At 42.0% G+C, this 71228-nt stretch overlaps 4 protein-coding genes across 9 annotated transcripts; all 4 read right to left on the reverse strand.

Annotated features, from left to right (window-relative positions):
• Positions 1–11004: 11004 nt before the first annotated feature.
• Positions 11005–13516, reverse strand: LOC146991431 (ependymin-like). The gene is made up of 6 exons (XM_085772285.1): positions 13430–13516; positions 12932–12966; positions 12683–12817; positions 12071–12254; positions 11612–11699; positions 11005–11393 (listed from the first exon to the last, which is right to left on the reverse strand). Exons 1-6 carry the CDS (start codon positions 13503–13505, stop codon positions 11243–11245), a joined length of 669 nt encoding a protein of 222 aa, XP_085628411.1. The 5' UTR covers positions 13506–13516; the 3' UTR covers positions 11005–11242.
• Positions 13517–17288: 3772 nt separating this feature from the next.
• On the reverse strand, positions 17289–45297 carry pnpla6 (patatin-like phospholipase domain containing 6). Of its 6 annotated transcripts, none has more exons than XM_085772405.1 (37): positions 45267–45297; positions 41265–41353; positions 38500–38553; positions 38127–38214; positions 37934–38016; positions 37704–37795; positions 37446–37586; positions 36584–36743; positions 35712–35792; positions 35379–35507; positions 35139–35219; positions 34819–34954; positions 34657–34728; positions 33834–33934; positions 33190–33369; positions 32455–32532; positions 31548–31753; positions 31231–31362; positions 30904–31027; positions 30610–30723; positions 30451–30526; positions 30202–30351; positions 29934–29997; positions 29559–29727; positions 29251–29433; positions 28934–29052; positions 28471–28627; positions 28154–28270; positions 27965–28034; positions 25130–25246; positions 23197–23313; positions 21027–21175; positions 20694–20846; positions 20147–20263; positions 19949–20036; positions 19489–19631; positions 17289–19249 (listed from the first exon to the last, which is right to left on the reverse strand). In XM_085772405.1, the coding sequence occupies exons 2-37, from the start codon at positions 41310–41312 to the stop codon at positions 19175–19177; spliced, it is 4164 nt and encodes a 1387-aa protein (XP_085628531.1). In that variant the 5' UTR covers positions 41313–41353; positions 45267–45297; the 3' UTR covers positions 17289–19174. The 6 variants fall into 6 exon arrangements, with proteins under 6 accessions (XP_085628531.1, XP_085628484.1, XP_085628670.1 ...); XM_085772358.1 differs by having other exon boundaries at positions 19489–19634; XM_085772544.1 differs by lacking the exon at positions 25130–25246.
• Positions 45298–45987: 690 nt separating this feature from the next.
• Positions 45988–49005, reverse strand: LOC146991433 (ATP synthase peripheral stalk subunit d, mitochondrial-like). The gene is made up of 6 exons (XM_085772681.1): positions 48917–49005; positions 47688–47818; positions 47071–47167; positions 46619–46690; positions 46287–46349; positions 45988–46172 (listed from the first exon to the last, which is right to left on the reverse strand). The coding sequence occupies exons 2-6, from the start codon at positions 47807–47809 to the stop codon at positions 46041–46043; spliced, it is 486 nt and encodes a 161-aa protein (XP_085628807.1). The 5' UTR covers positions 47810–47818; positions 48917–49005; the 3' UTR covers positions 45988–46040.
• A 1157-nt stretch (positions 49006–50162) lies between these two features.
• Positions 50163–52715, reverse strand: LOC146991434 (homeobox protein MSH-C-like). Its single transcript, XM_085772761.1, has 2 exons — positions 52181–52715; positions 50163–51528 (listed from the first exon to the last, which is right to left on the reverse strand). The coding sequence occupies exons 1-2, from the start codon at positions 52602–52604 to the stop codon at positions 51116–51118; spliced, it is 837 nt and encodes a 278-aa protein (XP_085628887.1). The 5' UTR covers positions 52605–52715; the 3' UTR covers positions 50163–51115.
• Between the last annotated feature and the right edge of the window lie 18513 nt (positions 52716–71228).

Raw genomic sequence — 71228 nt, forward strand, 5'->3', positions numbered from 1 at the left:
AAACATTTTGTTGTCAAGGTAACGTGTGGTGAGAGTGTGTAAGTGCTGTTCCATTCATGTTTACAGCATCTGGACCCTCACAGACTCTCACACTCTGTCACTTAGAGCTGACGTCACTTTAGTCAGTGAGGGTTCAGGGCTTGAGTCTTTAGGGAACGGATTGGAATTGGGGGTCCCTCTCACCGTTGTTTGGCAGGTGTCCATACCAGGTGTTGACTAGCACACCCATTCCCCAGGAAGATGAGGAGCCTAAGTATGCCTGACCCATCAGTTTAGCATCAGAGGGCACTTGCATGGGGACGAAGGTTACGTCTAGTGGCATCTTCTTGCAAGACAATTTGCTCCAGTCAATCTCATAATAGACTTCCTGAAAGAACAAAGAAAGAAAATGAAAGTTCCCCATTAACGTAGAATTGTGGATGTGAACTGTTTCGTTTGTTCTTTTGTTTCTAACTTTAAAGGAGTCATCACCCGGAAGTCACCATTTTTCCTTGTTAAAACATGTACAGTATATTGGTGTTGGACCTCAGTGGAAACTTGCCTGAAAATCTGGAGTTTGAAAGTGGCTGAGTATTTTCGTTTGGGCTCTTTGTTTTTAGTAGCTCATGAGGCTGCACACCGCAAATTCCGAGATTTTGATTCTGCTCCTATGGTGACGTCACCACAGGAGCCTGTTTTCATAAACCCACCTGTCTTCCACCACTCCGACTTCCACAGCGCCGCCATTACTTGTTGTTTTATTTCCCACTGTAGGCAAGGCAAGGCAAGGCAATTTTATTTGTATAGCCCGTTTTTACAAACAGTTTGTCTCAAAGGGCTTTACATGGCATCGTAACAACATCCTCTGTCCTTAGACCCTCACATCGACTGAGGAAAAACTCTTTTAACAGGGAAAAATCGGAGAAACCTCAGGGTGAGCAACAGAGGAGGGATCCCTCACCCAGGACGGACAGATGTGCAATAGATGTTGTTACAGACAAGAAAACAGTTTACAGTAGCACTGTTATTTCGTCACTTTATTAAGTTTAAATATTTTTTCATGCGAGAAAGTAAGGGTTTAGATCCCCAATGTGCAGTTAGTTTATCCAAATGACAGCTGTTTAGAAGTTTGCTCCGACGCTGGGAGAAGTGAAGCTCCAGCGAGCTCCAGCGAGCATCAGAGGAGTGGCTCCTCAGCAACCCGTCTGCAGAGCTCGTTGGCCGGCCAAACTACATCGTCATGCCGAGGGAGGAAACGATCGCTAATTAACTTACCCGCAGATTTGTAGAGGTTTACCACTGGCTGGTTAAATTCTTTTTAGGAGAGAAATGTTGGTTTCATTGATGAAATCTAACAATTGTGGCAGTCGTATTAGTTTGTTTGAATGAAAAGTGAAGCTTCACACAGCAGCAGCTCTGCCCCGGGGCTCTGTAGCCTAATCACCACCTTTGCATCAATAAATACATGATTTACAATGAACTGATAAAATTTTGTTTTATTTTATTAAGTTATATAACATGGTTATGGTACACAGCAGAGAGCAGCATAGTATGCGGTTTCCAATACAGCAATGCTTGCATGTAGCCTACTGGGCCAGCCACCATTCCGGCTCTGTCCTTCCTGATTTGATTTTGATTTTATTAATTCATGCTTGCAAACTGCAGAACTTTACAAAACAAACATACACAAACATTTAAAAAGAGGCTACATACAAACAAACAAACAATTTCAGGGTTAAAAAATATTTCAGGGCAGTGAGCAAGGGCAGTTAGCAATCATTTATAGCCTATATTCAAGACACGGCCTGATGAGAGTGGTGTAGATGGTAGTGAGGTCGTCTGTAGGTAGACCATATCTCGCCATGATGGTGAAATAGTGCAACCGCTTGGAGGCAGTCTTTGCTGCCTTCTCAATGTGCACATCTCCAGTCAGCTTTTAGTCAAGGTGGTATCCCAGATACTTTGTTGTTTCCACAACAGGTACCACCTGTCCCCCCAACACCAGCGGAGGAGGTTGTGGAGGGTCCCGTGCAAAGCATATCCGTAGCTCAACCGTTTTTTTCCCATTTAGCATCATGTTGTTCTGTAGCACCAGCTTTTGTGCTTCCACGCGCATTGACGTGTCTGTCTTAATGTTGCATATGGGAATTGCTCTTGACAGCCCGATGTCATCGGCATATCCCACATCAAGGGTGTCCTCAAACACAGTATCCCGGGTGGCCATATAGAGGAGGAAGACATATGGGGAAACTACCCCCCCTTGTGGCACACCAGATGTGACTTCAATCCAGGGGCTGTGGGCCCCATTTGCCACCACTCTTTGGGCTCTATTTTCCTGGCGCAGCGAGGTGAAGCCTGGCGCGGCTGGCGCAGTGGTAATTTCCTCCAGTGCAACAATGTGCGCAGCGGATTTGGTAAATTGATAAACTGCGGTGCGCCGAGATGGGTGTGGCCGCGCAGCAGGGGGAGGTGTCGACAGAGTCAGCTTGGCACAGTGACAATTTCATGCCAAAAGGCCGCGCTGAAAGCTCGCCAGCTCCAACCAGGTCTACTCTCAGCGCAAGGCAAAGCGCACAGTGGTAATTTGACTGCCCAGAGCGCAGTGCGCACACGTCACCAAACCTCACAGGCAGGTTTCCACAGTTCCAGGCACATTTAAATGCAATTAATAATCACAATAACCCCTATTTATTGTAACTATCTGAATCAGCACATATCTAGATCGATTGTCCCGTCACACTGATGACAGATCAAAGGCTGTCGGCATGCGTAATGGAAACTCAGCCTGACTGAATTAACAGAGATGAAACCAGGGAGGGACTGGGACAAAAAAGCAGCCGTGGATGTCTCAAGAGCAGGACTGTGAGGGTGGATGACTGCATGTCGCTGCTGTGTTGACACTACACACTGTGCCGTTGCGATGATCCGCTATAGAGAGCCTAAGCGGAAGCAGGAAGTAACGGTCACCATGGGACCTCAACTCTGAAAAACTCGCCATTCAAATGAACGGGACTGAAAGTTTTATTTCGTGATCCGTTTGAATTGTGCCATGAGAAAAAAATATGTCCTCTACCTGTTTAAAACATCACGTTTCATCCCGAGAAATCAGCAGTTTGTTGTAAAACTATTGTAAAATAAAATTCAGAAGAATCTGTAACCAGAAAGACTACAAGTCGCGTAGGTGACGTCACACACCAAATGCCGCCCTTTCCCGTGTCAGTTGGTGACGTATTTTTTGTGGGACACAGATCTGTAGTCCGTGGAGCGGTCTTCACACAAAATACATTCTTCTGTTGCCGTGTTATGATAAACGGCTGATTTCTCGGCATGAAACATGATGTTTTAAACAGAGGACATATTTTTTTCTCATGGCGCAATTCAATCGGATCACGAAATAAAACTTTCAGTCCCGTTCATTCGTATGGCGAGTTTTTCAGAGTTGAGGTCCCATGGCGCCGTTACTTCCTGCTTCCGCTTAGGCTCTCTATATTTATTTATTTACTTATTGATTTATTAGCGGGCGAACGGCCGCATCGCCACGCGACCATAACGAAAAACTGAAAACAAATAAACTATAATCTCTCTCAGCAAACCACAATCAGCCTCGGCATCAGATAGTGAGCATATATTCACATCTCCCATCTCAGGTAAATTCTAAAGAAAAAAGAAAAAGAGAGACGCTCCGTGATGCCTCCTTTACGCACAGCTGCTTCTGATTTCATTCCAGTTACGCATGGTATTTGTGTATGTTGTGATATGTGCACACGGGTTTAAATACAGGTTACTAAATATGAGTGTCTGTATTAATGGAAAATGGGCAACAGCTCTCAATATGTCAGAGCAAACCTGGATAACAATATCAGTAACCTCCTCCCTCCCAGACTACTTTTGCATGGTCAGCCCGGACTCTGCTGACTCAGCTTGGACCGGACCAGAACATCAGTTTCCTCCCGTCTCACTGCTGCCTCCCTCTTCCACGGTGAAATCAAACTTGCGCCTCGCGCGCAGCGGATTTAAAGGCGAGGAGAGGAGCTCATTTGATTGGTGAAGAACGGACTCGGCTGTGTTAAACCCACTCAACGCCTTCTCTCCGCCCTCTATGCCACTTGCGCCGGGGGGAGGGAAGGAGGCGGGATTGCGCCCTACTGCGCCTCACCATGCAATGAACAAAAATTGCAAATTGCACTGGACACACCCCGTTGGTGAGGCGAAGGCGCCTGCGCCTAGTTTATGAAAATAGAGCCCTTTGTCTCCTCCCTGATGTAAGTGTGTATCCAGGCTGTCAGAGATGGGCACAATTTTAAGTCCAGTAGACAGTTTTGCATCAGGGTCCCGTGGTCAATTCGGTCGAACGCCTTTGACATATCTGCCAACAGTACTCTCACCATTGTTGGTTTGGAGTCGGTTTCAATGAGCCAGGTGTGCATTACTCTAACTAAAGCTGTTGTGGTACTGTGCTTGGGCAGATATGCATACTGATTTTTACACACGTCGAGCACTGTGGGCATAAGCTTTTTCAGAACAAACCGTTCTACTGTTTTCCCTACACAAGAGGTTAGAGAGATGGGACGCCAATCTGAGATTGAGCCGGGGTCTTGGCCTTTGGGTATGGGACAGACATTTGACTCTTTCCATATGTCTGGAACACACCCTTGTTGGTAGGAGCAGTTGGCCAGATGTGTGATGACCGGGGCCAGGTCCTCTGCCTGTTCTTTAAGCAGCCATGTTGGAATGCCGTCTGGCCCATTTGCTTTCCGGGGGTCCAGGCGAGTTAGAGCTAGATTCATCTCACCTATGCTACAAATGTCACTTTGTGTGGGAGGTCTAGGTAAAGGGGAAACACAGTAGTCCGTTGTTTTTGTCCATGATTTGGCAAAGAAGTTATTCAGAGCTTCTGCAGCTCAGTTTTCTTCTACTCCCTGTATTTCTATTCTTGCATCAGGTGATTTAGTTCGTCCTAAGCTGTTATTTATAAAGTCCTTGGGGTTCTTTTTGTTTAGATTTTGCATTTCATTTTTGTAGTATTTTGTTTTTGCCTTATGTATGAGTCTTTCAACAGAGTTTCTAATTTCTCTCCATTTTCCCACTTTCCCCCATTTATTATAGACTTTTTGTCTTTTCTCTATAGCCTGCTTTATTTTCTCCGTCATCCATGGTTTGTCCGCAGTTGTTATTTTTTTCTGTCTCACAGGCATGCATATGTCCATCGCTGTCTGGATATAGTTGTTAAAACTCGCTGCCTTGGCATTGATGTCCTCAGCCTAGTAGACAGCAGACCAGTCAGCCATAGCGATGCATGTTGCAAGGGCCTCTTTTCTATCTTTCGTCACTAGCCGGCTCCTCCTGCGCTTCACCAGTTGTTTCTGCCCGGTTGTGTTTATTTGGCTCAGCACCAGACACTTGTGGTCGCTGGACCCCAGGGGGCAAGGGTGGTTGGAGGGCTATAGAGTTTAGCCATGTTCGTAAAAATCAAGTCTAGGGTGGCCTGCCCTCGAGTCTGACATTTAACTATTTGCCAAAAATCAGGGTGGGAGGAGGTTAACATTTTTGTGGGTAATTTATTAAAATCTCCACATAGGCTAAATATAGTCCCATATGAGGGGAAGATGCTTTGATTGCGTCTATGGTGTTTATTAAATACTCCAGAGTTCTGTCCTGGTGTGTTTTTTTATTTGCCCAGGGGGGGTGATATAGATTCCCCACAAAGATAGATGAAACACTGCTGGGGGTCCGGCGTGGTTGTATTTGGACCCGAACACATTCAGTGTCATCGCTCTCCAGGTCCTTTCTCCTTTTTGCCTGCAGTCTCTCGTGGCAGTACACGGCCACGCCCCCTCCGCTTTTTCCATTCATCCTGTCTCTTCTAAAAAGTAGATGATCCTTAACTGACAACGACTCATCCGGTATGTTATCATGAGCCCACGTTTCAGTAACACATCCGATGTCAGCATCTGGTTTTCAGCAATACTTCATATTCATCAGTCTTTTTTTGTCAGTGATCTCGCATTACAGAGAGTTAACTTTGGCATCCGGGCTTGCTCCGGTTCAGATTTTTCCAATCGTATTTCAGTCACTCGCCCGTTTCATCCTATGTTTAGGATGTTTATCCCGATGCTTTCCAGTGTTCGCTCCGTACTCCCACTCAGCTGGGCTGCGCGTTTCTTTAGACTCATTATGAAGTGCGGAGAGTATTTGCAATTATTTACTCCTTCCATCCCCTTCCAGGTTTACTGATGGCCACACATGATGCAAAAACAATTCCTTGCAGGCTGCCTCGAAAAAAGAAATGTTAAAAATACAACTAAAATACATAAAAAACATAAAAACGCTGAAGGCACACGCCGACGAGAACCACCTGCGGCTGCCTTGAAGCACCACTTGACACACGTGACAGCATCCAATCAATGCGCGCCTCATTACATATTAATACAATGAACATCCGGACCAGTCAAAACCTCACACTTACTCTCACGAAAGAAAGTTGCCGTATGAAAAAGTGTCAGAACAAGCTCTATGTTTGATTTTTTTTTTTTTTTTTTAATTTCTAATAAGTTTTAAGTATTGATTCAAAGCATTTCAAGGGGGACTGGATATGTAAAAAAACCAGTGATGACTCCTTTAAAAGATCATTTGTTGACCACTTTAAGTATTTGTAGGTGACTGAGGGAGTTTTCAGTCATTGTTATTTATTTTCAGGACAGTTTTTTTGTTGCCATTGTCAGACAGTAGGAGCAGGAAAATCACCAGGAGGTGGCAGTATAACTGTGTGGACAGCATGCAAAGAGTGTCTAAATTATTACTGTCCACATTATTTGTGCACTTTGGGGATATTTCAAATGTATATACGGTGTATATATATATATATTTGGCTTTTCATGCCTTTATTAGATAGTTCAGTTGAGAGAGACAAGAAATGGAGAGGGAGAGAGAGGGGGAACGACATGCAAGGGCCACCCGATGCGGGTTCCGAATCGGGGCCGCCTGCAGTGAGGACTGTAGCCTCTACACACTGGGCGCCCGCTCAACCCACTGCACCACCTGACGCCCTTTAAAATGTTTGTATTAGTTAGCCATACTGTACAGTGCAGAGGCTCATAATTGAAACCAATAGCAAAATTAGAGGGATGGTGATTTTGAAAGTGGGCAAAGCTGAGTTACTGTGTGTGATATGTGTTTTTAAAAATTATTGTTCCAGTAAAGTGTTAATAGTTGGGTTTGGAGTCATATTTTACGTTAAAATAAAAATCTATATTCAATTTCTGTGAAATTTTAGGTAGCAAATCAGACAGAGTAGGAGGACTGCCGATCAACCAAGCTCAAGCTTTCTTTAATTCAACCACAAAATAAGAATCCTGATTAAGCAAACATTAGAGACCATTGTTTTGTGGTAATTCCAGGATACCTGCTTGAAAAGCATCAGCTGGTCCATAGTAAATGTGTCATTGCCAATATGTCCAGTGCTTTTCACCCGCATCCTCTGTCCAAGAGCATCATACTTTATTGTTCCTGTCGATGAGACGAGTCCATTATCAGCCATCTGAAAGAGAGACAAAGCAGAATGTGAAGAGCATGCGACAGATCCTTTGGTCCATCCAAAAGTTCATCTGTAAAACAGGTTAATGACTCACCACAGTGAAGCCTCCACTCATCTGCAGTGGAGAAACTGTGAAAGAGGAAATTGAAATAATTAAGAAATCAGTTGTTAGTGATCTAAAATAAGACACAAGGTGAATTTTATCTGCCTACTTTGCATTTACATATAAATACAGATAAATCTGCCCAACATTTTAAATAGCATTGAATTCTAGCTTTGTATGTATGTGGACACAAAGTCATAGGCATCAGTAATACAGTGTCTTTTCACACTAAGTAAACTAATATAAATGACTGTGAAGTGCAGATTTCACACAAACACAAACCTCCTTAACTGCAATCGGCTGTTCAACAGGAACAGTTCATGTCTCGTGCTGTTCATGTATGAGAGAACATCCCTGTGCTTTACAGATTTCACATTCAGATTTTCAGATCCAACTCATTTTGTCTGCAGCAACTTTTGTTTCATTTGAATTCTTTGTCACCAGTGAGGTTGTCCATACTCACCACATGGTTTCGGTGCCTGGGCGACGACAGCTGCCAGCAGCAGGCTGAGGCAGGACAGCACACTGGTGAAGTTCATTTTGAGAAGCCGAATGAGGAGAAGCTGTGAGCGCTCTGGACTCAGGGAAGGACACACACTTCAATATATACCAGCTCACTCCACATGGCTCAGCCCCCTCTCAGTTTTTTTTCTGACTGACTGAATGACAAAATAATTAACAACCCCCTTTTGTGAAAGTTGGTGTGACATATGACCATTGATAAGATTATGCAACGCATCACATGCTTCTTTTTATGTTTCAGCTCATCAGATATACAGAGATATGAAGATATTGCCCTTTAGTCTAAGTCTATTTATGGGTATAATGCCTTGTAATTCTTTTTCCACATTAAAGAATAATTAGATTCCATGTTTAGAAACTAATACTTTTATTTTAAATTAAATGTAATAGGCTATTCCAGTTGTTTTTCTATTTTGTATTTACTAAAATATCTACAGAAATTGTGAATAGACGGCAGTCATTATGCAAAATACCATACTGACTGAATTCATGAACAGTAAGAGTCCAGGGTTTGGACAAACTATGGAGAGAATTTTAATGTCCATTGGGGGAAGGGGATACAATCTTTTTAAATACATACTACTACTACTGATTATAAATTCAGAGTAGCTGTACTGCATTTGAAAACTATTTTCTAAACCTTTAGTTGATTTTCTGGTCCAATATTCTTACAGTAAGTTTCAATCACACCTAGAAATTCAGTGTCTTGTTAAAAAAGCACATTCAGTCTCACTCCATGACATAGCTCCAGTTTTTGACCACAGTGTAAATAACGTCAGGTTGAACAGAACAAGTCCAGCTGTGTTTTTCTCAGCCTGCAGGGCTGTGTTTATCTGGAGTAGCTGTCAATGTTACAGTACGGTGCCTTCTTATCTTTTGGTTTTTCTTTTGTTATTGAGTTGAGCTGTCAAATCTTTTAGATTAAAGTAGGCTATTTATCACTAAACTAGAGTTACTGAATATTTCTTGAACCCTGTGAATTAGTTTTGCTCTGTTGCATTAATTTGGTGTCAATAGTGAACAATATGTAAAGGGTGCGTGCAAATACCCTAAATGACCCTGGTCATGTGAGAGTTCTTAAAATGTAACGCAATGAAAATGGAGTCATAGTCAGGTGCTCCATCCTTATCTGGTTCAGAAAGTCACTGAGATACAGTGGACCTGCTCCTCAACGTCACAAATAGTGCAATGGCACAACATGTCAATGGTGATAATAATAAGTAACAGTAATTTAGGTGAGTTATGCAATATGTTGATACTGACTGATATAATTGATGTAAATGATAATGAAACATAAATATGTATACAGTACACGAAACAACTTCAGCCCCCAGCATAAATTAGATTTATTTTTTATTTTTAAAGTAGCCTTTTTGGGGGGCCTTTTATGCCTCATATTGATAGGACAGTTGGAAAGGAAATGAGCACAGAGAGGGGGAATGATATGCAGCAGAATCGAACCATGGGCCGCTGCAGTGAGGACTATAGTCTCTGTATATGGGGAGCCTGCTTGACCCAGCGAGCTACAGCGCGTAAATGAGAAAATTTAAGTGTAAATGTGAAAGAGAAATACGATTTTTAGGCAAGATAATGAGAAAATGCAAGATCTAAGGTAAGTTGAAAGAAATTAGGGTAACTGTTAAATTCAAGGCAGTGAATGAGGTAACATCGGTTTGCTCCATCAATTTGCAAACGCTATTCAAAACTAATTTCATCCAGATATAATGGCCAATGTGGCAGCTATTGCTGATATTGTGTCATGCTGAATTCACTTCAGAATCATTATGTTCAATCGTTATTTTTTTTCTTTTTACCACACTTTCACACAAATTAATCAATGAAATATATACCGACAAAATCATGAGATTAACTTCTTTCTTTTCTTATTTTTTTATTAGCACAAATATATATAGAAAACAGCATATTAAAGAGTAGAACAAAGTAGAACAAAAAACATACAATGTATACAGTAGATACAGCAATGTGCAGGAGAAACAAAAAAACAAATTAAAAATAAGCTTTACAGTAATGTGAAGAACAACATAAAACAGTTAGATAAGAGAGAGAGAGAAGCAATGTCATGTGGTGAGGTGGTTTATGCATTGCTCAACTGGGCCAATAGAAAATGAATTATTAGTTTCTTCAATGAATTTATGATTGTGCAGTTTCTAAGGTGGATTGGAAATGCATTCCAAAAGTGCAGACCTCTAAATCTAATTGAGAACTGAGAGAAAGTACAGTAGACTTGAAAAAAGTGGGATGGTGATTATTTGACCTAGTGTTGAAATTATGAATCTGAGAATTGAACTGAAATACAGTTTGGAAACAGATTGGAAGTAACTTGTGAATGGATTGATAAACAAAAATACATATTTGAAAAGTATTTACAGCAAAAATGGGAAGAATACTTGGATTGAAACAGGGGTGTGGATCTAGTGAATCTGTTAGAAAATGTTATCATTTTGATGAATTGTTTTTGTAAAGTGAGAACACAGTTGAGGGAGCTCTTAAAAATACTTGCCCAAATAATATTACAATATGAAATGAAAGGATAAATCATAGTATAATATAAACAGAAGTCTTGAGTTTGACCTATAGACATAATTATGGCCCCTCAGTGGTTATATTTATTAGCCCTGCCATGATTAAATTGGTATTGTTAGTGGTTTAATGATTGAGAGATCACTGGTTAATCTGACTCGGGTGTGCTTCATGTCTCAATATGAAGAATATGTTTGGTAAGGACTGAACATTGACACTTGGTGGTGAACATTTCATTTTCTTTGTGACTGCATGGTTCTATATTTCACTTGTCTTCCCTATATCTTCAACCTATCTATTCCTACAACTTCAAATGAATACAGTATCCAATGCTTTTATTTGACTTTATTGAAGAGAATCACATTACACCAATACAAATCCTGTTTTATGACACAACAAGAGTGACGTGTGGTTCAACAGGAGGCTGTGCCGAAAAATCAACCTTGGAGATAATGTTAATCTAAATGGCTTTGTATCCCATAATGATCACTGGACCATTTGGTTTAGATTTAACTCCCCTAACAAGAGCATTAGTGATCATTTTAATGAGATGCTCCAGATGTTTACTCCTCGTTCTTGGTCTTCATGGCCAGAGACTTCAAGGCAGTGATGATGGTATCTGGTGTCTCCGTCTCCTCCAGTCGAGACTGGGCACAGAAGGGAGGTGGGATGTAGTCCATGGGGTTTGAGTTGCCCAAGACCCAGTTGAAGGTGCTGAAATGGAAACAGAGATGAATTCATTGTTAAAGCAGGCTTCATATTGGGGTAAATGCACTGTATACTGTTGCACATGAACTGTCAAATACAGTAATCAACTGTCTTTGTGGATGTAAAATCTTGACAAAGAATCATTTCAATACAAATATTGTTTGAATGTCCATTTTGATTGTCAGTTTGACAATTGTTTGACTGGCAGCGTTGATAATTCTCACCTGAGGGTGAGCCATCCAGACGCTGGGGAGTAGCTGGTGTAAGTCAATGGGATGCAGCCGATCTCAGAGAAGACATGGCTGTACGTGCCTGAAGACATAAAGTATAGCAGAAGTTACATGTGAGACTATAATTACCACACTCGCTGAGCTGCATAGAATACGTAGTCAGAATCCACTGTAGAGGTTAATTTGAATGGAGGTAGTATTTTTTATTCACATAAGGAGGACTTTGCTCCACTAATATTGTTTAAAAATTCATGAAATTTGACCTGGTAGCAGCACTAAAATCCTTTTGATTCATCCTTTTTAAACCCTTTCCAAACCTCTGCAAACAGCTTTGGTTTTATATTCAGACTTTTTGAGTTTAGCATTTCTTAGCCGAGAATGTAATACAATCTCTTCAGGTTTTATCAAGACAAAGCCAGATTTTTTTCACTCTGAAACATTGCACCCTCTCACCGTTGTTTGGCAGTTCTCCATACCAGGTGTTGACTAGCATGCCCATTCCCCAGGAAGAGGAGGAGCCCATGAAAACCTGACCCATCAGTTTAGCATCAGGGGGCACTTGGAAGGGGACAAAGTCACAATCGAGTGGCTTCTTCTTGCAAGACATTTTGCTCCAGTCGATCTCATAATAGATTTTCTGAAAGGATGCACAAAACCAAATTTGTGTCAATCTGTGGTCACCATGCTGCTTATTGCCTTTAAGTTAGTATACACCTGCAGAATATTAGGAAACGTTATTGTAAGCCTTGAGGTGGAATGCAACAGTGACTCATTTCACTACATCTGATACTCCTCCAAATAAGTCACACTTGAAGATAAGATTAGAGACCATCATTCGTGGTCAAGGGACACAGACTATATTGCAAAGGGAAAGGTTACACACTGAGAAATGAGAGGGAGGGAACTCTGGGAAATGTGGGAGACAGATTCCTGGTTTGCTCTTTCATTGGATATCAGTTAGGTCACGGTAACAATAAAAGCTAATACACATTTCAGTCACATTTAGAGTGCTGCTCACTCAATCAACACATACAATGTAAAAGAAAAATGTTTGAGTTCAAATACCTTATTGAAAAGCATCAACTGGTCCACACCAATGGTCTCGTTGCCGGAAAACCCATAGTTTCTAACACGCATCCTCTTTCCAAAGGCATCAAAACTTATGGTTCCTGTTGACATGTAGAGCCCTGCACCGCCCATCTGAAAGAGAGAGACAGAGTAAAAAGTGAAGAGAGGTGCGCTGATCACATGACATGGCTCCATCCAGGAGAGATTACAACTGAGGTAAGGAAAGAAAGAATGTCATTGACTCACCAGAGTGAGGCCTCCACTCATCAGTGGTGGAGAAACTGGAGGAGGAAATTGAAATCATTAAGAAATCACTTATGTCACTGATCTAAAGTAAGATACAAGAAGAATATATCCCCCGAATTTTGTAAATCTAGCAATAAGGTTACTTGACACATGTAAAACAATTCCATTAATGCATCTAAAACACATCAATTATAGAAAAAGCATTAATAGCTGCTAGTCATTTAATGACATATTTAACTATTGGTACATTGGAAATAATGCAGCTTGTCACCAATTGCTTTAAATTAATTACTTTAATATTATGGTGTTATAATAAGAAGCACTACTGTGTGCTGTAGCTCTGTCCTCATCTCATTGACAGCAAACAGTCAACTTAAATTCTTTGTGTAAATTCAGTTAACTTCCAGCTTCACACACAAGTCAATGACATCAAAACATTTATGATATAAGTAATCATTTAAATATCCTAAGGTCACCAGTGAGGTTGTCCATACTCACCACATGGTTTCGGTGCCTGGGCGACGACAGCTGCCAGCAGCAGGCTGAGGCAGGACAGCACACTGGTGAAGTTCATTTTGAGAAGCCGAATGAGGAGAAGCTGTGAGCGCTCTGGACTCAGGGAAGGACACACACTTCAATATATACCAGCTCACTCCACATGGCTCAGCCCCCTCTCAGTTTTTTTCTGACCAAATGACCAAATAATTAACAACCCCCTTTTGTGAAAGTTGGTGTGACATATGACCATTGATAAGATTATGCAACGCATCGCATGCTTCTTTTTATGTTTCAGCTCATCAGATATTGCAGAGATATGAAGATATTGTGTTTGCCCTTTAGTCTGAGTGTATTTATGGGTATTATGCCTTGTACTCATTTTTTCCAGATTAAAAATTTGTTTCCATGTTTAGAAACTAATACTTTTAGGTAAATTATATATGCCATTATATATATCATATATAATAATATTCCAGATGTGAAGGGTTTGGACAATATATGGAAAGAATTTTTATGTCCTTTTTAAGGGGATACAATCTTTTTATATGTAACTAAAATTCAGTAAAAATGAATTGATTTTCTTCATGCATATAGAATATGGCCTATGTAACTTTCTCTTACAGGTAGAGTAATTCACACTTGGGGATTCAGCGTCTTGCACTATTATTGTGTTTTTGACCACAGGTGTAAATAACGCCACGTTAAGCAGAACAAGTCCACCTGCTTTTTTTCTCAGCCTGGAGAGCTGTGTTTATCTGGAGTAGTCTTTTTTTTTTTTTTATAAACTCTAAACGTATCTGAATTAGTTTTGCTCTATTACATTAATTTGGTCTAAATGAACAATATACAAAGGGTGTGTGCAAATATCATAAATGACCCTGGTCATGTGAAAGTTGTTCAAATGTAATATAAAAATGGAGTCATAGTCAGGTGCTCCATCCTTATCTGGAGGTTCAGAAAGTCACTGAGATACTGTACAGTGGACCTCTGCCACAGTCATTACAATAACAGCAAGTATAATGGAAAAATGCATCTCTGATAAATAATACAAACCTACATGTGTCTTTAATGATATACTCACAACATTTAAACTTTGTCTTGTTCTTTTTAACATGAAAGGTGACACTACTGTATTTGCTCAATCTCTGTATGAAATCACCTCGAGGATGAAACTGTGAAGACTCAAATTGTTCTGGTGTCTTTAAAAAAAAAAAGGAAGAATCTCAGCAGCTGTCTTGTTTTATAGTTTTAGCTTGTTAAGCACATTTTTTGTGAAATGGGGCTGAAGTGTGGCAAATGAGGGGCGACCATGCAAATCTTATGAATAAAATGACAGGTTTTGAAAGTTGTACTCTGCTGCACAAATGTATAGTTTTTTAAGAATTTTTCTTAATGAGAAATGTGGTATAGATACTTTTTATTGTTAGATATTAATACTTTAATACAGTCTCTTCAATTTTTGTAATTTCCACATTAAATAGGCTATGTGATTCAACATGGAATCAGTCTGTTTCTAAATGATGAGAAGACTAAAACAATGTATCTGTTTTTACGTCTAATCATGAGATATTCATTTAAATAGAATAAATGACAGGTAAGGTCTCCTAGATAAAATAACAAGCAACATCACAGCAGAAAAAAGAGAAGAAGATTAAATCAACTTGTCAATATCTTTTAAATAAAAAGTGGTGAGAATTTCATCTCAACAATCTGTGCATTCAACAGCACATTAATTGTGAACATTTATGGTAAATCTCATAAATGAATTGTGCTCAAAATTAAATAGAGATAGAAGGAGATAGTAGGTAGACCTAGAGATACTGGGCTGATGTTAACTTTTAAACTGGGACCATTTCCATCCCGAGTGACTTCATACTTTCCATTTATCCTGATCCACAGTAGTATATTGCTTGTGTGTAATGATGATTGGATATTTTCCATCAGATCAGTATAAGGTAAAAGGAAAAGGGAATGTGTGACAGATAAACCTGCATCACATGAATGTTCACAGGTTAAATCATGTCCACCGGAAACACTAAACACTGATAATGATCATAAAGACGAGTCATGCGCTTGGTCTTTATCTGAAGACTGACGGAAGTTTATCAACAGAGCACACACCACCTACAGCATGTCGATACACATCAGAGGCTCTGTCTGTTTTGATGATTTTGTTTGTCCAATGAAACATTTTGTTCTTCACCCGTCCCATAGCCTAGCTACTATAGCTACTACACAGGATCATCTAACTGTGTTTGAATATAAAATGCCCCACAGTGTTGACCCGACTCTGTGGCCAAGAGGTGCAAATAGCAAGACTTCGGGACAGAGAAAGACATAAAGGGCACAGTTTGTCCAATAATGTAAGACAATCAAGGAGCTGCCTTAAATTCAGAAAGTAGTGGAGCTGTGCATAGAGCCCATTCCTTTAATAGCTTATTTTTTCCTCCAAAAGATTTTGCACTGGTTGGGTTTAGGCAATGAAGACAGGAGTTGGTTAAGTTTAGTAAGAAGACCAGGTAGAGGCTAGACAGGCAGACTAATCCCTGTCTGCGCTCTGCTGCGTAATTACGCACAGCCATGTGGGTATTCCTCTATCAGCATGTCTTAAAGAAGGGAGTCAGCTGTTGAGTAACGCATGTTTCTTTATATTGAAAGCCTTGTCAGAATGGTGGGACGTTCACGTCGGAATCGTGGTATGCCGGAGTGGTGGAATTTAGATATGCAGCCTGTACCTACGTCTAGTTGGCCTAGGCTTTTACTTGCACTCCCATGATTTTTGTTTTGTTTTGTTATGCTAGTCCACCAGTCATAACTTGCTTTAGGGATGTCAGGAAATTGCTCCAGCTTATTGACTGTTGTCCTGTAGACATGCAGGCTTTCTCTACAGTCTAACAGTAACAATAATTTATTTGTTTTGTTATTAAGGCAGGCGCTTTGCACGTGCACATACTGTACTGCCCTTTTATGGTGTTGAGCCCCTGTCCCTCTATAATCATGTACATAAACATTCTGTTAGGATGTCAGATGAAAGGCACACATGCTTGTCATGTTGAAATTGGCAAATGACAACCTGTGGTCCGACTGTAGGCTATGATACATTACAAAAGGTTCTTGAACCACCTTAAGACTTAGAACAACATGGAACATATCCTTCACAATGCAGAATGCTGTCTTCTAGGAAGTGGCTATGTTGCCAAGATATGAAATTTCCAAAAACACTTACGGCATGTGAATGTGTACTTGTGTTGCCCAGTTTTCAAAATGAAAGAAGACAACTTCATGTGATTGAATCGCAGCAGCCACAACACCTGTAAACGTGTTGACACTTCAGCATTTCAACACTCTAATATTATATATTATAATACATTGTGACACTACAACTCATGACTCTGACTATGCCCGTCTTTGAATTTGGTTGTGTTCATGTAAAGCACACACTTGCACAGTTTCATGAGTGTATCTTGCAGTGGTGAAGCTGTTTCTGTAGCTGTAGCTGTGGAGACAGGCAGAATATGTCCACAAACGGATAAACACCTGCCAGTGTACTCAAAACCCCCGCTGGCTTGGCTCATGCTGCAGTAGGTCTCTCTGGGAACACGTTTTCCATGATGACACAGACACATAAAAACTCACAAGGTTGAAATCAGTACCAGTCCCATGAGTGAGACAAACATGGAGTTCCTGTGCCTTGGATTTTTCCATGCCTGCACAGAAAATCAAACATCAGCTTAGCAAACATCAGCTCTGCTGCTAATAATCAACCACTCGTGCATCAGAACAAAAGTTGTACATCCTTGGATCAAGCCACGAAGCTCATATCATTCATTCAACAGTGTAGAAGAGAAAAAAGTCAACATAACATGATGCATATTATATTTATTTCCCAATATGCATATTAAATTAGCATCTCTTTTTACATGTATTCCCTTGGCATGTCAAGGTGGATGGAAATTTTTAAACCAAACATCTTCTGAGCAAGGAATACTTCAAATATTTCAGTGCAAGTTAATTAAAATAAGACAGCCCCCACCCCCAAATTAAAAAGAAAATCATTTTTGAAAAGCCAGTAGTTAACATGTACAAATAAAAACAAAAATCAAATCTGGTGACCATCCATAAAAACAGAATGGATTTTAAAAGAGAAAACCCTTTTTTGTTTCTGTGTTGGTTCACTTGTTCTGCAGCTAAGCATCAACTTACAAATTTCCACCTCATATACATATATGAATATCAACATTGCGTGTATTATAATATAATCTTGTTACAATTTCTACATTAGGTCCATATTAATTAAATGTTAATAATTACATGAGGTGAATATCTGTCCATTTGGAGGTTTAGGTTTACTCAGAGTTTCTGCAAATTATCCACGTCAAAATTTGTTGTCACTGGTTTTGGAGATTTCTATACCTGTTCATTCTGAGATTCACTGTCATATACACAATATTGCCCACTAGCAATTTCCTCTCTTTTTTTTTTTTTTTACACTTTTTATGTGGAGTATCACACAGGAACTCTGAGTACTGTATATGTGACCTTGTGCAAATGGAGACGGGCACACACTGGCTTGTTTTGTAGTGTCAGTCAAATGATCTCTCTGTTCCCCACAGTCACCGTTTACTGCGAGTGGATTGAGCATTGGTTGGAAAAGGCATCGTCTTTATCTAGCATCATCTCAAACAAAACAGCTGAAACACAAACACCATGTCATCCACTCACTGAAATCATCTCATTCATCCCTCATTTCCATTAAATCCATCCCTCATTCAGTTTAGTCTACCTACAGTGCATCAAGCTCACTTTACTGTTCTTAGTGTGGATTTTAAATAAATTAAAATAACACTTGGCTCACACGTCCACCTCCTTTCATGTCTACACACCTTTGTCTCTTTATCTTAACAAACCCATATTTCAAAACTTTCTACAGCATTCATCATAATAGCTATCTCTATAAATATTAATCCACTCTGATCCCTTACATTGGTCCAGCCTCTGTTAATTCAACATACACTCTGCTTCGGTGCCTACATGAACATCTATTCCCCTTCCAGCCTCCCCTACCCGACTCCCTACTTCACATCTACTCTAGACTTGCCTACCTTACTAACTACAGCTCTACTGTCTTTATTTCTTACTTTTCTTTTCTACTGTTGCATGTGTGTACAGTCAACCTTACACACAGGCAATACAAGCACACACACACTCTCACACACACACACACAATCCACCCTTCTGTGATGGAGTGCAACAAAGCTGTACGTACAGAGACGTACTTGCAGATTTGGTGATGCAGATGGAACATGCAGGCATTTTGTATTAATGAGTTTGAAGTTTACAGTGTACATGTTTTGTTGTGTTGGTGTCTGGGGGGAGTCCTGGTTTTGGCAGGTTGCAGGCAGGTTATTCTGGCAATGACTCAGACTGATGTAGAGGTGATTGGCATGAACCTTCAAAGACCATTCTTATTTGGGGCTGCACATAGTAATTTCTGACAGTGGTGTCAGAATGTGAACCGATGAAGCCGGGGTGAGAGAGAAGAGGAAGCCACTTGATGCAAAGAAGGTTCAACAGTTTAGAGAATGAACTGCGCTCCCCTCCAGTACAAAACAGTATTTCAGAGTTTCAGAAGTTGCAGGAGCTGAGAATGACGTCCACGTCTCTGGCCTTCACTAATTTATGAACCTGTAATTTGGACCCTTGTTCTTGTGTAAACTCCCTCTCCTTCTCAATGTGGGCCCTCTGTCAGCAGTCGGACACTTCCGAGGTGTTCGAGTCACTCGTGAGTTTCCTTCGTTGCCTCACAGATTTCTCTTCATCCTGCAGAGCAAAGCAGAGTGTAAAAAAATATGTTTTTATTCTGAAAAAGGTGAAAAAGATATCCAGATGGCACTGTAAGTAATTAAACAGGAGTAAAAAGTATTTTTAAAGGAACAATTTTCACAAGCAGATAACGCGGTGCTTCAGCGAGCACGTACAGGAACGTCATGCACAGAAGTGCAAGAAATGTTGCGCACCGATGTGGTTTTTTTGTTTGTTTTGTTATTGTGTGTGTTTACCGTCTGGAAGACTCCGTTCTGCCCCCACTCTCCAGGGGAGTGGTCCTCGGGGTCCTCTACTTCTTCCTCCTCTTCCTCCCCCTCTTCCTCTCTCACTGTGTCCATCCCATCTTCCTCATACTCCGTCAGACAGTCTGACTCTTCTCCTGAGTGGAAAGATTTGGAGGAGATATTACAGAGAAAATTCATTGTGTGACTGTCCCACCGGGTTTCAATAGCAACCACAGAGGTGCATGAAATATAGTCTCAACCTTCCTTTCCTGAGTTGCAGCGTTATGACGGGAAATGTTTTTAGCAGGACATTATGATTTGAAAAAAAAAACATTATGATTTGTAAAAAAAAAAAAAGGACTTTTAAAATGATATAGCCTTTGCAAGGTGTATACTTAGCACACTGTGTTCGTAGTAGACCTAAGTAGAGTATGATCACTGTGACAAACAAAGACACCGGCTCTCTCACCATCTGCTGCTACATAAGTCTGGACAGGCTCTATCCTGGATACAATTTCTGCGAGGTCAGTGAAGTCAGCTCCCGGACACGTGCAAGACTGCAAGGCAAGAAATTAATATTATATGGAACTGATAAGATGGTGGTGTACATTTATTTAGTTAGATATCAACCATTAGTGTATATATAGTATATATGTGCTCTTCTCACGTCAGTTCGCTTGCTGTCATTGTAGTCGGCTGAGCGGTGATCTTTCAGCATGTTCTCGATGATGTCACCTCGGGCCCAGCCAGTGAACACCAACTTGCCGTGCTGGAAGCCCACATCCTGAGACACAAGGTAGTTTAAACTGAGACAGTGGGTAGACCCATGTTTTGAGTAAACATATGCCTCCAATATAGTGCATGATGCATTCACTGCTGCCTGGTAGTTATGGCTGATAACACTTAATCAGGAGGCAAGGCAGTTGTCTACAGTAGTTTCTGCCCATCCAGGCTACGGTGCAATGCATTCTTATTTTCCTTACTAAATATGGTCCAGCAGCATTTACAAAAGCCTTTGAAAACGCCACGGAGAATTGGACACAAGATTGATAATGATGAAGAAGTGTCCTCCTCAATGAACAGTTTGTAATAGAGTTAACTACTGACTGCCTATTATACATCAATTGTAAGTCTGTGAATGAGGGTGTGATTTCATACAGACCAAATGCACCACGTTACTAAATAATTGCGTGATATTCAGGGAAGTCACTCACATAGATCTCATCAAACTTCCCAAAGTCCATTGTCTTGAAGCGGTCGATGGGTGGTCTGATGTACTCGCAGTAGGCACTCTTCTTCACCACCTCTAACTGGCGCACACAAGACACGTACGCCAGCCGCGACTGGATCTCTGCCATGTCTGGCACCTGCAGAAGTTTGTAGAGTGAGAATCACCACTGGCCAGAGCATGCCAGAACTGAGCAGAGCGGAGCCACGGCTGTTACATGTTTGTCAGGGGCATTAAACACTCGATTCTATTATATCTATTTCAAGTTGGTGAGTCATCAGGAGTTTCTAGTTCGTTGTGCTGCCAACCCGTTCTGTACCTTTACTTTCTCTGCCCAGGGATTGATCCGTTTCCACAGCAACCACCAGCCAGATAGGCAGTCACCATAGTTACAGAGGTCAGTCTCATCTTGGCTTCCCACATCGATGGCAATGACCGTCCTGGCACCCATGTTCCTCGCGATGTCCGCTGTTGGACGTGTAACGTGTCCGCCAACATTCACACACGTGCACACGTATGCACAGACGCACAAACACGGCACGAAGAAAATCCAGCAGCACAGATGGTAAGACAGTGAGACCTTGTTTCAGCATGATGTCTGTTTCTTTATACCTTCATTTAAGAGGAGCCACAATGTTCAAACAGACTTGCACCACAAAAATATCAGTATTTTAACTCGTCAGATACATTCCAGAGCATTTATGACAAATTAGTGATAGTTAGGGCACTGCAATTTTTAAAAAAAGAAAACAGGTATACTTGCCAACAAGCAGAGGGCCAGAAGTCATAAACTTTTTCACTGAATTGGTAAGTGTTAAAAAGAGCCTGAGGCATTGAGCATTTTTGTGGTGCTGAGCCTATTCAAAGATAGAAATGGGACGACATCCCACAAGCCCAAAGCACTGATCCAGTGTGCCAACAACAACAATAAATGCAGCTGATCGAGCACAAACCCTTTGAGGCAGAGTAGTAAACTTTAGGAATGAAGGATGCTGATTTTACAAGGCTCCCTTTAAATTGGATCAATCTTTGGGCCCAGACAGCACTATATTTCACAAACTTCTGAAACATATATTGCGTGTCTAATGAGACGAGATTCCCAAACCAAACAGAGAGTTACAATAGCTCAGTCCAGAGCTTTGTGAAATACGGCTGTGGCTCATCAGAGCAGAGTAGCCTAGTGTCGTCATCACAAGTACAAACAGTCAGACTCAGGGGAGTTTTTGTCTGCATCCTATAATGAAAGCCAAAAATAGTTTGTGTTTCATGAAGTCTTGCTTTGTATGAACATTACAGGAAACTGCAAATTTGGTCTGGTGCGATTTCAAATATTTTCAGTTAATGAAGATGTGCTTAATAGTCCACAGACAAAACAACAACAACAACAACAACAACAACAAAAAAACAGCCCCCCTCTCCACTGTCGAAACAGTCTGCAATTATTTTTTTTCTCTCTGGTTGATAAGAAACAGAAATGTAGAGCTGGGTGATAGAGCTGAAATCATTATCATAGTATTACTTAGGACATTACCCAATACGGACAAATATATATATATAATATCAAAATGTATGTAAAAATCTGAGTAATTAAACTTGAGTAAATGCATAAAACTTTGTTTAATTGTCACATTACACAAGACAAAGTCATCGTGGGTGTAAACCAAACTGATAATTACGAATTTTGGAAAGACTTGCAGGTTTATTTTGAACAAAGACTTCTGACAGCATAAATTTTAAGAAATGATCAGATCATATTATTATGATAAAATTCTGCTGAAAGTCAATAAAAGAATATATCAAATTATCACCCAGCTATACAGAAGAATTCATCTCAAACCAGACTGGTGTCCTGTGCCTCAATAAATAATTTACACTTTTTGCTTTTCATTTTTGGGAACATGAAATGTTGATTGTGATTTCATCATGTTAGCTGAAAATCATATCAAATCTCAAATTCAAATGTGACACAAGAAGGAAGGCCTCCCGCCAATTTGTAAATACATACCGACACCAGGCTGTTTGATAGACATATGCCACATCCCTGTTCATGTTTAATATTTTTATACACCTGCAACAGTGCAATGTGGTCTTTGTTCAGGATGCTGATTTTTCCCCAGCTAGTAAAACAGGAATTTCAGGGTCTCATTGATTTCAGTGTTGTTGTTTTGTTTTTTTAACCATCATTTTTTATCAGTTTGGTCAATTGATTCAATTTCTTTCACCAGATTAAATAGTTAATGCGCCAGCTGCTTATCCAGACAGGGAAAACTCAGCAGCACCACACTTCCCTCCACCAGCATTAGGACGAGCTAACAACATACTTACACAGTCTACAAGAATTTGCTATCTTGATTAAAAAACCCCTCCTAATAATCATCCGCATCCCTCCCTTCACCTCCCCCCCTCCTCTGGGGGACAGGAGTTGGGTGGACATTAAGGACCGTACAGTAAATCGGTGGAAGGGGGGGAAGGGCACCACCTCTACTTGCCTGGCAGGTTGTTGATGTAGCCACCGTCCATTAGCAAGTTGCCATCTTTGGGGTCACAGAGTGGCGGCAGGTACCCTGAGAGGGTCATGCTCGCCCGCACATAGCGCCACAGAGAGCCTGGCACACCAGGGAGGGAAGGAGGGAGGGGGGAGGGGGGTGGGATAACAGCTCAATATTGTTCGCTAAATGCTTCAAGTTAGTGTTTGACAGACCACAATCCCAACGCCAGCGGGAGGCTGGCTAACGGAAGGTAGCTGGTCCCTGCAGAGGCTAGGACTGTGGCTCTGCTCACCTTTGGACTCTGTTGTACACCACTGCAAACCTCATTACCTCGCACACAGACCCTGCATGACTTGTGCAGAAGGTAAAAAAGTAAATGGCAACCATCACAGAGCACCAAGGCTGTTTGAATCTCCAAACCATGCCGCAACAATAGCATCACCAAGCACTTATCCGTACGAGTTCTCTTTGGTGTCATCGAGATTCACAGACACACTATGTTGAAGCTGAAGGCTGCTCACGACAAACAGCTTCAGTTGTCCAATAGAACGTGAGCGTATTATCTACAGTAGATCAACAGCACTTGTTGTGGCAGTGTTTGGAGATATGTCACCGTGAACATGGCAGGGAAGCACACAGCCTGCTCAGTCCTGCAGTGCAGCTTAATGCCAGCAGGGGGCGGGAGCAGGCCGGGCACTGCATGGGTTGGAAGGATAAGGAGCACCGCTGAGAAAAGCAAGGGGTGCAACTGTGCGTGGAGTGTGCATAAATGCGTAGGTAGAGTTATATTACTGATTTTAGAGGAATCACTAAAACCTACAGCTTTTCATATCAGTTCTCTTCATTCATTTAATTTAAAGGCTTCCAGTTTGTGTAAGGGGCTAAACAGGCAGGATCCAGAACACATACCCATCCAAGGAATAAAAAATGGTAACGGTAAAGGCAATACATGCAATCTATATATATATTTATGAGAAATATATAGATAGGCTCATTGTGTCTAACACTGGCATGCACATGAAAGCAAGCAAAGCCAGGGAGGAGGACAGGGGCTGTGTAGGAGAGACTGAACATGTTCCTGTAGGTAGAGATGATTGAAATGAAACAGGAGGGAACATGGGAAACCAGCTGCAATTCAGTCCATAGGAGAGAGACATGTAAGCCCAGTGATCCGCAGCAACAACAACAGACAGATGTGATGTTGTGACATAGTGCAGCCTTTCACTCTTGCCTGTTAGGCAGGAGGATCACCCGAAACACACAGTATATATAAATATAAATATATATAACTGCTTTATAGCTGATCTTACACTGAAAATCCAGCAAAACTCTGTCTGACTGGCTGAACTACCTGCAAGTTAGTAAATAACTGCCTTTTCTGAAAGTTGTATCACAATAAGCAAATACAGTGGTGCATGAAGACATCAGTGCTTACAAGCCACATCCAGAACTTTGTAAAGGAGAAGGGATTTTTTTTTTAGCAAACACAGAGGGCCTTAAAGAGCCAGACCATCATGCACCTCCCTATAACCCATAGAGGTCCAGACATGCATAGGCAAAACCTCACCTCCAATTAGAAAATGAAGATAGTCATATTCAGAAGAGGCAATAAGCCAACTGGAAAAAGTGTGTTGTGTATGTGACTAACAAAGCCAGTCGAAGAGGGAATAAGATGTGCTATTGGTCATGATTTAGTAAATGAGGTACTGAATGCATCAGCCCCAGGATATATACTGTACATATATGTTGGAATAATTCTTTCCTTCCAAACCATGGGCTCCCAGTGTCCACCTGGTCAAGGTGGGGTTAGTTAAGAGTGAGAACTTGGGGGGGGGGGGGGGGGACAAGAGAGAGGAGAGGGGTAGCCAAGAGGTTGACTGTCGACTTAGGGATGGGGGAGGAGGTTCTGGTGAGCCGGTATTTAAAATCTGACCTGGGACATTGTTAACATAGCAACCATCCACAAGCAAGTGGCCATCCTTGGGGTCGCACAGGGGAGGTAAATAGGGGGTGTAGGAGGCGCTGGCTCTAACATAGCGCCAGACGCAACCTGTCGGGAAATGGAGATGGAGAAGGAGGAACACATCAAATATGGGCCGGACTCCACGTCACGGATGGAAAAAGAGAGAATGACAGAGAGAGAGAGAGAGAGAGAGAGAGATGGAGAATGAAGAAAAAGAGAGGAAGGAGGGAGAGAGAAGAAATGCCCGCAACAAAGAGAAGAAGAGTGCAAGAGGCTGCCAAGAGCAAGACAGAGGAAGAGGAATACAATGTCAACAAAATTGCGGACTTATGGTTTTTCTAACCAGGGCAGAAAATTCTTTTTGAGGCCAATTTGCTATAAAAGGACCAGTGTTACACCACAGCCAATTCAATTCAACTGTCTGAAGGCTAATCAAGGAAACAATTCTGCTCAGACTAATGGAAAGATACCAAACATCAACTCAGTATAATCTTGTGACTGTGTTAAAACAACTCAAGCTAAGTAAAACAATCCATGGTATCAATATTGAATATGTTGAATGAATGACAACAGATGTGTGTAAATGATCTTTATAACCTAAAAACAGTGATGCAAGGTTGACTTGATGTGTCGATTAAGAATATTAAAAATAATATTAGCACTGTTAGATGGCTTGCTCAACAAACAAGGTAAGAGGAAGACAGGCAGAGAGGGAGAGAGAGAGAGAGAGAGAGGGAGAGAGAGAGAGAGAGAGAGAGAGAGAGAGAGAGAGAGAGAGAGAGAGAGAGAGAGAGAGAGAGGCCTTCAGTGTAAGAAGTGCTGTGCGGTCTTGAACTAAATACTGCAAGGGAAACTGGACAAGGTTTTACAGGAATGAATTTCACTTTCTGTTTTCTCTGGATGTAATCCAAACCTGTGACACTGTGTACCTGTCCTGTACACCCGTCAAAATGGCATACAATTGGCTGTAGCCAAAATGACATACATCATAGTAGCACCACGCTAACCATGTTTGACAAAAGCGAACCAGAAAAACTACAGAAAGCACAGAGTGGAGGTGAAGGAGTAAGGGAAGCAATATGGGATGTCATTAAAGAGCAAGGAGGGAGAGGCAGGGTGGAGTGTTCTGGATCCTACATTGAGATGGACATGGGAGGGGGAGTCAGCATTTTGGGGTCAGTGACTACACAGGTTATTTTGACTACGCTATGTCTCTGTCTGTGAACAAAGAACTGATGTAACGGGCATACTGTATCTTTAGACATATTCTGGGGAGTTTTAGACGCAAAAGTGATGAAAAATACAATGGAAAAGCTTCAGCTTCATTTAGCATGTGAAAAGGAAAAAGAAAAGTTTAAGATGGACAGAAAAAAATTAAGATGTAGACAGAAAGTTATTTTTAAAAGAAAGAAAGAAAGAAGTTAGTGCAGCAAAAGGTAAAATAAGCAGATGATGGGAACAATGAGACTGAGAGAGAGAAAAGGCTTTGCTCCAGCAGTTAGTTCATACACATGCCAAGATGCAAACGAAAGCATTCAGTGTTCAGTGTTAACTTCAGGACTCAGGCCCACAAACCCCTAAATCCCTCAAATCCAGTAATCACCCTGAATTATAATAATTCAAAACTTTACAATGCAACTAGAAAGGCCTCAATTTGATGCACAACATTTGAAATTACATGGTAGCATTACACTGAGTATGGTAAGTTGCTTTTAAAATGACTTGCTGGATTTGTGGGGTTCACATGGGGCCATTTAAGACTACATGGAGCTACTTTAACTAATGTTAGTTAGTGATGGTGCATTTTTAAGGCAGGTCAAACGGGACACACATAACCATTACATCAGCAAATACAGACCCAAGCGCAGAAACATCTACACAGTGTTTTCTCCTCTAGTTAAATCTCCTTCTCGGCCCTGGGCTGTAGCATACTGAGCATGTTTGTGAAGGTAAAATAAGTGGTCGGTCTGCGAGTAAAATCAAGCAGTGTGTTTGGCCTTGATGGCTGCAATGTACGCAGGCACGCCATTCAAATATTTTTTCTCTCTTTGGGTTTGTTTTTTTTAAACTGAGATATACATGTTTGCTGGTTATCACAAATATCACAGAAGAGGCTTAAGTTTTTAGCCTCATGTTTTAGGCATAAATTGATAAAGCTAAAATGTTTTGTTTTGGATTTTGGGGAACTATTGTTTACTTCCAGCAAAAATTCAAAGGCTTCTCCAGCCGGTGTGGACACTATTCAACTATTCAACTATTCAACGTCAGTTTGAGAAAACACATGTTTCTGTCTAGCCTTAAACCTGAAGGGATGGAGTCTTGCTACTCTGATGTATAAACCAATTACATTTGTGTGCATGACCCCTTTTAATTCAATATTTATACATCTGTTGTATGAAGAAAAAGAGACATTACAGTGCCTCAAGAAGTTTCTGAGGGTTGATTGAGTGCAACAACATGCCAATATATTCACACAGACGACTCACTGAGCCATTTTACTTTTGACACACTGCTGCAAGCAATACTCACTGTTTAATTACTTTATAAATGTGGACTCACAATAATGCCAATTTCACACATTAGTTTTCTCCCATTCAGAGCAGAATTATTGGATTGAGTTATGTTAAATGTTGAGAGAGTCTTAAGCTACTCATGCCGTTTATTGTGTGTGTATGTGAATTAATCTTTGTAAATGTACTGTACTAAAAGAGCTATAAAAGTACGGACTTGCGCTTTTTGGCCTAATAAAATAAGATTGTCATAGAGGGGGGTGTTGCCCCTGCAGTCGGCTCAGCTGCCACTCACCATCCTGATGAACACGCATGGCTGAGGCTGTGATGTCAGTGGTGACGTTGAAGTACGGCAGCCACAGGTCCTGAGGACGAAAATTATGTCAATGTCACAAGACCTCATTATTACTTTTCCAGTGACTTCTGACATACCCTTATGACAGTGGTTAATAAATTCCCTGTTAAGTTAAAAATAAATTCTCACCTCAGCTTGCTTGTCCTGGAACACTTTATAGATGCTGGTGTTGAAGGCAGAGCCAGAAAACATGGAGGTGATTGGATAAGTCAGGTCCAGGACTGTTTTAAAAACCGAGTTCATGGCCTAACAAGACAGAAACAAAGAAATTGGGAAAGAGTCCTGTTTATTTTCAGTTCTCTTTCTTAATCGTTCTCTGTCCAGTTCTTCTTCTTCGTACCACAGGCACCGCAGGGTTTTTGTTTCTGTTTTCATTTTGGGATCAAACCCTAAAAATACGGGCAGGATTGAAATGACTGAACAAAGGCTTGAGACATGCACTGTACCTTTGACCACTCTCTAGCTCTCTGTTTGGTTCGGACAGCACTCCTCTCCTCAGCATACAGCGCACCGATGAATGAGCCAATCGAGGTCCCACCCACTATGTCAATAGGAATCCCTGCTTCCTCCATGGCTTTGATCACACCTACATGGGAGCAGCCTCTGCACAGGAGAGAGCAGACATGTTAACACCCCTAAGCAGGCACACTAGATGACCTCATAGGCTGCACATGCTACTGAAAGGAGGAACTGGAATGGGCATGTTATTCTGTGAATTCACACAGTAGAAATCCACCCCTGCATTATCTTAATGGTAAACTGAAGAGAAGTTTAGGTCTGCTTAGACACAACCTTATATCCATGTTTGGATATTAGCAGGCATTGATAATACTATATTACAAAAATGTTAAACCCCAAATCACTTTTCTCTGCAGGCGTGTACAACTAGTCCTAGTGAACTGTTCTCACCTTGCTCCACCTCCTCCCAGCACCAGGGCAATACTGTTTCCAGTCAGGACTCGGGCCAGCCGAGAGAAATCACTGTGCCTGTCAGCTGTTTTCTCAAACACCTTTTCATACACTTCCCTCTGCAGTAATATAGAAAAATACACATGAAAATGTGGTAAAAACATCAACATTGCACAGTTTTTAAGTTAAAGTGTAATTGATTTGACGGACCATCCTTAAATGACTGCATTCTTAGTTTAACAGAAAGGAAGGAGTGGCTAATCAATTTCACAGCCCACTAGGTCACATGGTTCTAGCTACTAGAAAGCGTTTCATACTAGTTTGCTGGGACTGCGCCTGGAGAAGACCCTGCGTGGACACTTGAGGTGCAGATGCCCGGAGCACCAACTACGCATGTTGAGCCACTCGACCGTCCTAGAGGGGCCCGGCCCATCCTCTCTGTGTAGAAGGACCAGCTGCTTCAGAGCCCGGACTGCTGTGTTCTCCAGCATCTGCTCCAACTGGAGGACAAAACAGGGACAAGAAGACAAAGACATTAACTCTACTGTATTGGTATATTGATGGTCAATTAAGTTACTGTTACCATCATGTTCCTCATTTTTGCATTCCTTGCGCACACACACACCTCTCCCAAGGCAGGTTCCTGGTCTCCCAGGCCAACAATGAGGATGCAGTCAGCCTGGCGGATGCAGCGCTGAGTCCACGGGGTCATGCTGTTGTCAGTCTGATACAGGACAATCCGATTGATGTCCTCCTGCTGTGCCAGCCAGCCGGACAGACGGTACTCGTGGATACTGATGGACACAGAGGACAGCAGAGATGAAACATACACACACAGACTAAGAAACTGAGTAGACAGAGTGAGTGGAAAAGATTATGATACAAAGAATACAAACACAATTCAAAGGGGCAAAAAATAATGGTTTCAGCTAGGAAACATTTATGATGATGCTTGATATGACTGAGAAAACCATGACGATGTTGTGATTGTCTGACTCACCTGTCCAAAGCAGAAGCACCCAGGCGCTCTCTGATTATGTCACTGGTTAATAGCAGAGTGGGTCCTGCAAGTGTCCAACAGAGAGTCATTGTAATGAATTCAAAAAAACTGTTAAGTAACATTTGTGTATTCAGTTTGTGTTTCTTTAACATACTAACCTGCAAACTGAATGAATCAGGCTTTATGTAATGTTATACTACTGTATGTGATATTCTAGAAATACAGAGTGCTATCTTGTGAAAAAAAATACAAAAAATTGTGGGCTTACCAATGGCACTGAGGGCATGGCTGAGCTCCAAGTTGAACGCATTGATCGGCACCTCGTCACAAACAGGCAGCACAGCCACAGTGGAGAGGTTGCTGGCAGGGTTAGTTACATCTGCGCTACTTGCCATACTGGGCAGACTAAGGGGCGAGCCTGGGAGACAGAAACACAGTGTGTGAATGGGAGTAGACGAGAAATACATTAGGCTGCTGAATCAACAAAGTCAGGTGAATGTCTTTGCTATCATCTCACCTGAGAATGGCCCGCGACCGTGCTGCAGGTTCCCCAGGATCTTCTGGCCTAATAGGTGGATCAACCTTGTCACCACCTAAACAAAAAGACAATTGCTCCTATTTCGCCTGAACACAACACCTCAATAGACTACAAAGTTACACTGATGAAGTCACTGACCTGCGGGTATCGTCTTTTGATGTTGTTGAGTGTCCCCTCGGGCAGTTTGACCAGCTCTGTGTCTCTCACAGCGTGGACTGTGGTGGCTCTTGGCTGTCGGGTCAAAGCCTCCACCTAAGGTGTTAGGCAAGACACAACAAGATATATATAATTGGGAATAAAACTGCACCACATGCAACAGTGGTTCAGCAAGCTCTGAGACTAAAAGCCAGCTTTTTAATTCAGTGCTTTTCATCTGCACTTTAGACTGTCAGAATGAGATAAGGACCGACAGGGAAACAGCCTTGTTCTTACCACACCAATGAGGTCTCCTCTGCCGTATTCCCCAACCAGCTCTTTCTTGCCGTTTGTCTTGCGGATGACTGAACGCAGACGTCCATTCAGAACAATGTAGGTGCAATCTGATTGGTCATCCTGTCTGTAGATATGGAGGAAACAACACAGACATCACAGTAAGCATCAACTACATATTACATACATATACATACATATTAACTGTAAATGAATGATATAAGTGAATGAATAACATTATAAAAAGGCAAATGTAGCTTACACAAAGAAGGAAAATATGTCTCTAGATCTCTCTTAAAATAAAAAACACAAAAATCACGCGTAGATTACCTGTACAGGGCTCTGCCAGCCTCCACAGCCATCCAGTCAATAGCAAAGTCCATCTGTCGGACAAAAGGAGACATGCGGATGGCCACTGTGTGGGCTGCACTCAGCACCACGCTGGGCTGTTCCCTCATGATCCTGCAGGTGGCAACACACAGCACAGTCACAGATATGACAAAGTACTCACACCATAATGTCAAAGGTTGCTTGAGGAGGACATTGTGTTAAAGAGAGCTCATGTGCGATATTAGTCTAAGTTGAATGCATGTTTAATATAAATACTTGTCAGTCTAACTTTTTCAGATTTAGGACAAAGGACTTACTCATAGAAATCTGACTTTGAGATCTTGAGGTAAGTACAGTCGCGGACGGCCTTGATGGTGAAGATGAGGGGTTCTCCTGTAAGAACAGCGAGCTGTCCCACCATCTCCCCTGGGTGGGTCACAAACAGGCAGACAGCTTCCTGCTTGTTGATCATCCGCTGGTAGACATGCAGACAACCAGACAGGACAAAGTGCAGACTCACATCCTTCAGAGAGGAGAAGGCGAAGAGAGAGAGAGACAGCAAAATCAGGAAAAAAAACTTTGTGGTATTATCTAACACATTCAGTTTGTCCTATGAACATGAAACTATGCTATTACCGGTACATACATGTACTGGTTGGTTAGTTGTAACGTAAATCCAAAAGAAAAATTTAAATTCTAGCTAAGCACCTGTGCTTAGCAGATATCAGTTGTTGCCATTTTACTTATGCAGTTTGGTGTGGTCACTGTTACCTATACTATCATTAAATCACATATTCAAAAGTGTATTTTAATTGTAAACATCTCATCATAGTGAGTTCAACTTACAGTTATTACAAAACAACCACTAAAAGCAGAGATGTGTTTTGCCAATTAGCTATGCAGAGAAAATGATCAAAATAAACTTTATTTTCATAAACTAATTACATCTGAAAGAAAACTGACAGAACTTTTATCTGTACATATTTCCCCATTGTGGTCTGTGAGCACAAAGCTGTGTCTGCATTAAGTATTATGTATATTCTGTGACATGATGTTTATGGGTCACAATGAGCCTAGAGCCAAAAACCTTAATTTGAACCTTTTGTTCGTTATACAGTTTTCTAATTGGTATGAGCATTTTAAACACTATTTCTGTAGTAACTGCACTCTGCCACTGTGTGGCAGTATAAAGCCGGTGGGGGGGGGTCCTTTTGTGTTAAGTACCTGGTCTCCCTGTCTGGCCAAGACAGCTCCAGCTTTTGCGTGGTGCAGAGTCACTCTCCCATTTAACAAAGACGGATCCTAGGATGAAGGAGGCAGACAGAACAACGGATCAAAGTCAGACAGAGGTAAGATGGTACAGGCAGGATGAAGGGACAAAGTAGGTGAAACATTTATTCTCCTTTGTTCATCTATGGATGCAAGTTAAAGACAACAGCATGTCTCATGTCTCAGCCTTTAAGCCTCTATGGTTTGACACCGCAGCCCTTTCAGCCTCCTCATTTACAGACAGAGTCCAGCTTCTCTAGAGTGAGCCCACTGACTGACCTCCTTTCGACATCATAATCAGTCAACAGATGCTTCAGAGAGCTCTACGACAATGTGTTCATTCATGCAAACAGAGATTAATGTAAAAAGCCTATTATTATAATTTCTTAATCCATGATGATTTGGTCCTACAGTATTTTTAGTGCGGCTACGAGAGCATTGCAATTACTGTATGCTTCAACACAGCTTTGATAAAAAAATTTGTCACAGTAAAATGTATGTAGGGCCATTTTATTTTGGGGAAACAACTGGAAAAGTATGCTGATAAAAAATGAACTAAATCCAAATAATTTGATGTTTTAAAAACTTTTTTAGTTATTTGTGTCACATTAAACATTGAATGTCAAGTAACCCCAGTACGTATTAGCACAAACACTGTTTGTGAGTAAACAAAAAAATAAAATGGCAAACCTCAATCTTCATGAGTTTGAGAACCTCCTTCTGAGCCTCTTCAAACAGTGCAACGTTGGATCGACAGGACAAAGGTGTGAAAATATTGTCCACTCCATGCTCTTCTTCTGGATACAGGTAGATCCCTGAGGGAACCTCATCTACTGTCACCCTCCTCTCCCGCTGGTCCTGGGACACAGACTGTAAAAGTGTACATTAAAGAAAATATGTGATGAGTCCCATTCAGATATAGGACATGGATGGTCATGGCACTATTTACTTTCAATCTCTGGATGTTTACAATAATATCAAATGTGTAGCTGACATACGAAGAATATCACATTGATATCTTCAAAATAAACAATATGTTGTTTAGGAACAATACCAATATTTCAATATCACTCAGAGGGGATTAGCAAATCATCTAATCTGGAGAGTTTTTGTTTCTTCAAAGGTAAATATAATTGATAAAATCTTTCAGAAGCTTTCGAGAGACACTTTATTCTAGGGTATATTATAGGGTATGCTGTAGGGTAAAAAAAATATTATTCATATCCAGAGGCAAACTTTTAAACACAAGAGTCACTTTCAATGCTACTAAAATGTTTCAAAACTATGTCAGGTTATCAATAAATTCAAACTCATCGGATTCTCAGTTTACTCACCCGAGTAAAGGTGGGAGGAGTGTTGCCATCCTCTGCAGAGACAGAGATCCTCCCCCTTTCATACGCCATGTCAAAGTCTGATCTCAGACCTTTCTGTATACCTGCATAGACAACATTTAGAAAGCACAAGCTGTGTTTAGGTGAAATACATAGATTTTAAACTTGAGTGGTATTTAGGCATGAACAGAACTAATGAAGAACTTTTTGTTTGATTAATACAAGTGGCAAAATCTGCTGCATGTAAAAAAAATTCAATAATTTAAAATCTACAGAGACAAAAATATTACTGTAAATGGTCCATAATTAATAGCATTTTTCTTGACGCCAGAGGGCAATCATCCTTTAAGCCTTCTGAGAACAACTTCACCACTGGTTATCACATGTAAACATCTCTGTTCACAGCATGAACCTCTATGTTAACGTGATGGTTGTGATAGCTTGGTCTGCCTATCTAACCGCACTGTGCTTCACCAGAAAGATAACAGAGACCAGACTTTTTAAGCGGCTGCACTTTAGTTCATAACTGTTCAAACACAAGACGCTACAGTGGGTTGCTGCTTGAATAAAATGCTTTCATCGTGACCAGTGTGAACTTGTCCAACATGTTGGCTACATGCAGTGAATAGTACAGAGGAATCACATCAGAGAAGCTGAGTGAGGTGGTTTTAGGTCACATGCTTAACCATTCTGTGGATTCACATAGTTCAGCTAATCTGTTTTCCACTTTGTCAAAATAGCACCAGATAGTACAGTTAAAATGTGTTCTGGTAAAACTAAAGAACATCACAAACACATTATCCCTGTGAACGGGGAAGTTCCTCACCAGCGATGTCCACCGGCATAGAGATAGTCCTGCTCAGAGTTGGCACTGCTCCATCCTTCCCTTGTTCTCCTCCTGTAAAGAAATCAAATATGTAGCATTCAGCTGTGGAAAATGTACAATCCATATATTGATCATTTACAAAGAGTATCATTTTCCCCCAACCTGCAGCTTCGCCCTTAATGGCAGCTTCCCGATGTTCCTCAGGCACTGTCAGGCTGCCAAAGCGCTTGCCATGGCGGATGGGACTGGTGCGAGTTGGGTGGGGTGACGGAGGTGGCAGACGCGAGGGCTGCATTTCCTATAGAAAACACGCAAATGGTATGTAGAGTAATTTATATGACGTACATAGTGTGTGTGTCAGTGTGTCTGTGTGTGCGCAGGGCTAATGATGCCGCATTCCTGATAAATGCCAAACCACGTTAGCCACAGATGTTTACATGTGACTGTGTGTGCATGCACATGTGTCCATGTAGCGAACTTACATGGCTGAAGAGCTCGTTGGTGAGTCCCAGATAGTTGTGCAGGGCTAGGACTGTCACTCTTTGGAGACGAACCATGATAATCTGAACAGATACAATGAGAAGAGAAGAGAAGAGGAAGAGAGTCATTTGAAATATTGTATGAAAACAGACGGATGACTTCATCAAAACCACTTGCATACATTCCTATAGATGAAAACTACGTATATACAGTATATGTATATATAAATATGTCCAACTCACCTGTACTACTCGCACCAGGCTCTCAGGGTACTTCTCAAATATAGAGAGGAAGGCCTCTACAGGTAAACGGAGAACAGTGGAAACCTCTGCAGCCCGTGCCGACACCGTTCTGTAAGGCTTCTGGTGGCCCTGCAGGAAAGGATTGGATACTTGAACTTTTTTTCCTCCAGTCTATTTATGGAGTGAGTTTTATAAACTGTAAATCTTTACTTGTTTGTTAAAGCTTCAGTTGGTAACAATTATTCAGTCATATTTGCTGGAACTGTCACTATATTCTGATGGTCAGACATTAATTGATTAATTTAGGACAAAATCCATGTGTGTGTGACCTACTGTGATGACATCCAGGATGCTGAGGAGGCTGTGGACGCTGTCTCCTGGGAAAACCTCCTTCACCACACTTTCTTTGCCATCCTAGGAACAACAGTGTACACATCAAACCGCAGAAACTGTTTCGTCACAAAATGTTTTTCTTAGATCTCGAGTAGCAGTATCCGGATACAACATTCAGAGCTGGTCTGGGCGACATTTGGCCACAGTCTTGTAGGAATGTGAACTGAACTCTGTCCGTTGAAGGACCGCCTACTTTACTGACATCCTTTGACACCGTCCAGTTACTGCCGAATGACGATGAACCCAAATATTTTAGTCTCTCTCACACAAACACATTCACAATAGAGTTGTCTGTCACAATCAGATGAAGGCTGAAAACAAATTATACGTGGTCAGTTGCTTATAGAGCAAAGGGAAGTGAGATCCAGTCACAAGTGGCCACTCCAGAGTCATGTGAAGAGACATTATAGCCCCAGGTGTAAGGTCACTCCACTTGTGATGCGATCAGCCAAAACACATGTTAACGCCAGGCCTGATCTGGGTCTCTGATGTCCTCATTGAGACTTGTTAAAGGCCTTTGAAACAGCCTGTAAGATACTTATTTGCCATTATGAGAACAACCTTTGCCAACAGTCAGCCCCCACTAATGAGATTATCTGAGTCAAATGTTAATAGATGCTAATGAGCTGTTAAAACCAGAAATCTCACAGTTAAGCTGTTTGGCAGATTTTCTTCTTTGTGTGCATGAGTTTACAAGTTTTTTACTACAACAATTATTAGACCATGTAATACTGAAATATAAAAACAAGTGTTAACGTTCACAAAAATATCAGGGATACGTGGCTATGCATGAACAACACAAGCTCGCATACCATTCCAGTAAGGCACAGTTCTAGTTTTCCATCCTGAACCACGTAGATGCTGCTGTCAGGCTGGCCGGGCCTGAAGACGTACTCCCCTTGTTGAAACTGCAGAAACACCATGTGTTTGCACAGCTCGAGGAAGAGCGGCTTCTCAAAGTGACCCAGTACACTGCAGTGAAGGACGAAAGAGAGGATGGGGGGGTTAGGAGGCGGACACACACCTGCCTGCCAACAGGTGCACAAATGAACACTGCACAGCTCACCTGCATGAGTTTACATAATCAAAAGTGTGGGTTTTTGAGGTCAGATAAGAGCGCAGACAGGGAACTGCTTCACAATAGAACCACACATCTAACGGGCATGTCTGTAGGAGCATGTGTTCAACTAGTTGTGCAAATCAGTTTGGTAATGTACAGACATGTGCATAACCAAGACATCTGTTTGCACACTGTGCTCTTAAAGGGATAGTAGCATTTTTAAAAGTGGGGTTGTATGATCTACAAATAGCCCCTAAGTACTTTAATTGCAGTAGAAGACTCTCTGCACTCCTCCCGTTAGCAACGCCAGCCCATAGCCCTGCCCAGAGATTTACAACATACATTGTTGTGAATGGACCCAAAGAAACGGCCTATTTTCGTGGCCTAAAAGAGGTTTTACCTGAAAAAAAAAAATACACAGTTCCATTGTTCGCTATAGTATAATTTTTTCCAGCCCCTCAAAGTGCAGGAAAAACGCAGTTTTTATTTGGAGCTAATCAACTGCTGATCGGCGGGCGCTAACCCTGAGCGGAGGGATACGTGAGTTGGTTAGGTCCAAATGTGTTGTACACACTAATGTGATTACAATAACATCACAAAGAGCATGAGCTTACCGGACATTTTTCAGCATGTAAAGCACCTCTGAGGGGAGGTGGGAGTTGGCCACATCAAATTCAGTAAGGTCCGCCTCTAGCACTGACGGAGGGGGCTCCTTAGCCTGAAGGGTGGGCACCTCCTTTTTAAAGCGCAGGATCCTACACAAGTGAGAAATAGTGGGATGAGATAAGAAAGTAAATGCATGGTGGGCTAATCACTAACTATGTATGACAGAGATGGGAGTAGGTGAGAATGAGTTTTGTTTTTTGATGTACTTTTTGGCAATGTTGAGCATCTTCTGCTTCTTCTTGAGGCGTGGCCGAGAGGAGGAAGATGTACCCACCAGGGAAGAGGTAGACTGGGAGACCTGTTGGGAAACATGTTGTTATCCCTGTGGCATTATCCTTGCATAGCGCAATATCCTGGAAAGGCAGACATGGCACGTGACTCACTATGAGTCAGAGCCTTGACAACAGTTATCTTTTCTGTCAGCCAACACACTCACTTTACGCATAATCTTTCGCCCATAGAACATGACTTTGTCTCTCTTGCGGAAACGGTACTTGGGTGCTTCCTGAGCTTCCAGGTCTGTGAAATGTAAGACGTTACAAATCAGTGTCAGTTTGTTCTCATTTTTTCACGACTATGGTTGTGTGTTCTGAGCACATGGCAAGAAATGCGTCTCGGCATTCACTCACTTCGAAGCTGGATCCTCCGCAAGATGAAGAAGATGAGGATGGCGATGAGAACAATGGCGATGCCCGCACCAATCACCATCCCCACCATCTGAAAGGGAAAAGAAAAAAAGGGTCAAAGGTTGCATAATAACAACATGTAATTGCCCGTACTGGCTGCAACACTAAAATTATATTTACGAGTGTTATAAAAACGTGACTTCACTATTTGATCTGTTTGCTTCTGCTCTGTGAACAATATAGAACAAAATGTAACTTCCTGAGTAAAGGTGAAACATGTTCTGTATTGGTACAACTTCCTGCAGGAGTGACCCAACGGCAGCTACATTAAAGCAATGAGAGAAGATATCTCAATGAGAGCTGATTGCACACTCACCATGCTTGTCTGTAGTTCCTCCTCCACAAATGTCTTAATGTTATTAAACCCGTCCTATTGCAACAGAAAGATACACAGACACATTACTTATCTGAAGGAGTGGGGGAAAGAACAACAATATCGCAATTTCTAAGTCAGATGCGTCTGGTGGCTGCTTCCTCCTACAGTATATTCAGACCAAAATGCTGTGTGGGTCTGGGCCCAAAGGCTTCACTTCCACTGAGGTGTAATGGAATGTGGGAATAAGGGATTTTGCCCTGAAGGCAGGAATGTCCGGCCCGGGAAACAAGAAAAGAGGAGAATGGAGATGTAGCATCTTATCTGACCTTTTCCATGCTCATGACCATATCTTTGGCTTCCAGCTATGTTTCTCAGGGCCTTTTCTTTTCAGGTTTTGCCATGTGTGAAACCACACAGTGCTTTGAGGCTGCTCTGTTCCCTATTTATAATAACTTGGCATAGACTCAGCTATTTATGGACTTGTGATTCCAGGTGTAAAGTTGTAAAGGCAAAACAAGATCACGTGAACGGGACAGTTGGAAGGACAGACAGCCCTGAAAATATCGCTTCAGGCCGTGGCTATCGTTGGCACAGATGCATAAATGTCCCATCAGGTCTGGTCTGGAGTCCACCAGAAAGGCCACAGTCTTCAGTTCACACACTGTGCTGAATAACAAGCCAAAGAGCTGCCCTAACTCCAAACTTACTCTATTAACTGGGACTGGCCAGTCTGGCTCTGGACAGACCTAAAAATACAAGAGTGAATGAATATCAGAAATTGTCATTCACTTCTGTGTGGTGTTACTGTGCTCATCACAGTCACAATGTACTGTATGTATGTTCTAAATGTTAGAAACAATCAGTGGTTAAATTGGCTTTTGTAAGGGGTGGGGGGCCCTTCTTCACTCAAAACATTTTTATTTAGGGGAGACCGGGGATGGTTGTAACAGTATCACTTTCACCAATAAGGGAAAACATTAGAGTTATGTGATCAATATCATGTGTACCCACTCACTCCCTGACATTGCTTGTGAATTTGCATGGCTGTGTGAAGAGGTGTGTAGGTTTTACAGCTAAAACACTTCTTTTTTAGGTCAAAAACTAATATTTTGGACCAAGTCTAAATTTTGATTATACCGCTGAAGTTTGAATTAGGTCACTTATAGGATGAAAGAGCAGGTTTTTAGGTGAAATATGAGTCATTTCATAAATGTTTATTTTAAACCACCATGCTGGTACAGCTAGTCAAACAGTGACTGACAGGGGTGAGGATGGTTGTAACACCTTTTATCTTTGTTGTTTTATTAAGTGTCACCATCTTCTCTGGAATTTTCATTCCAGAAAGGACTTTCAAGGCCTCGTTTCCTCTGCTTCACCATGGGCTTCTTTCAGGCCACACTTTACTGTTCCACCACTTCTGACTTATCCTCATCTCTATCTCTCGAAAAGCGCGCCTGGTGTACACGGCCGTAATGCAGTGATCTGCTAACCAAGGAGATCCAGTTGAAAGAACAAGTGGTGGACTTTACAATGTTTATGCAGAACGTTCACATTCTCATCCATGTGACTCAGATTATGCAGTGACAGGGCCAGAGATGCAAATATAGTTTGAACGAGCAGAACAGCCAAAAGGTCCAGTACTCTGCCGGCCCATCAAAAGATGCAACATCATCATTTACTCTACTCACACTGTTACAGACAGAGCAAGGGCAAATATAGCATCGAAGATTAAAGATACCCACTCGGAGAGAGCAGAGTAGTTTGAGTTCTGGCTTGATTAAAGAGACTTTTATCACACAAGTTCAGTGATACTATGTCTTTACTCATCAAAGCTAAACTGTCAGTGCAGGGAGTGGAAAGATCCCAGGGCCAAGATAAGCTTGTTTGTTTTATTGTGTCTTGTGTGCGTGTGTTTCCTTAGGTTGCCATCAGATACAGTATTGTAAGAGCAGGAGTAATAGGTTTTTAGTGTTCTGGCCGACAGCCACTGGGACTGCATGTCTGTTATCAGTGGTTATTGATTAGTGTGTGAGGAGCTCAGGGTTATTTGGCAGTAAAAGGCCTAAGATGGACACTCAGGATATTGACAGTTGAGTGCATAGCTAACGTGTGCACACAAAAATATACTTAAGCTGAAGGCTTCGAGCGATATGCAAGAGAGTTTGTAAATTTAAGTGTAAGTGAGAAAGTGTACGTGTGTGCAGCTGTGTACAGTTTTAAGGAGACAGGATGAGGTCTGCAACTAAAAAACTGTCCGAGTGTCCTTTTGAATGGTTTACACACTTCTCTCTGCCTGTAAGGACAAACTCTTTCCCATCCCATCTTTCATCACAGAACGAAAACTATTTTCTGCAATAAACAATAGGTCGCCAATGGAGAAAATAACTTTATTTGAAAAGGAAGCTAAAATCCCCAATGACTCAGAGAAGGCAGCTTGATTATGGGAAAATGTTCTGTGACTGTAGCTGCTTGAACTATCATCTGACCAATATTCAGACAGGGTTGAAGAAGCAGATGGCTTGTTGTCATTATGAGCAGCTATTGTGCTGTTTGCCGTCTGTGTTATTATCATTGAAGACAAATGCCTTAAGGCTTAAATGCTTGTTTTTTTTATTAGTAAGACGTTTTCTGTGTTTGCTAGAGGAAGCACTTCTTCATGAATAGGAAAAACTACTGTGGGTTTTCTGTTTTTTGGTCCATTATACCATTATTGCTCCCCTCCATGTGTTTTATCATGATGCAATCAATATAAAGAACAGACCAACCTCGGGGTTGTCTCCCTGGACCTCTTGTTCCGAGGTACTTTGTCCCATTGTAACCCTGTTTCTTCATAGGGATGGTCCATCAACGGCCACTGGAAACAAATACAGATATATTTTATTATTGTACGTTTCATAGCAGGAAAGCTAAAGATGGAAAGAAAGAAATGCATTAGGGCTGTACACAGTATTCAATTTCACTCCATCTCGCTGCTTCACTTTCAGGGTAATGTATTGTGCGTGCTGGCTCACCGTCACACTGTCGTGGCTTACTGGGACACTTAAATGGAGCAGGGCAATTCTTAATGTTATTAGAAACACCGGTGCTTTTTCTACTATGTCAACCACAAATATCAGATAAAATCCTCTAAAAGGCATAAGGACGCCTATGTCCACTCATGCACAGGCATGTACAGATATCTAAATCCTGGTCCTGACTTCTTTGGAAAGATGTCTGCCTTGTTAGGCCTTAGCAACATTTCACATCCATTCACATCTCGGGACTCACAAGTGAGTGTTTGGCTTTTGACCAAAATCTGGATATCCCAGTCTTTCTCATTCCATGTGAACTGCAAAATCACCTTGGCTAATTTTTTACTACCGCAAAATTATGTCTTATAGACACATCATGTATGCAAACATGCAATAACCTTCTCCAAAACCAGCCTATGTGGTTGAACGAGAAAGAGACTGTATGAATCAGTCAGCACACAGCCTTGCCTTTAAGGCAGAGAGGCCCTTTTTGTAAACTGCTTGTATGCTTATTTGTTTGTGAGAGTTACACTTAATCACCCCTTAAAAATGTTTGACTGAATGCGAGACTCAGAGAAGGATCAAATTATAGCATCCTACAGTAACACACAGCCAAGGACACTGGGTCTGGGTTTTGTCTCTGTTACATACACACCAACGCAGCAGACTCTCGAGATAAAAGATAAAAACCTATCCAGATGGTAACCCTCTCCCCTCTTTTATCCATCCATCCCTCCCCATTCACCTCCCTGTGGGATGATCTTCTTACTGTCCCAATAACTGTATGCCACTCTGAGCATTCAACACAAAGCATTACATCTGCTTTCACCAGCATACAACTTGATGGGTTTTAAAGCACTTCTTTTGTTTTTTCCACTCCTTTAACAAACCATTGCATTTACACAAACAGTATTTTTGTTTATCTAAAGTGCAATTTTTAACTTCCTTCCTCTCACGCACTCCACTAAACGCTAGATGGGAGCAGCTTTGTGTAACCAGAATCCTGCAATGCTGGACACTAAGCTACTGCACTGTAATTCCCAAAGTTCACCCAGGCCGACAGCAAAACATCTCCCTCCCTGCCCACATCTGCCCGTTGATTCAGCTGACACAGGCGTATGTGCTGTAGCTGGGATAACAAGCACCACTCACTGTCTATGGTCAAATAAACAGCAGTTCTAGTCTAGCTCACTGAAGTCCACCAATTTCCCACTCCTGCTCCAACGACTCCAGCAGAAAGCCGAGCCGGAGGGAGGGAAACAAGCTGGATAACAACACAGACTCTGTGTTTGCTGAGGGCATACAAAGTAGGCTGCTACAACACAAGCACCAAGAGGCATCTAAACAACCCAGTGCCTCGTGGCTAATGGACAAAACTTCACAACCATTAGAGAGAAGGAATTGCCACAAAAAGCGGACAGATTGTAGATAATTCTTCATAATAATTTATAGAGAAAATAAGTATTGATGGGAAGCAGATGCATTGTTTCCCTCAGTGTTTAATTTGACTTTTTTCAGTTGAAAATGTAGTCAATGAAAGATCAAAATATGGCAAAGACAATGCCTTATCACAGCCCCAGAGGGATTAATCAATTAATTTTCTTTTGTCTAATCAATAAAACCAACTACACATTTTGGCTTTAATCTGGGATTTTGTTGCAGATAAAAAAAACAACTATATTTTGTACTACTGGCCATCTTGACTTCTATAGTTTGTACACCATATCCTCCAGTGACACCAGAGATGGACTAATATTGTCCTGGGTTCATATAAATCAACAACACACAGACTAGCATCAGCTGCATCTGTCTAATGTAGCCTATTTCCTGACATCAGTCACTGTGAGAGGGTGGCTGAACTGCTGTATTGATGAAATTCAATCAGTGACCGGCTAAGGGTGGAGTGTCATGTTACATGAAATAACCCTAAGGGACATGCTCAGTTTCAAGAGCCCACTATAGAATCAAATGACATCTCAAGCACTAACATGACTTGTGTTTTTCCCATTCATATATATTTTAAGATATTGGAAAAGTGAAAAATGTGCTCAAATAATGTAATAATACAGCCAGGAGACACATTTATTGATTTTTTTTTTTTTTGCAGGATGCAAACACCTGCCCTTAATGCAAATTAGCCTGCCATAATTAGCATCCTCTGAGAACTGCCTGTTCAAACATTGATCCTGGTTTGAGAACTGGGGATTGTGACTGATGCTGCCGTCTCTAGTGCTCTAAACCATTTCTCAGTCTGTGTCTCGTACAGCAGCCTCTGTAACAAAACTTTCATCATCCCGGATATGAAAGTTGACCAAAAGTTGTTGCTACACAAGACACTTTGCCTCAGATCTTCTCTCTTTCTCCCCATCGCCTTGTGTGGCAACGATGCTGTAAGAGAAGCACGGGTCTGCCATTCCCAGGAGAAGAGACAGTAGCCAACCTCTATAGCCTCCGAGCAGTGCCTCCCTCAGTGCAGGCCTACTCCCATTGTTCTCTATGAACAATAAAGCTAGTGTTGACTCCCACTGTCCAGGGGCAGACCTGGACTGACCACAAACACAACCCTGTCTGTTTCCCCCCCTCCACCAACACAATACACATTCTCAGCCATGATATTCACAATAACAAGTCTGTAAGGTGACTAGTCCATGAAATGTATTTGACCTCTGGGCTGTGTAGCCTACCATGATACATTTTTATAGAGTGTGGTTTGATTTTAACACCAAGTTGCTGTACAGTTGCTAGATGTTTGACACTGAGTACACTGTTTTTAATGATAGTGGAAGTGAAAGAAGATTCTACTTATCTATAGATGTGTTATTTTAAGGGTAAATATTAATAATAAACCAGCTAGTTTTAGTAACACTAGCTGCTCTGTCAAAGCAGTGACCAAGGTGAAGCAGGAGGACGACATCAGCTCCTATTTCCCTCTGGCCAAAATAGTTTTGCACCCACAGACGGGTTGCCTTACTGACCCCTCGTAAGGCGCTTGGCAGGGTTGTTTGGTTATGTTGTAAACACACCGAGCTGAGTTGTGAGCAGCACAGTAAAGAGCTGAGTTTTCTTTCAATAAAAACCCAAAAGCTGGTGCTAAAGTGGGCAGATTCACGCCAGCAGAGGGTGTTTTGATGCAAAGGCAGGTCCCGTTAGCTAACGGGCACGTCAAGCCTATAGGTGACTGGCTAATAGATACTGTTGGGCCTTATTGTTTACAGTGGAAATGACCACCACCCCATTGGGAGAAACGTTACGGGTTTACAGCCATGCTAGCGTTTCTCCTCGGTTAAGTCCGTGTGGTTGAAGCCAGCGAGGTGAGGCAGCGCTGGGCCGTCCGGGGCAGAGGGCACCGGCCGGCCGCCTGCTCCATCCAGGACGTACCGGTAATCTCTGCTGCTGGGTGACGCTGCTGCTGCGGTTAGCGGCTGTCGAGGAGCCACTAGCCGCGGCTCACCCTGCTGCTGCTGCTGCTGGTGGTCGTCATCATCTAACAACTCCGAGGCGTAACGTTACTGACTGAAACGGGCTGTGATGGTTTGTCGTTTTTCATTTTGACCTCCGCAGCAGTTACGTTAGTCTGACTAAGCTCCACGGTTACTGACACACCACCGCGGATAGCTCCTGTTTTCAACACCGGTCTACTCACCGGCGCCAGCACGACACAAACCCTCGGTAAACCACGGGCCGCTGAGCCACGACGTGTCCGCCTGAAAACGTGCCAATGAGTCCCAAGTAGGATTGTTAAAAAGAGACATTTACCTGAGCGGATGGTCTCCCGTCAATCGTCACTGACTGTCAAATAACATAAAACGGAAATCATCTTTCATGAAGCCCCGCCTCCTTCCACTTCCACAAGAACTGTGGCCAATCAGCAGTCGAGGATCTGTATGGCTGGTCCAATCAAATCGCATATCTGGGTTGAGACACCGAAGTCCCGCCCACTTCTATGTAAATAAATAGCAGGCGTCCAATGAGGGTCGAGGGATGCCGCCAGGCGAGCCATTATTGGATAACAGTAATAATTGACATTTGACGTTAACCTGTAAATGCGGACGAATAGTTGAGGATGTTGTTCATCTGCGGAGAGGACAGTTGAAAAGGTGTTTATCATTAACTACGGTGAGTAATTGTGTCAACTCTCATGTAACACACCTCTGTGCTCCATGGTATCTAGAAATTGATTTAATCAGTACGTCACTGCAGCCTATTTAGAGGTACCGGTAGATTAGTATCAGGTAAATTACTCTCTTCCGTTCTCCTGTCAGATGCTGTACACATATTACGTAATGAAAAGAAAAACATAAAAATATAGCGTATGTTTTTTAAGGGGTCATTCAAACTGCACGACTTATCCCCTTCAATGTAAAAGTACAGCAACACTGCCCCCCAATGGCCACTGCCTTCAATATCACAAGCTCACCCTCATTCAGATGCACCATCTTCAGATCAGTTACTCATCAAATAATGCAGTCATCAAACATTTCTCTTTAAAATACATAACTTTTATTGTGAGGTGAGTGCTCAGTAATAGGTTTACAGTTCAGTAATGGGCTTGTGGGGCCAGTAGGGATGTTTGACCTTGTCCAACTTTGTCTCAGGGAAAGTGTCGTTGAGGTCCTCAATGGTCATCTGATCGAAGGGGATCATGTTCTTAAATTTATCCAACTAAAAACACACCAAACACAACAGGATGAGAGAAAAGAAGAAGAGTTAGATTTTAAATTAAAATTGTGTAATGTTCACGAGGTACTCTAGCAACTACTGCAATGGCAGTCTCACCTCTTGCTCATACTGGACAATGCGGGCCTTTGATCCTTCAATGTAAGCCAATGCATTTTTGTTCTGTCAAGAGAAAGATGAGGTTATTAAAAGGTGACATAATTATCTGGAAAAACAAAACAACAGCATCCAATAGTGGGATCTCTTCTCTGTGTAAGTAAGTCTGATTTAGCATTGAATCTTCAGTAAGTAGTGCACACTTAGAGTTCCTGCAGCAGTTACAAACACATACACACAATACTGCTGCCAGTTTTCTTTTTGACATTCACATAAGTCAAGACAACAACTGACTTTTGAAACCGATATTCAGTCAATGTTTTGTAGTCACTTACAGCCTCGGCCTCCTGGGCATTGATGGAGCTGGTCTGTGTGTCTGCAGGCTCAGGGATCTGCAGGGCTTTGAACTGTGTGAAGGAGTTAAGAGATGAGTTACCACTGAATAGCAAACCAACAAATGCTGAAAATGTCTCATGAAATAACTATAATAAAAATAAGATTTTTGTTGCACAGGGTCTTTCATGTGTCCGATGATTTCTAAAAGTGACCAACTAAAATGTGTCCATTAATTAGATTATTGCCTCCACAATGGCAATAGGCACTAGGAGATCATTTCCACTGAGAATTTACCATTAATGTGGAAGCAGGTATGGTCTGCTGCTGAGCGCTGTTGTAAATTAATTTCACCACCAATTTAAGTTAAGTTGCCATTCAGTGTCAGAAGTGGGTTTCTAAACCCATTCCTCACCAGGTGCACACACAATGTTCCCATGATGTCTGAACTCACCTTCTTCTCAAACTCATCAACCATCCCGGCTTGGGCCACTGCGCTCCTGTAGTGGCTCCAGTCAATGGTTACAGGGCTTTCGGGCAGGGAGACTAGTCTGGTATAAGGAGAGAAGGTGACATGGTAGCAGAAAGAAAACTCTAAAGATCATCAAAGAGTGAAATGAAAAACCAAAAGAAAAAATGAAAAGAAGTGGACTACAGGGAAAACTAAATAACCAGATAAGTGTGGTCAAGTCTAATATTCTAGAAAGATGATGAACTTTCAAGGAAACAGCTTAATGAAAATTTACTGATAGTGACATCCTGATAAGATGCAGAGAGGAGCAAGAGATTAAATTATGCACTGGTGATAAAGAAATCTGAGTATACAGATGTCTAATTTCCTGTCAGGCTTACTGCAAAGCCTATCAACCAGATGAGCAACACCACTTAGGCTCTGTCGACTTGGTACGCCCCATTCTCTCACTGAAAGGAAGATTGCCTACGGTATCTTATCAGCAGCAAACTACTGATGTTTAGTTGTGGAAGTAAAATTCCTGTACAAAATGTACAAAAGACAAAATTGCTCTAAGTTGATAATTTCCTAGTAAAGCCTGCTGATGGTGTATGACTTACTTAGCAGAGATGGCATCACTGCGAGTCTTCAGGGCATTGAACATGCCCCTCTGGTTGGGTGGGATCCGCTCGGCAAAAGCCACCCAATCAATGGCCTTCAGGGCAACACGACGACCTGCCATCTTGACTGACTGAGAGGAAAAGGAAAGTCCTATTAAGTCCAGACTAACTTTGTATTGAAAAAAAAACATCACAATAGTCAAGATTTTCTTCCCTTTTACATTAAACCGGTTGCTCGCAGGCACACACACAATCAATGCTCAGTTTTAGGTGAGTTATTTTAGGTTTGCCATCTTATACAGTCTATGTTTTCCAGGCGAAATCTAAACTCAAACTCAGGGACTGAACTTAAACACTTGATATTGGAGTAAGACTTTGATTCAATTTGGAGTTAATTTTGAATGGTAGGTGTAAAAAAAAAAAAAGCAATCAATCAACAATGAATTAATACCGCAGTTAAAACAAAACTGAATATTGTAACCTTTATCTTGCAGGATATTTTCCAGGTATGATTTAAATTGCATTCATCTTTGACTAGGTGGCCAAGGTTGTACGTTACCACTTTCTTTCTTTAGTGTCTCAATGGCAGTTCACGTATATGATACAGGTGTCGTAATAGAGAGCCACCTCTGCATTACATCGTGTTATTTGAACAACGTAGTCATTTACGTTGAAGTATATCCCTGTGCTGCTAGTACAATGTTGCATATTAACTGGTGAAATGGGGGATTAAAAATGAATGCAATTTTAAAACGCTTGAATTGAATTGTCTTGTCACAGATTCAAGGATCTCTGTCCGATGGCGAGACACGATTAAAGTCTGTATTAAACCAAACATGGCTGCAGCGCAGTCTTCTCAGTGTGCGACTTTAAACATACACCGGCTGCAGTAGCTAAATGATGAGGCGCGTTTTTAACAACTTGCAGAGAGATTAAGAAATAGATAAAACACAACTGTGGTGAAAACTGATGAATGACACCAGGTCCTTGACATTTTGTTTGGACCGCTGCAAAGGGCTAATGATAAGTTAGCTAGCAGCGTTAGCTGGCTAGCCAAGGTCAGAGAAATGTCCCTGTAACACCAGTGTTTTAAAACACCTCGAACACGTCGAGTTCACATTTTAATCACCAGCACGATTATACATAAGCATGGTGAACAAATAGCGCGTTAACTGTTATATCATTTCAGATCCATGCCATCCACCGCCCGCTCCGCCAGTGTTACTCACCTCGATGCACCGAGAGGTTTCTGTGACAGGACGGGACACCGGAAGTCCTGCTCCTTCTTCTTCAGGGCCTGCAGCGGCGGCAGCGGCAGCAGCGGTGAGTCCGCCAGCGCCCTCTGCAGGAGGAACAGGGCGGCTGCAGTCATCTGCACCCGGAGAGGTCGGCAATGCTGCTGCTGCTGCAGCTGCCGTAACCTCATATCTGCACTGTGTTTCAGCGGAGGCTTATCTGACTCTTTGTGCTTTAATGGGAAATAATGATGCAAATACACCTAACATGTTATTTTAAAAAGACGCACGCGTTGGCTGCAAGGACAGCAAAAGGAAAATGGCAAATACGATATTAAAACAAATATTGTCGAATAAGGTCTGATTAGGCTATGTTTGTTTTTGTTATTTTAAAATGCCTACAATATGAAAGTGTAGTCAACGTGAGTCTCTTCTATTGAGGGCCATGTGTGGAGGCACTTTTTCCAGGAGAGTATTGACAAATGTCAATGGGGACAATTAATATAGGCCTATCTAATATCTAATAATAGATTTTAATTTGAAACATTGTAATCGCTTTTAAAATCGCCAGGGCCTTAAAATTATTTAATTAAACGATATTTCTAAAACTTGAGAGTTTGAGCATGTATACGGAATGCCACACCGCTATGTCTGACTTTGTTGAAACAGATTGATTTTTTTTTTTAATGGTTCAATTTTCTGAATGGAGAGTAAACGTGTGTAGGCAAGTCTGATGATTTGCTTTGATTTTTAACACATCTGTCTGAAATGTAAAACAAACTAAAGACATAGTTTAGTTCTTAGTTTCCTCATTAGTTTGTAATTAAACTCTATGTAATATATTATTACTATCCATACACCAAGTTGAATTAAACCTGTGCAAATGGCTCAGCATCAGAAAAAACATGTGCATGATATAGCTTAGGCCTAATGTCAGGAGTGGGTTGATGCTAACGAAGAAAATCTTTCTCTAAAAACACACACAAAAAACCAACAACAAAAAAACAAATTAAAAATTGTATTCTAAAAAAGTTATCTGTACAATAATCTATTCTAACGTGGCTATGTCATCTATGTTATTCTCCTATGGTCATCTATGTTATTCTATATTCCTCTTTGGCTTTAGGATAGCCTATTTCTTGGAAGAGCTCGCTATAAACCTCTTATCCTCCACTGATGGGCCGTGTCAGGCCAGGCCTAAAATGTGCTAATAATCCAAATGAAAAACAGAGAAACATCAGACGTTGTATAATGTTTATTTACTAAAAATCAGTCTTTACAAGTAACTGAACATTTAGATAGGGTGATGTATGTACACAGTACAGATACAAAGATATTAAAATAAATATCACTTTTCCTGCCGCTCTCCAAGCGAGGCTGCAGGGCTTTATCAACACTACACTTTCTATTTACATTTACAGCAAAATTCCCCGAAGAAGATCTATTATCACTCCCACAAAGGCCACATTGAGAGTAAAAGAATATCTAATACATGAGTTTTCTAAAATATAATTTTGCTCCATGTTTACAAAATATAGAAATTGTGACAGGAACCGCTGTAAGGAAATACAAACATTCAAACAGCAAGTCTGGAAAACTGCAGTTTTACCCGATGACAACAGAAAACAGTCAATGCTGAATGAGCAGAAAAACTTCAAGTGAGACACTCGTCTTAAGGCACTGACACCGTTTAAGTACTTTTCTTTTGCTTTTAAGCATCTTTTCCTCCGCTTCAGCAGGTTATTGCCTTCATGCCTGGACACACTTTCAATGTCCAGCTTCACAAACTACTGCTGAGCGCGGTGGATGGACTGGAATGAGAGATTTAAGGCATGTCGTGCGGAAACCTGACATTTAGGCCCTACATTTGGACTGCTGCCTGAACTGGCCTGGGAATCCACAAGCCACAACACTGGACAATATCTTAAAAAGAAACGAGGATAGTAAGTGAACGCACCGTGTCCGATTACGCACACACTGGTTTCAAAAGTGTCCTAAATTTTAATTATCTTGAATTCTGGAGACTAGAAAAAATATCTTATTATATAAAAATGATTTTCCAATGTGTTTAAGACGAACCATCCCCATTCGCGTATTGCAATCAGAAGAGAAGACATCATATTTCTCTCTCTCTCTCTCTCTCACTCTCACACACACAGACACACACACGCACGCATTTAACATATAGGACTACTAAGACAAATAGTACATCCCATAAGTAACAGGTCCACTGAACAGTCCTGGGACCGGCAGACTGGGCCTCGGGAAGGCGTTTGAAGGGCCCCACGTTGGAGAGCCCATGTGCGCTCCGATGGGGAACGGCAGCGCGAAGGCGGGCAGGACAGGCTTGGAGGCCAGTTTATACTTTTCCAGCTCGGCCTCCTGCAGTCTCTTGGCTTTGGCCCTCCTGTTTTGGAACCAGATTTTGACCTGAGTCTCCGTCAGGTTGAGAGAGTTGGAGAACTCGGCTCTCTCGGCGATGGAGAGGTACTGCTTCTGGCGAAACTTGCGCTCCAGTGCCAGCAGCTGAGAGGTAGTGAAGGGAGTGCGAGGTTTCCTGTTGTTTTTGTGTTTCCTTAAAGTACACTGAGTTGGACTGGAGCTGCCTGTCGGAAGAAAAGCAAAAGCAAAGAGAGACAGCTGAGGTGAGATTAAAGTGAAGTTTGATCATCACAGGTGAGCGTGCAGAGCCTTAAATATGGAAGACAAACATGATGCTGCAGCAGTAAACAGGCTTCACTTTATCTGTTGATTAATAATGCTGCGGTGTGCAGCTGCATCACTGTCTCATCTCTTTCAGTCGTTTCAACATTTAGAAAAAAAAACAATTCCATGATCAGATTTTAATATCTGCTTGCATATCAACACAAACACGTGTATTTAATTATTTAAAATATCAAGAATAATATAGGGTAAGAATACAAGAAAAAAAAACATCTGGCAAAAAGAACCAGTGCAGCTGTCAAATGTGTGATTCACGTGCACAGTGGCACAGAAGTGTCTCATATTGTTATTTGCACTTTGTGAGACATAAAAAGGCAAAAGGCAAGACAGAAAATTACGCGCATCCAGCAGAGCTATGTGGCAACATTAACATCACTGTGACACAACAGGGACTTTACAGTTTGGTGTCACTATAGTCAAATACATAGATGGCCAATACTTGCAGCTCTGCTATCGACAGTAATAAATGATGAATAAACGCACTGAGTCCTTGTTTGGAGCCTCAGCGGAGTAACAGCGGAGGGACGGACTTACGAGGAGGAGTAGAAAAGGAGGACGTCTGGAACCAAGTGCTCTGATCTTTGTCACAAAACTGCGGGCTGTCCTCGCTGGAACTACTGGAAACCCCCTGCGAGCTCTCCGCGGAAGCCTTATTGCTCTCCGCGTAAAAAGTCCTTGGAGAGAACTGCGCGCCCTGCCCCGCCACGGGCTTGGGCAGGACCAGAGCCAGGTCTGAGGGGGAATAAGAAGTCCGACAGGTGGTCTTCTTGGAAATCAGCGACTCAACGCTAAACGGGAGGCTGCTCCGCTGCAGTTTGTATCCTTTCTCTGTGGTCATGTCTTTGGGCTGAAGCTCCTCTCCCTCCGTGTCCGTCTCCTCTTTTTGATGAAGCTGTTTGGCGTCTTGGGACGGCGACCCCTGCACAGGATTCATCGCGACGCAAGGGGATGGGGCCATGCACCTCCGTGTGGCCCGTTCAGAGGAATGGAGTAGCCGAGGTGTACGGTGTCCAATATGCGTCTCTGCGCTGTCAGCTGTGCCCAGTAGCTCGTACGCGCTGGACGGGGTCGTCTATAAAAGGACAGGGGCTGTCCCCCCTCCCCGCTCCCACCAATCAGCTCGTCAGGTCGGCCTCGTGACGTCTGCGAGTGCGGTCGTGATTGGCTCGCTGCCTCTGTAGGGAACATCAAGAGGCCTTTGAAAGGAAGGAGAAGTTAATCATACAGACCCCATGTGGTGCGGGGCTATTGATGGCTCTCACAAAGTAGCTTAGACCAATTTTAGCGCAATTAACCAGTGGGGAGGACTCTCTTGACCATTTACATCCATTAGCCGGACGCTCTATCGGACTCACTCTCCTGCTGGAAAGCTGAGCAGGAACTACAGTCATGTCAATATCAAAGTGATACCTTTATCAAAGAAATCAGAAAAGACAAAGAGAAAACACTCAAACATATAATATAAAAAGTCACAATACAACAGAACATTGGAATTTGTGAGGAAATGAACAGACTATGTCTAAATAAGCCTAAAGATAGATAAAACGAAATTGCCCCAGTTCAATAAATAAATGAACAGGGAATGGCATGGAGTCAGAAAAGACGTGCAGTCGGGGTAGGAGTTGGTTAGGTAGCCTGTGAGTGTTGGTCACACAGCATTACTGCAATTTAAGGCCTGTCATGAGCTCCTCTCGCCTCACAATGGCCTCAGTTGAGAAGCAACAGGCGTTTTCTTTCTCCAGGTCATACTATTTAATAAGCCAGACAAGTTGTGTTTTGCACGGCGCCAGGCTCGGCGGGATCAAAAAGGAAGATACCTCGGGGAGAAAAGGCAACGGTTAACTCCACTTAACCAATTGTCCTCCAAATATTTCATAGTCCACTGCATGGAGCTGCGAGGGAGCAGACGCTGACAGTTAACTGTTTCACGTCTATGGCCACAGTTTGGAGACACTGCGTTAAATTACATTTTGACACGTGCTACTAAATATGATTAATAATGTGATCTCTGACGCTATATCGTGCAGTCTGAAAATAATTCTGTCGAGGTAAATGTGATTTTTCTTTAAATGAATCATGTGATGACAACACAGTATACTGTGTTGTTATCACATGATTACTCTGTGTAATTATAATTACACAGAGTAACCTATGTTCCCTTTAGGACAACTACTAACAAATGAGTGTCCATCTATCACAGATATACGAGATGCATTCAGAGTTTCATATTGATAAGGTAAAATATTAGGCTACGTGTTACATTATCATATATTGCAATACTGCATAATTATTAGAGATGCCTGAATCCTAACACTCATATGTTAGGCTACCTGCTGCCTACAATAATAATAATAATCATATCATATCTATCATGAATAATCATATTTTAGCAGCTGATCAGACATGTGTTGTAAATAAAGCACCTAAGACAAGAAGAGAAAAGAAAAAACCTAAAAATAACTGAGTCACTTTTCCACACTTTGTTTTTTAATGCTAATTATTTCCCCCCCAGGACATAAACTCCCTCATACTTCATGATTCGTAATCTAAATTCTTCCCTTTCAACATGTCCAACCTCCTGGACATAAGTCCAAACCAACACAAGACCCCACTGAGAGCTCCACAGTCATCAACACTGTCCAGTGTTAGCGTCACTCCAAAGACCCCATGATCCACTTCTTTAATGCCACCAAATGACTTTATTATTAGGCTTCTTCATGCTTAATCGCTTTATTGGACGAGACAATGAATAATTAACCTGATCAGACTTGGTCAGTAATCAAGAGCAATTGGGGATTTTTTTTTTTACAGCCCTTTCTCACAGCATATGACAGTCATGCAAACAAATAACTGAAGAAACAGACAACAGTTTGTTTGACTGATAAAAATTCTTCAGTGACGGTCGGCCTCTTGACAGCCCTCAGGTGCAAAGACCCCTCATCAAGTGAGAGGCACAATCCACAGCTGATGATTCAGCTTGAGTAAATCCTGATGTTGGGTCCGCTCCTTCATTTCCTTTATGACAAAGCTGGCCCTATGTCTTCTCACACAGCGGGGGCCTCTCGTCACCCAGCTGGTTTGGGTTTTAAAATCCCAGCTATGGTGCGCCCCTTCTCTCTATCTCATCTCCATAGTGCCGTGCAAAATAGGGATGAGAGTCGGCCCTGTGGAGTGCACACACTCATGCAGACATTCATCTGATACAGGTACACCCAGAGATGGGTCTACACAAGAAGTACAGTTACCTCTCCTCCCCTGGTGTTTGGTCCAGTGTATTTAGCTTCAGCCCCCCCCCCCCCTATCCCCTACCCCAAAAGACATTTCTGTAACAGCATGCAGGCGAGTGAACTGTGTCAGAAGGTGTTAGTGAGTTTGAAAGCAGATCTGTCCTTCAAGGTCACTGCGAGCGCCATGGGAAGCACTTTCCCCTCAGCTGGCACCAGAAATGAAAACTTCTTCACATGTATGTGCGGGGGCCAGTACTCTACTCTCATGCATCGATGAAACCACTTAGGCAGTTCATAAAGTGCATGGGCCAAGTGACGACACGACGAGTTATGTGAGAAAACAGTTTCGTATGCTCTTAAAGGTGATTCTCATGTCACACACATTTCTTCCCCCCGGTCTGAAGATGAGCCGGTCCGTCTCTGAATGAGTCCGGACCGTGCAGCAGAGCTGTAGAGATGGACTCAGACTTTGTGGGAGTCCAGGTGAGCTGGTGTCCGTCTTCCATCAACAATATGCGAATTCCCCGCTGTAGTGAGGCCCTCTGACAAACAAACAGATCATTTAGGAGAGTGAGCGAGCTGGGGAACCCAATCCCTGTGAGATGTGTCGACAGTGGCACAAAGAGCTGTAGCTACAGGCCTCAACGAGATGGACACTTTGCTGACGCGACATGAGTGCAGAAAAGATAGGGACAAGTGAGCGTACTATTCTCAGCAACACTTCTTTTTGTCTGAAATCAGCAGGAGGCTCCAACATTAACATTTTGGCAGGAAAATTTAGAAGCAACCAACTTTCTGTCTCACTATGTATTATTTTCATTTTGTCTCTGTCATCACCTTGACTCATTCGCTTTCCTCACATAAGGTGACCAGCATGGCACTCTTCATTTAACAACAGCTTAAATAGCAGTTCTTTGGGTTGCTCAGTGCTGTGGAAAAATATCTTTGACCTTTCATTTGACTTAACAAGTTGATCCAATCCACATCAGACTGGCTTCAGTCCTGCACTTAAACGCTGGTTTGACATTTTCTGCCAAAGCCACTTCCTCTTGTGGCATCAGAGTGCTCTGTGTTTGAATGTCGGGTAATGAGGGAAATATTCTTGCCTTGCTGAAGCGAACGAAGCAAATTGCCTTCATCATGGCTTCTCTTTTGGACTGTAAAAAGCAATCAAAGGTTGGAGTGTCCTGTGGCGTCATAGCTGCTGTTTTTGACTCAAACCTAAACACAACAAGGTTTATTTCATTTGCCTGTGGTGGTGGAATTTGCATTTTTAACTCAAGCAGAAATTAATGTTTACTACTGATGGCTGCACTTTAAAATAACGTCTTTAGCGCCGTTCCTCTTTCTGGTGTCTTCAAAAGCAGATGTTTTCCTCACGAGGGTTCCTCCTGAGCTCTGCTGCCAATAGAAATTGTTCAGAAGAAAAACCATAAGAGGTGACAATGCAGTTGGCAATTTCGTCTGGCTTGCCGTCGGCCATAGAAATCCACATTCTTGAGGAAAGTCTAGAGACAATGCGAGTGGGCGAGTTAGGTTGAGGACTGGAGATGAGGAACTCTGTGTGGCTACTCTGTGGTCTCATTCACAAACCGAAGAATGTCACCACAATCTCATATGCTCTTAGCAGCCAAAACTGTGATGCAGTGTATTTGAGAATAGGGGAAAAAAAAAAAAAAAAAGAATCACAAGGCAGCAGCATCAATTTTCTCTTTTACTGCTGGCTCCAAATCGATGCCAAACCAGTAACTATTGTATAAATTGCAACAATTTCACACTCATTACATGAAACTCATTACATGAGATCTATATCAGCTGTTATTTAAACTATGTGAGGAAAAATAGAAAATTTTTTGAGAGGGATTTTCTTATTTTGTCTCATTTCACCATTTTAATGAGACTATAACTGAGATGATCTTTATAGTTGAATGCGTGAAAATACCCAGAGCTCACATTGTTAAATTTCTTTAAGTGAAAGATAGATGTAGTAACAGTGTATATGCAATATTATGTAATATCTAACAAATGTAATTTGTTCAACATTTTTGTTGCAGAAAAAAATGAAAACAAGAGCCATAATGATAAACACAGGCTCCACATGATACATTTCTTACAAGATTAAATCTTGATCTCACTGGTCTCAGTGTGGCGCAGTAAGCATTGTTTTCTTTAGAGAATTGGTTCCAGGTATAAAGCTCTTTGTACCAGCTCTTTCATAAAATTTAAATCATGGCATTTGTTACAGAACTTGCTTTTTTTAATTTGCTCCGACCACAACTTCCTCTAATTATTAGTTCAAGCCCTCATTTCTTCATCTACCTCATCATATAAATCCGTGGTAAGTGGATAAAAGCACCACAGATCCAAATTGGCAGACCTTGTCTGATAGTAATAATGTTATTGCATGCATCAAAGGTCAGAACAAATGTGCGTGTTTGAATGTCCTGAGATTACAATTTCAAAGTCCTCCCCATGAGAAGTTGAACAATGGAGAGGGTGGGAAGTTAAAAAAGCGGGGTCTCTTTCAAATAAACAAGCATGGGTTGATCCTGAATAGGGCTGCTACCGAGCAGCCGGATTGGTTCTCAGAAGATCGAGAGCAGGAGCTCCCCCTCCTCCTCCTCCTTCTCCCCCTCCTCCTTCTCCTCCGCCGGTTCCCAAACAAACTGATGTAGTACACACACAGACAACCTGATAGAGCCCCAGAACTGTAATTTAGCACTTTGCTCCATTTCTTTATCCGAGCTTTTTTATCTCCTCTGTGCTCGCCCTTCTCTCCTGCTGAACAGAGCGTGGACGGGAAAGTAGATGGGGGGTAAGAGCTCCCCTTTTTTGTGCTATTGCTTAATGAGCCTGAAAATACAATTGCAGTGTTCTGGCTGTGAAGGTAGCCTGCAGGCTAGTGTAAATTAGCAGTGCAAGGAAGCCCAGAGGGTTGAGTCTTGCTGAGCGGCCAGAATAGAGAGGTGTGGTGAGAGGGGAAAATCCTGTTAGGGCAGTGCATGCGGAGGAATCACGGTGCATTTTCAACTCGACTGGAGCCGACGGGGACACTTGTTGCAGCGGCGACACGGCAACCTCAACTGCTGATGTGTGAGATTTATTGAGACTGCACCACAGCCATGAGCATTGGCACCCATTATGTGAGATGTCAGTTGTTTGTCACATTTCAAACCCATAATTCCAGTTTGTTCCACACAATGGACCTTTTGAGCCGCTACTACAATCATCATTCAATTGGATTTTCTATTCTTCTGTAGGTTGCAAGGCGAGGCAGCAGAGGCGAGAGTCTCCCACATTGCATATGTCCTCTCAGGAGCTGGAGCTGCTCTTTTGACCGCTCCGCTAGGCATCTGCTGCCCATAGCCTGCCCATATCTGCATTCTAATGCACATATCCTGCTGGGATGTTAACTTTAGGCCCTCAGTAATTGATGGCTTCCACACTTCAGCCGAGTCCCCCCTCTTTCCCTCTCCCTGCCGATTGTTGGTATATCTCTGTGGTTTGGGGGTCTTTCAGTCAACCATTGTTCTTTTATGGAGGAATTATAATAGACTAAAGGACAGGGAGAAAAGAGAAAGAGAGGAGGGGGCAGGAGAGGGGAGGAGATAAAAAGAGAGTCGCTGCTGATATTTAGTGAACTCCTAAGGGGGAGTTTTCATTCTCATTCTGCAAGTTTGGCACATGCCTTCTGTTACTAAGTGGCAGTGCACTGAAAGAGTGCCTTGCATTTCCCATTCTGCGGCTCTGCTAGGTGCCTAGACTTACAACCCTGGCAGCTGTTGGGCCTTCTATGCAGCTATAGACTCCTCTCCACAGGTGAGCTCCCCTACCAAACTCCCAGTCTCCACTTCACTCAATAGGGCCTTTCTCAAGTCTTTTATCAGCGGCGAGAGGCTGACTTTATGTGTGCCACTCACAGGACTGCAATTCATGGTCCTCAAGATTGCAATTAATGTTATTCATTGTGTTACACACATGCAATTCAACTCAGCACCAGGGTGATTTATATCTTGTTTCAGCTCATTTGGATGCAAGATGTTCACATAATTTGTCCCTTTGAGATGTGTGTATACAGAAGTTGCAATATCCACAAACAAACACGGGGATCACGGAAAAACAAAAAAAAAGTGGGGCTGCTTTGGCAGAGACCGGGGTCTTTTCTGAGGTTTGTCTCAGATAAACAACAAACAAAACAAATCTGTGGAAATACAGTACGACACATTTGAAGAATAATTAAAAAAACACAATTTTCTTATCTGTTTTCTTTCAGATTCGCCACAGTATAATGTTGTATACAGGATGTGTTTATATGATATGCTATGGCCAGCGGTTGAGTCTGTGTTTCCATCAGGCCCCAGTTACGTTAGCTATGGGCTGGATTGGTAAACCACTCTAAATGATGTTGTTGTTTTGGTTTGGGCATGTTTCAACACCTTTTCTCTTCTGAACTCAGCGGCAGAATACTCTCTTGTTTATTTTCGTCTTCTCTTTTTTTGCTCTGTGATGCGAGCTGTTACATATTACTTCTGAGGTGTGGTGCCTCTTCCCTCAAAGGCCTCCACTGTTTCCCCCAAACTGCTGCCAAGCTGGGCTATCTATTCATTTGGTTACTTAAGTGTAATTGCTCCCCTTTGAAGCCTCAGAGAGGCAAATCATTTGCTTTGGCCCCGGGGCAGTAATGGTCACCGAGCCAGCGACCCCCTCCCGGTCCGAGAGCGTCGGAGAGACCGCGAGAGGCCAGCTCCCATACGGAGAAGAAATAATATGGCCAGGGCCGCTCAATTTCACCTCCCTTTTCATCCCATTCTTTGAAAACTTTTTATTAACAACAGCTTTCTCTCTCATACCAGGGCGCCAGGAGAGGGGAGGAGAGGAGGCAGAGAGGTGGGGAGGGAGGGGGCAGGGGGGTGGGGAGGGGTGGTGGTGGTGGCATGAGAGGATATCGGCAGCAGGGGAGGGTGGGTGGGTGGGTGGGTGAGTGGGGGGGGGGGCGGTGGCTGTCCCCCTGTAGATGTCTGCTGGATTCTCACACACGCACATACACACACATGGACACGCACGCACATACACACATCATCAATAGTGACAGGTCAAGGAGGCATTGAGAAAACAGCCCCCTCCTTCCCTCTCCCCCACGGTTCACACTGCTAAACAGGGACTCATGTTTCATATGCCACAGGCCTCAGCGCTCACACACACACACACACACACAAACACACACGCTCACGCGCATGCATGCACACACACAGGGATGATCCCTGCTCGGCGGCAGCCTGTCACTGTGTTCGCTAATATGAATGAATAAGTTACTCTACATTTACATGGGCACATGCTCCGATACGCACAGTGTATGTATCTGTATACCTGCTTATCCAATTGTACACAGAAGAACGTATTTGACTTGTTGCCAGAATGTGCTCTTTCAGCCTATGACAGGCCGTGGAAATATACAGCAACATGGTACACAAAGACCCCATTTAATGCTGAAAATCACTCCACCACTTACTGTAATTGTCACAATTCTGAGCACATTGACATTGTAATCTCATAATAAGGTAATGGAGGCTGAAACTGTGTACAGGAGTGCGATTAGAAGGGTGTAGCTCAGAAGAAAAGGGGTTAAAATGTCAGGGGATAACATTTTCTTGTCTGACAGGGGGGATTGTGTGTTTACTGTGTGTTTGTGTTTCAGAGAGGCTGCAATGATGAAACCAACCAGACAAATTTAAAACTGATACCAGAGTCCTGTTTTGTACCTCGTGTTGGTAACTAAAAGGAATTTTGTTTTTAGAGCAACGCTAACACATGTAACGTATATAACACATATAACGCTGTATTTGGATGCCGTAGTGTCAGTGTGAGTTAGTGAAAGCTACCCTTTAGAAAGAAAAAAGATTACTTCTAAAGAGCCCAAGTTATCTTCAAGACACCGTGGAGCCAAATCGATGCGGACAGGCATCCATAAAAAGCCTACCTGCTTATGAATGCTGCGTTTTACTTGTATCATTTTGACTTTGAGGTTTTTAAGAGAGTAGCATTCCCTGCAGTCAAGCCAGATGGTAACAATTCTTAGACATATTACGAGCTGCTCTCTGCCAAATAGCATACCTTTGGGCTATGTTTTCAGTGGGCTATAAAAGCCAATAATGTAATTTTGATCTATTTTATCAGATATCACCCCGGCCCCGGCTACGTTTATATAAGACAAAGTTTAAAACAGGACAAGAATTCTCTCTGTTTTGCTTTTCACTCTATAAGTGCACCATTTTCAATATCTGACCTGCTGTGTGGCTTTGCTTGTTTGACTTCTGCACTGGACTGAAATGTGGAGTGGGCCAAAACAGTGAGGTTAGCCTCCGTGTTGTCAGGCATATGGCACTGGGTACATGTAAAAATACACTTTACTATAGGTGCGTGGTTGTCCACAAAATGACTTGTGCAGCCCAGCGCAGAGAGAATAGGGGATTCTTTGTGGAAGCACTTAGAAAACTCAACCTTGACATCTCTTAATGTAACGATGACACAGTAGCAAACTATCCCAGCAGCACTGCACCGCGCTCCCCAGCGGGCTGCCATCAGCTCTGTGACTCAACGCTGACCTTGCAATAACTTTCCAGCACTCCTCCAGACCCATTTAGGAAATCTTAAGGGACTGTCACACGTTTCAGTATTCACCATGAGCTGCTGTAACGCTAAACACACCTGAAATTCTGTGTGAGCCTGCAGAAACACACACAGAAACACACACACACACACTCCTCAGAGCAGCAGAGCCGAGGGATTTTATCCCATCTGCGGGCATTTCTCTCCCATAACGTCAAAAGAATGTAATTGCCCCAGAAAACAACCACAACAAGGTGGGACGATCAAGGACATTAGCTCAGGTTTTCCATTGTGAAGCTTGTTGTTTTCTTCTCATCTGATCACATGCACAACTGGAGGCCTGCTGTGTGGAATTACTCGCACTAATGGCGCTACACACTTTTGTTGCAGGAAATCGGACAGCCGCACTGTAACTGCTAAAACGGTGATTAAAAAACCCAAATTGCATCATGATGTTGGGCAATTTAGCAGAGAGGGAGAAAAAAAGTGTTCCAAATGAAGCGAACGGGATTATTGACCAGTTATGGGATGTGTAAATTTGTCTCATGGAGCTACATCCCGGTCTATTGGATTTCTTTGGAAAAATAAGACTTTAAAATAACTCTTCCAAATCTGAAAGCAGCTAGTAAAGTCTAATTAAAGATTGCAGTATTAACTCTGTAATTTGCTCGACTGTGGGGTCATTAAGTATCTCCCTGGCTTGGTTTAATGAGATACAAAGTGCAGTTAATGAGACAAATAGTTAGCTGTAGTTATGCCTGGCTGACTGTTGGCTGTGGATGCTGTGAAGACTAAACAACTCAATTTGAGATTTCTTTGTACTCTGAAGGTGAGAATCATTGGCTGAATGATGTGCATTGTGTGTTTTAGATTACTGTGTTTAATGATAATTGAAGGTGGACCATGAATACCTAAGGGATGAGGGGGGGAAAAAAGATGATATGCTTGATTAAAAAACGAGAGAAGAGCCAATATTGCATCAGTTAGGTGCCACTGAAAAGAGGGGAAAACAGTTTGTGATCATAAAGCTGCACCAGCTTTTAATCATATATGACCTTTTTGGAAATGTGGTCTTAATTTAACATCAGAGGGAGAAAAGTAGTGTGTGTTATTCTGAGGTTTTATCTCCTTACAGTCATATCCCCTTGTTGCTTGTGGTGCTTGTTAAAAGCCATTGTCGATAACAAACAAAATTTTCCTGTGATAAACTGAGTAAGACAGGAGAGCCTTATTGAGCAGTCTGCACAAGACTGTCTTTGTCTCTCATCTGCAGCGGCCGGTTACAAAGCCGAGCTTCCAAGCGACGACTGAAGTCTGAGTTAACTAAACATTTTTTCTCTTTATCCCCTTTTCTCTCTGTGAATTTGTGGTTGTGTGCAATCCTTTAACGAGCTCCATCTTTGACCTGGGTTGTATGTTTCCAGAGATGTCATGTCTTGTAAGTCAAGGAAAGACTTTAATGTCCACATGATTTAACATTAAAGGGAGGGATTCCAAAAACAGGGCTCGGTGCCAGAGAGGTAATAATATCCCCGTAAATGAGAAATTGTAAATGCTAAATACATCCTTCAGATCATGGGAATAGGCTGGGAGCAGCTCTTTGAATCCACATCCAGAGGGCTTCTGTTTTTTTATGCACAAAACCAAGAGAATAGGCGAACTGTAATCAGCAGTGACTCAACATCTCTCAGTCTTTCCTCTCTTTCTTTCTGTCAAATGATTTCTAAATCTGGACACTTAAATGTGTATCTACACACGAAAGATGACGTAATCGATGAGTAGGGAGTTCACTGACTCTAGCCAAAATTTAAGTCCCTATGTTCTGCTTTTTTATGTTTATATTATGCACGACTCAGGATCCATATTTTTCCTCCATGCAGCTCAGTTTTTTTTTTTTTTACTGTAAATTTGTTCTGCGTGTTTTCTGTTAAAACACATGACTTATGTCTTTATTCTTAACTTCAGATCCTAAGGATGAAAAGAAAGAAAGAAGAAGGAAGAAAACACACACACACACACACACACACACACACACAGACGGACTTTGGCTTGTGACCGTAAGTGACATGCTTGCCACGGCATTGTTTGAGGTTTTTGCAGACCTGTAATCAAATTTGGGAAGGTTTGGAAACCTATCGTCATGGTGTGCTCTCCAAGATAGAATGATGTCCAGTAAAGAAAGAAAAAAAAGGAAGAAATAGCCTCGCTCACATTCACCACGCTGCTATACTTTTGTGAGAAAAGCTCCTTTTTTTTTTTATAAAGAAATATGCCCCACAAAAGCAATTTCCATGCACCATGAAAAACGTTCCTATGACAAATACAGTTGTTATGTCCTTAAAACTGTTTGTTTTGTCATATTGCTCCGGGGCCGTGCTTTTTTTTCGAGAAACCCTGCTTCAATTAAGTGTGATGGAACACATGTGTCCCTTATCATGGGCCAACATCTTCTACTGTTGGCCTTTGAAACGACACCGGCTCCACGGGATAATTGGGTTTTAAAGGGGGATTCTCCCGGGGTGCCGCTTCTTGTGCCTGTCGGCATGGATCAGCTGACGCCCGCAGTGTCTCTAGACTTGTTGTAAGTGATCATAAGTGGTTGTGCATGTAGTCGTAGCTGCAGGGACGATAGTGATCCCAGGAACCAACTCTCTTTTTATTTGGGGCCCCTGGCACACAGACAGACACAGACTGGCCCCTTGTAGGAGTGTGACTGAATCTAATCAAATTATATGGTTGTGACTATGTGCAGGTTCATCGCCAAAGTTTCACGCTTTCTGCACAATGATGATGATCTTGGTGGTGATTGTAGTTTTCATCAGCGCGTTGACCTCGCATTAAAAAATACACAGTGAGGGTTTTTTGTAAGCTTTAATTATAACCAAAGCAAAAATTACAAAGCAAGAGCTTAGTGCTTTCTTGTACAGTATTCACTCTCACACACACACAGGTGCGTGCAGACACACACACACACACAGAGACTTTAGCTTATGACTCAGCTGCTGCTCCTCCTGCCCTTCACATACTGTAGAGTCTGGTGATCTCACAATGGCCCAGTGTTTACTGTTACGCTCCGTTTGCGTCACATCACAAAAACAACAATTTGAAGGCGTATGTGAACAAAAGACTTCATATTAAAAGCTTGTGACAGTGGGTGCTTTTTTTTTTTTTTTTACTTAGAAACACAGGGAAAAAGATAAAAGTTTGTCCTCCTCATTGCAGAAGATAGGTTTGCTCTCGCAGGCCATTGTGACAAGGCAGGCAGAGCAGAATGGAAAACTGATTCCCTGCAATCATCTCCTGTCGTCTTTTGTCTACACTCGGCACCACTTTGGCCTACACCCCAATCATCCCTGCACAGACTGCTCCTTTGAACAGATGAACTCATTTTAACCCTTTTTGATTTTGTTTATTCCTCTTCATGTCGTGTTTATCTTTTTGCATATACTTTCCAGTCACTTGAAATCTCAGAATAAGAAACTCAATCAGTGCGTTGCACTGAACAACCCGTGTGCAAGCCGCTCACAAATACACATGCTTTGACTTTTTTCAAAGTAATTTCAGCTAACGATGGAGACCTCCTAAAGTGCTCTCATAATAACACAGGACTTAGAATAAGGTTTTACACCGGCAGAGCGAGGAGCTGCCGGGGGCTCAGAATAACTGCATGAGCCGTCAACAGGAAGAGCGTGCTACATGACTACAGGCCAAGAGCTTTAATTGGCTGTCTGCAGGAATTTCTGCTGTGGCAAAGTAATTGACCCACAACTCCCTGGTGCTTTATCAACACAGGGAAATGCCACTGGGCCGATAACCAGCCAGCCTTGTAAACCAATCTATAACCAATGGCCAATTTGAAACACGTGTTATTGGCTATTTTACGACAGGTCCCGTCATCTACTTGACTGAGATGTATTTGGTGCGTAACGCAGACATTTTCAGGTTTGCTCGGCAACACTTTCAGATTGACAAGCACATACGTGGTGGTAAGAATCAAGACAGTGTATGCTCAGTTTACAGTGTAAAAAAAACTACTAATTACTTGACCCGTTGTGGGGGTAAAGAGTCAGCTCCCCAAAATAAAAGGGCATATGTTCTTCCTCACCTCTAGTAGCTACTATCTAGCTGTGGACATAGCTTAGCAAGTAATCAAGAAAACTTTTTGAAATCATATGCTAAAGTGTATATGTTTATTCATATAAAAACGAACTACAATCATGAATACAAAAAAAAAAGGATGAAATCCATTACCAAAATAAAGTAGTATGAAACCTCTTCTTCTTCATCTCCTTAAAAATGTCTACTCATTCAGCATAACAAAGGGAAGGTAGGTGGCGGGCTACAAATGAAAAGACGTGGTCATCTTTGTGTTAGGACAGCCAAAGGGCATTGGTCAGTTGACCTCTCGCTGTGCTCTCACAGTGGTCAGTGGACAGAGTAATGCGGAAATATTAAGTGGGGCCAGCCCGTGTTCTGCTTTATAGGTTACAAAAGGAATTTTAAAATGAATTCAGCTCTCTATGGGTAACCCATAGACTGGCCAACAGTGCATGGTGTTTGGACCGACTGGAGCTGAGACACAGAGGAAGGGGTCACAGTTTTGTGAACAAATTGTAAAAATCTTGAGCACAAAAGCTTGAATGATTTTTTTTTTTTTCGATCTAGTATAAACATATTTCTAATTGCCATGTTTCTCAGTTGGAGGAAACACAATTGGGCTACTTTTTTTATGTGCAACTTGAAATATGAGGAAGGGGGTTGTTTAATGTTTGCTCCTACCTGACCAAAACACTGTATTGTTTTCTCAGAAATACTCCCAAGGTGTATGATTGGACTTGTGTTTTGTCCTGGTTAATTGGAGGAAATTATCTGACATCCAGGCTGTAATAGCTGGAATTTTGCAACATGTATTAGGGTCATTTGAACTGAAAGAAAGCATGTACTGATAGCAATATAAGAAATGTAAACAAACAAACAAAAAAACACTTGAGGGACCAAGGAGGTGCATGTAAAGGGAAAAAAGAAGAGGACCGAGGCCTAAACCTTGAGGTACACCACAGGTTACACTCACTCTCTTGCTAAAGCCTATTGAGGAGAATAGAGTGGTCAGATGCTTCGAGAGCTGCTCTCTGTTCAAGAAGTCACATAACAGAGCTTTTACCAACATCGGTATGTTTTAAGAGTCTTAGTTTTAAGTCATTAGAAACAATGTCTCTTTTAAATTATTTTTATTAGCCTTCTGTGCACGAGGTGCACAGCTACCAGCAAAAATTGTCATATTGATATTATACTCGCAACACGATTGTTTTGAAATTGAAGAGATGACATTTAAATTAGTCCCTTGGAATGAAAGGTTTTATTAGGCCTTATCTGTCCAAGTTTTAACTAAGGTTTTTTGTTCCGGTGCAATGGAGGTGTATGGAACTTCTATCATGGTGGACACCGCAATGAAAACAATCTCTAAAGGTTATATTCTTTCATCTTTTTCCTGAAACATTGTCCTTGTTGCTCTGAATAATTCACAGAACTCTGTCTAGTTAAAGAAAAATATTTCAAGTGCTATATACACTATTTGTTTGTAAAATTGGTTGACTGTTGAGGTTTTTCTTCTATCTGTTGACAATCGATGACAATAACAATAGATAGATAATAAGATATAACTACTTAGTGGGTTTTGTTCATTGTTGTATTTTTAATGTGAAAATTAAAAACTCTACTAAACTTTGATGACATGGTATAAACTAAATTTGAAAAACTAGGATATTAAAACAACAAAAGCAGTAAATGGGCTGTAGGGCCTATCTGACTGAACCATGTTACCTTTGCGTCAGCAGCGATACACTGGCACAATACATGCTGCAAACATGACGTGGTGAAAAGTCACATCTGAAAGGTCTGTGCTCACAGACCTGGTACTCACTGTGAGAGTGAGCTTTCCCAGTTGACTGCAAAAATTATGCCATAAAATTTCTGAGTGAGTGTGACAGGTCGTGATCAAAACCAGCTGCCAATTAACTTAATGACTGGATCTATCACATTCAATTAGAGGGAGTCTATGAGCTGTCAATCCAGCTCGTTAAACAAAAACACAGGCGGAGAATGATCACTTTCGGAGGCATGTCTCTGTCTTTGTGATTCTTATCTGACGGGCCCTGTGTCCCATTTGAAGCAGTTGGCCCTGACAGGTCCCACGGATAAACTGCTGTACAAGAGGGGTCACCTCAACCTCTGGAATCCATCGTCAGCTTTCTGTCTTGCGCAACTGACAAATGGTTTCAAACAGCATTCGAGGGAGCTTTAGAAAGGTATTCCCTGATGTGTGTCTGCAGAGAGAGCAACCGAAAGAAACAAAGAGAAAGAGAGAGAAGCGAGAAAGAGAAAAAATGAGATAGGCGTGCACACGATTCCAAGTGAGATAAATGAACCAAAACAAAACAAAGAATGAGAACCACTTTCCCTCAATTGGCTCCTTGCTTTGGTAAAGGCCCTACTGTAATCCCCCAGAGGAGCTGCTATCAGGCAGGAGTTTGCTCCATGGTCAGTGTCTTTAACCCCAGATGATAACACTTAGCCCGGCCATAAAGAATAGGCCCTTTAACTGATCCATTAGCGTCCGATCCCCAGGAGTGGACCCACTGGTGTCTACTGAAACTTACCAGGAAGCCTTGAAGGAAAACAGCATGGCAGACATGTAGTGAGATCAAAGACAAACCCACCCCCTCCCTCTCCTCCTCCACATCCAGCTCTTTCAATCTTTCTCTCTCCCCTTGTGTCCTCTAAAGTGTATCCACTTTATGTGTGAAAACGCATCTTGTTGCTTCTTTTTCATCCTTCCTTCTGGCTGTGCCTGGTTTCCTAACCTCAAGCATTTAGTAAAATTATTTTTTAAGGAATTATACAAAATGAAAACAAACAAAGAGGAAAACGGACACTCTGAAACATGTCTCTCCATGTATATAGGTTTAGGTTATACCTTTCTTAGACCCTTAAATTGTTGTTATTGGAAGTGATGTGACTTCCTAAATGCAAAGCCAAGTGCTTTTGATTGGGCTGTACCACTGATTTCTGTTTAACAACTGAGTCGCTCATTGCTAAGAACTTTACAAGATTGAGTGGCACTTGATTTAAGAAAGTAATTGTGTAGTTTGAAAAAAGTCATCAAGACTTCATAATGGATTAATCAATCTTTTACTACAGTACTACTGTACATTACTACTATCTTGTACATAAAGAATGGGGGACATGTCGTTTTGTAGTTTTCTGTCCCTTTAGCCCCTTTTGCACAAGTAAAAAAAAAACATGTTTGTCAATCACTCGACAGCCAATGCAGGTATTTATTGGCATCAGCTACGATGGCATCAGCTACGCATTCATCTAATCAAACACAACACCCAATTCAGCTGCACAAAAGCACTGTAAACGTAACCTGCCCAGTGTAGCACTGTTAGACCACAAACACATGAAAAAAGGCCAGTTTAGTCATTTTGTCTCCTTTTTGGTCATTGTGTATCTCGTGGCTGTTTTGCATCTCTTTGCAGTTGTTTTGCTTTGCAGTCATCTGATTTACTTTCCAACAAGAAATGTTGACAGTCACTTCAAACAGAGGGTCTGGCACAGGGCTCCCGTGACCCCTTGGCCCCCCCGGGACTGTTCCTGATGGGTCTGTTTAGCAATCCATCCATGGACGCAACCCAAGGCCTGATGTTTTGGAAATGAGGCTGTAAATATGTCCTGATGTGCTCATGGTTTATGTAAAGTGAGGACAAATTTGCTGCCACCAAAGCAACTGATCAGACCATACAGGTGTTGTTATTGATCTGTATTTTATGCTAATTTTGTCAACAACCATGTGAAAACATTAAGGTGTTGATCTGCATCTCAACACTGAAAATACTGTCTGACACATTGTCCTTACAAACAAAACAAAATGACAGATCCTACATTGTTGTGTAATATGTGTTTAAGAAGAAGTGTCCCACTTACTAAGCGTTCAAGAAGATTTTGACATTCAGCAATGTTTTCTTATTTGGGATTGGTTCTTAGCTAGAGCAAAATATCCGCACACTCAAGAGCGTAGTTAAACACATTTGAGAGCTGAATTAGAATAATTTTCTTATAATTTTGAACTCTATTTTACAAAGCATTGCGCTGTCCTAAAAAAACACTATAGACACTTAATTCACATAAATTATGTTTATTGGGAACCACACCATAGCAATTAGGTGACAGATCATGCTATTTATGATGGCACAGCTAAGAGTGCGGTCTGTCCGCTAATAATGTGCTAGTCCAGCTCAGATAAGACTGGACAAACCTGTCCCCCTCCAGTGCTCTACATCTCTCTGCTTTGTTTGCCAATACTTGTTTCAGCTTCAGATTTTAGATCAAACCATTTCTTCTTTACTTCGTCAGTAGTGCACTCTTTTTCAAATACACCATTCAGTCTTTTACTTTGCATCCACTGCTGATGCTACTAAATATAACAGCATGTTGTTTGTTGACTTCCTGCAGCAGTTCCTCCACTTCAGCACTACTGAAGTTCTTTTGGATTCTTTTGAGTTCTTTAGATTTTCACCTGGGCATTTTAACTTCAATTCTCAACTCACCTTCTTTGCGAAATGTCTGTGGTTTCTGTGTTAGTTTCATGCCCTTTTATGGGGATTGATGAGGCATGAATCTGATGTCAGTTTTCTGAAGAAATTTCCTAAAAACAACTTAGGAATTTAAGAAAATACAACAACAGTCGTGTGTTAGCCTTTTGTGCCTTAACTCAACCAATTCCATAACGAGGACGAATCAGAAAACAGACATATAAATATTAATTGTATGTGTTTCGTCATTTCCGGGTGAATAGTAGATGCGTCTTGTCCAGTGAGGATGAAGTTAAAGAGAAATGTATAGATGCAGTTGATTTCCTGTTGTTTTGGTATTCTTTGTTTACAGAGATCTGTAAAAGTCTATTTAAGAAATAGTGATGTTGTTTTCACATGTAAACCTCCTGTTGCCCTATCTGATCAGATACTACTCCTCCCTGTCCTCCCTCTCTCTCTCTCTATCGCTGTCTTTCTCCTTGAAATTCCTCCTCAGCAGCCTTTCCTCCCTTTTTCTCCTATCGGCATCCTCTTTACCCCGTCTTTTCCTCTCCTCCTCCTTGGTCTCTATCATCAAAACCTCTTCCTCTCCCTCCCTCTGCCTCCTCCTTAACAACCTCCCTGTGCTCTGTCCCTCTCCTCACAGGCCTTCCCTCCCTCTCTTTACTACTAACATCCCCCTGTCTTCCTCCCCCGGTGTTTTCAATTTAGCGCCACTATGAACCAGTTCAGATTGTAACGCTATCAATTAGTCAGCGACTCCAGCACGTTTATTTAATGGGGCCGAGAGTGAGCTACGGTGATTTACAGGCTGCGAGGGAGATGTAAGGGAGAGATGTGCAGACATGGGCTGATATGGGTTTTTTTTTAAGTCTGTGGGAACGGAGCCTATATGTACTGTGTACCTTGAGGATTTGGTGCTGCGGTTTAAGGTCCCTGCAGTAATGTGGTGAAACCTCTATAAGATGAAAAGGTTTGGAGAGGAAGAAAAGAAATGCGAAGGAAAGAGAAAATGTTTGAGATTTTCTGGAAGGCTAAATGCCCCTTTTCACATGTATTGGATTTCAACCACAGCAGCTTTTTGTGCAAGAGCTGCATTCTTCTTATATACTATGGAAATGCTCTAAGATAAAAAACAGAAGGTAAAGGTATAAATAC

This window comes from Trachurus japonicus, chromosome 1 (genome assembly GCF_045865225.1).
Source record: "Trachurus japonicus isolate A0001 chromosome 1, Traja_1.0".
NCBI classification, from domain to species: Eukaryota; Metazoa; Chordata; class Actinopteri; order Carangiformes; family Carangidae; genus Trachurus; species Trachurus japonicus.

Bases quoted from the DNA above. Each gene is read 5' to 3' on its own strand.
- LOC146991433 (XM_085772681.1), bottom strand. From the start codon at position 47,809: ATGGCAGGTCGTCGTGTTGCCCTGAAGGCCATTGATTGGGTGGCTTTT. The intron at 47,168-47,687 runs GTAAGTCATACA...TCCTTATACCAG, and splicing joins AGTGATGCCATCTCTGCTAA to ACTAGTCTCCCTGCCCGAAA. The intron at 46,350-46,618 runs GTAAGTGACTAC...TTCTCTTGACAG, and splicing joins ATGCCCAGGAGGCCGAGGCT to AACAAAAATGCATTGGCTTA.
- pnpla6 (XM_085772358.1), bottom strand. From the start codon at position 41,312: ATGGGACAAAGTACCTCGGAACAAGAGGTCCAGGGAGACAACCCCGAG. The intron at 37,587-37,703 runs GTACATCAAAAA...TCACTTGTGTAG, and splicing joins ATGCTCAACATTGCCAAAAA to GATCCTGCGCTTTAAAAAGG. The intron at 29,434-29,558 runs GTGTGTGTGTGC...TTTGTCCTCCAG, and splicing joins AGGAACCTGCCTTGGGAGAG to TTGGAGCAGATGCTGGAGAA.
- LOC146991431 (XM_085772285.1), bottom strand. From the start codon at position 13,505: ATGAACTTCACCAGTGTGCTGTCCTGCCTCAGCCTGCTGCTGGCAGCT. The intron at 12,818-12,931 runs GTGAGTCAATGA...TCTCTCTTTCAG, and splicing joins TGAGTGGAGGCCTCACTCTG to ATGGGCGGTGCAGGGCTCTA. The intron at 11,700-12,070 runs GTGAGAGGGTGC...TTATGTCTTCAG, and splicing joins TGGAGAACTGCCAAACAACG to GCACGTACAGCCATGTCTTC.
- LOC146991434 (XM_085772761.1), bottom strand. From the start codon at position 52,604: ATGGCCCCATCCCCTTGCGTCGCGATGAATCCTGTGCAGGGGTCGCCG. The intron at 51,529-52,180 runs GTAAGTCCGTCC...TTCTTCCGACAG, and splicing joins CTCCTTTTCTACTCCTCCTC to GCAGCTCCAGTCCAACTCAG.